At 40.9% G+C, this 52,310-nt stretch overlaps 1 protein-coding gene and 1 long non-coding RNA gene across 4 annotated transcripts; one reads left to right on the plus strand and one right to left on the minus strand.

The window, feature by feature from the left end:
- Positions 1–11,717: 11,717 nt before the first annotated feature.
- On the plus strand, positions 11,718–48,648 carry LOC103376609 (zinc finger protein 385A-like). Of its 3 annotated transcripts, XR_521328.1 has the most exons (9): positions 11,718–12,078; positions 30,520–30,665; positions 36,398–36,508; positions 45,281–45,461; positions 45,948–46,268; positions 46,901–47,088; positions 47,181–47,267; positions 47,357–48,146; positions 48,253–48,648. XR_521328.1 is itself a non-coding variant. In XM_008307036.1 (8 exons), exons 1-8 carry the CDS (start codon positions 12,066–12,068, stop codon positions 47,582–47,584), a joined length of 1,275 nt encoding a protein of 424 aa, XP_008305258.1. In that variant the 5' UTR covers positions 11,718–12,065; the 3' UTR covers positions 47,585–48,648. The 3 variants fall into 3 exon arrangements, 2 of the variants coding, with proteins under 2 accessions (XP_008305258.1, XP_008305259.1); XM_008307036.1 differs by having other exon boundaries at positions 47,357–48,648; XM_008307037.1 differs by lacking the exon at positions 11,718–12,078 and adding an exon at positions 16,813–17,105 and having other exon boundaries at positions 47,357–48,648.
- A 1,039-nt stretch (positions 48,649–49,687) lies between these two features.
- Positions 49,688–50,627, minus strand: LOC103376610 (uncharacterized). The gene is made up of 2 exons (XR_521329.1): positions 50,031–50,627; positions 49,688–49,896 (listed from the first exon to the last, which is right to left on the minus strand). It is a non-coding gene; the product is annotated as an uncharacterized LOC103376610 (long non-coding RNA).
- Positions 50,628–52,310: the final 1,683 nt, after the last annotated feature.

The raw sequence follows: 52,310 nt of genomic DNA on the forward strand, positions 1-52,310 counted from the left end.
GCCACTGTGTTTCTCATTTTTCTCCCCAGATCTCAGTGGTTTAGCCGCACTAATCCCTGTGCCGTCTTTTAATGAAGGGCGGACCTGCGAGGCAGGATTGTAAGATAAAGATTTATGATTAACATGGCTGCCCGCCTGTGCAGACTTCCTTCTTCACTGACACTGGGTCGACATAATCCAGCACTGACGTTAACTCAGACCACAGCTAAACACTCACATATGTAATAAATACATGTTTGCACATCGATACTTTTGCCCCCTAACCTACACACACTGACATTCAAGAACAGATATGATTGTACCATCCAGACCTATGGGGCTGTAGAAGCCTGACTTCATGCTGTTACTGTAAGCATCTGAAGATCAGTGAGTAGCAGAGAACCACTGAGCTTGTAAAAACTAATGACATATGGGAAATCAATAAGTAAAAAACAGACAATACACAGATCTGATCTGAGAGCAGCCACTTCTGTTGATTCATAGTCTTTGCTGGTCAGTGTAAAGGCCACCCACTGAGAGGTCAGTTAAAAGGGTCACAAGGTCACACTAGGTCATGGCTCACTGGTGGGAATGGTCTGAGAGAATCCTGGTCACCAGTTGCATCATCACATCAGTGATCATCCTCCTGCACATTTCAGCTCAGTGTTCAGCTCTCCATTTAGAGAGGAGAGCAGTAAGTATGACGTCGAAGGCTATATTATGGATGAAACTCTCATAATCCCAATAAACATGCTGATGAACAGCCCCCCGCTTGACCTGCGCTCAGAGAAGCACTGTATATTGCTTTGTTTTCACAAGGATTAGCATAAGCCTGTATGTGTGTTTATAATGCATCTGCACTACTAACTTTGCAAAGGGGAAGAAACAACAAAAACAGAACGTCTCTCTGCTCGGAGACACAGACGGGACACTTGGCACGGAGCATGCAGGGTAATCCGTATTTATCCACATGATAAATGATACACCGTTGATCGACCAGTGTCTTTGTAAGAAAAAAAAAAAAAGAAAGAAAAAAAGAAAAAAAAAAAGAGACACTTCTGCGCCCACGACAAAAGAAAGCACTGCATTCATCCTCTTTGACCCTTGACCCGTCAGACTTTTAATCTCAATGACGCACTTTCATGGATAAATCCGGAACATTTTGGTAATGCCTTATTTCGCTGGTCTGTCATTTTTAAATAATTCCAAACAGTTTCAAATGAGTTTACATATAAAATTTGATACTATTATGTGAAGAATAAAAAGAGACACTCGTTAAAAATTCAAGTAATTGAGCTCAATTGCAAGTTTACTGAATACACAAATTTGGGAAATTTGTCTACAGCCATGTCCCACATTTTGAACATTTTAAAACACAAGCAATTGATTAGATATTTACTTGGGTTTGAATCAAGTCTGTGTCACAGTTTCATTTTTTACTCTGCTGAGAAATGTTCTGGGAAATTAACAGGAAATCACAGACTCACAAAAAGACTTTTTTCTTCATATATTTACAGTAAGAAATCACATGACACCACCGTCCTGCTACCTGAATGTTATTTTCAACAATAATATATATATAGAGCACATTTCTGTTGGGTTTAGTAGATACAGGCACGTTTATGTTTGTGCAGTCTGTGTGTCTGTGAAAGTACACACATCATGCGTGTGTGGTGGTTTGTGTTATTTGGGATAAAACAGTATTAAGCAGCTGATCAGAGCTCAGTGTCTGAATGGTTGCATTAATTCACTAATCCCGAGGGGAGAGGGGCAGTCAGTGCAGCAGCTCTTCATCTTTTGAGTTGCACAACAGGATGATACAGCTACGCAGCAACAACAGAGCACCTGATGCACCGATTAAAGAATCTTAATCATAAGAGCTCAGGAAAAAAAAGTAGCATCTTGTGCTGCATATGCCCACTGCTTTGGCTGTCATGAGGTGCTTTTTTTTTTTTTTAGAACTGACGCTTTAAACGCAGAGGGAAGAGTTGCACTGCCATCAAGTGGTGGAAGTGTTTTGCTAAAATAAAATCAGCAGTTGGAGGATAGCTGAGCATTTGGCCACTAGGTGTCAACATTACACAACCTGCTGGGACTGTGGCGTCTGACTGGAGCCTTCTGAAAATACTGTTGTAGACACAGAGTGGAGCCATCCTTTACTGCTTGGCTTTTCTACAGATAAAGAGCAATAGACATTCAGTCATCTGGGAATCCTCACAGTCTTGTGCAAACAAAATATTTGTAGTATTGTGTCACATATTTGCAGCGTGACGACTGTGGAGGCAGAGACAGAACAAAACAGATGACGTTTGGTGAGATCTCGTCTGTAAAACACAGCATGCCAGCAGAGTGAGTGAGGAGTGGGAATAGAATTAACCTATTTACATGTAAACTGGTTGATGGAGTGTGTTTGGATCAGAATAATCAGGCTAATGAAGATACCTGGGGACTCCGCTCTATCAGAAATCTGCATGCTGTCCTCGCTATCTAGCGAGCGATCATATCAGACTCTGTAATTATTTACCGTGAAAGGACATGAAAAAGGATTAATCAAGGAAATCTGACTGATTAAATCTTCAAAGGCAGCACTGATGTGCAAGGGCTAATAGGGAAGAGGGATGTGGTCAGTGCTTTTATCCTTGAGGTGGAAAAAGGAATGAACAAAAACAGACAGTGCTCTCCAGGACTGCTGGCACACTGGGATGGAAAGAAAGATGAGCAAAAAGACTGCAGAACAAACAAAAAGAAAGAAAGAAAATTGGCACAATTAGAAGGAAATGTGTTATTTGGGTTGACTGTTATTGTTTGATAAACTCCTGTTTGATATTATGCAATAATCCCTTCATAGATAATGGGGCAAATTATGTGTTGTAATGATTCTGATGTAGGTGGGAGCTAAATGGAGCACCAAACACAACATTGCATTTGTTACATAATGAGGGAAAGCCTTCAGTCTCTAAGTTAATTGAAAGTTTTGGTCATAGGGCATAGTCAGCACCAGGGACATTAACTGACAACTCTGTCAAATATATTGATTTTTTTATGCTTTTTTTTTGTCAGACAATGAAAGAAAGAGGAAAAAACCGATAGACGATGCCAGTGGTGGAGGTGCATTTAATTCTGTTTTGTACTTGAGACAATGGGACTTTGGTATTTAATCTATACTTTACAGTCTTCTACATTTCAGAGTGAAATATTAGACAATTTACAGCATCTATCTGACAGCTATAAGTACTAGTTAGTTTGCAGAATTTATATATGAAACATATGAGGATACTATAGAGTACAGATGGATGACAAGTGAAAGTAAAAACCTGAACCCTACAGTGAGGGGCTCTGGCAGCTCTGTTAGGGTGCTGGGGGCATTTTGCTGACATAGTTTGGACTCAGTTCCCCCGTCAGAGGACAGAGTCACTGCAAAGCAAGTTGTTCTGAGTGATCACCTTTATCTTATACTAAAACATTTCTATCCTGATGGGAGTGGTCTCTTCCAGGATCACAGTGCCTCCATCCAAAGGACACAAGGGGTCACTGAATGGTTTAATGAGAATGAACTATATGTTTTGGCCTTCACAGTCACCAGATATGTACCCAGCTGAATATAATTTTATACCAACATGTTAGACAGCACTCACCAGAACCATTATTAAAACACCAAATGAGGAAATACCTTTTGGAAGAATTGTATTTATCCCTTCAGTTGACTTCCTGAGATTTGGAAAATCAATGACAAGGTATATTGAAGCTGTTCTGGCTGCACATGGTGAACACTTTACTAAATATCCTTCATGTTTTTGTTTTTTCCCTTTATCATATGATGTAATGAATTATAAACTGCAAAAGACTAACGTGTGCAGCTGTGTGTAAAGTATATCCACTCAATTTTGACCGGCTACAACATCAAAACAGTGCTTACATGTTAATTATGTATAAGTATCATCATTTTTTGATTACTTTAAGGGCATTTTGCTGATAATGCCTCTGTATTCCTACTTAAATCTTATACTTGAATGGATTAGTTTTACTTGTAATGTAGTATTTTTACAATAAAGTGTCCATCAAATCTGAACATATGTGAATATTTCCTATACTAATGCAACATTAGCTTGAAAAGAAGCTCCAGTAGGTGCCTGGTGTGGGAGGTCAGACAGCAAGTTGCATGACAAAAGTCAAACATCTGAATCCTTCCCCTTATTTTACCAAATGGCAGTAACAACATAACAACACACGTCTATAAAGAAAACCCCAGAAAAACGTATTTTTCTTGAGCATGCCCTTACAAATCAGTTGTCGGTCCATGTTCTTAGTAAATGTCAGCAATTCATGGAAAGTACACTGTCGTATTTGAGTGAGTTATTGACCTTCTAAAGAAAGTATTGAGCAGCTGGTCTTCTACGATCTTCCTCAGATGACAGAAACATGAACATATATCATTTTAACTATCGTCGACTATTCACCAAAGCACACAAAAAATTAGGTAAACAGAGAATTGAAAAATGTGCCCGATGGTAGTTTAGTTTGCTGATAGAGGGATTTGTTACGTCAGCCCAAACTGCTCCACATGTTATAGGGAATGGAGATGTACATAAACATTGATGAGCCACATATAGATCAGAGGGAGAGGGGAATGCATCATCCTGCATTACTCTGCAGGATGTAACGGTGAGCGTTCCTGTAAAGATTTTATGACAGAGAGAGAGAGAGATAGAGAGAGTGTGTGTGCTTCTGTTGCTCAAACTACGAGGACGTGAAACTATTTACGTGGTCACAATTTTGGGAACTCAAGTCCCAAATGTAAACAAAAGCAACTAAATCATTAAATTATAGTGGGACTACTTGGTTTAAGGTCAGGGTGAGGGTGAGGATTAAGCAAGTGGTGCTTACGGTTGGGGTAAGTCTCCAGGAAATGAATGCAACTCTATGTAATGTCATCTGAAGTGATGGTAATATGACTTTGTGTACGTGTGTGTGTGTGTGTGTGTGTGTGTGTGTGTGTGTGTGTGTGTGTGTGTGTGTGTGTGTGTGTGTGTGTATGTGTAACTGTATCCCCTGATGAAATGTGCTTACTGCTCTGGTTTGCTGTCCTTCCTCACTGTCCCTTAACCTAACCCCTATATGGCATGCTGCCAGACAGTGTTGGTGTGTCTGTTTTTGTGTGTGTCCAGTTTATGCAAATGAAATAAAAGTGAAGATGTGTGCCTTAAATTAAACTGGGATATGAGTTTACTTGGGCACGTCCCTAGAAATGTCACAATGGGACCCTGCCAAGCCTGACCGGACGGTGCTGTTACTGCTTTTACAGCTCGCATTAAACACTTGGTGTTTTAAAACAGCCTGACTCATTTACACAAGAGCACTTCACACACTTGAGTGTCATTAAACTCTTCATATCGCTTTGATAGACTGCCCTCAACTACACATTTATTCCCCATATCCTGTAAATGACTTGCAATGCACAAGGCAGAATAGAGGTCAGGCCGTTTAGCATATCAGAATTAGACTGACATTTACTCGACATTGCGCCATGCGTCAATCTCACCTCAGTCCTTGCCTCCTGCTCCTCCACTTAATACGGCCCTACCTCCCCGAAATGACACTTGCAAGCACATTTAGGATATCCGATCTGAATCTACACCTTAACTGGCAGTGGGGAGGAATCAACATGCTAGCACACGGGAGACTTGCAGTATCATGTTTGTAAATTTTGTGTGACTGTGTTCATCTCGCAGCCATCCACATTTAATTTCATCACCTCAGCTATCCCAGCACTTCACTTTGGATGTTTCTCTGGGTGACAAATTGAACTGCATGATGGGTTGACTGAGAGGTTGGGAGTGTTTTGGATTTGCAGTGGATCAGCATTTTAAAGGAGGACAACTACTGTAAAATTTACCTCCTGATGTTTGATGCTTTGGGATGTCATGGGGGGTGGTGGGGAAGCCATTAAAGCTTCACAAGCAGAGATGATCAGTGCATTCTCATAAAACTTAACCCCAGTTACTATATCCAAATTAAAATACATGATTAAAAGCATAAGGATGTGTTTGATCACCTGGTTAATGTCTGGAGCTATGTATGGCAGCATAGAGGGAAGACGTTAGCAGGAAAGAAAAACATAAAATGACAGACCTTTACGATGTCAGTTATGAGTGGAGAATAAACGCAAAACCCGAACCAATATTTTTATACTATCAGTGGATCAAATTAATGGAGCTTTTATGTTAGTTCAGACAGGCACGGAGTCACAAGGCCCTTTTCTGTCCAACCGTGCTTAAGTCCAGCCCCCTACTTAGCTGCTTTATAACCATTCATTCATTCATTCAACTCCACCAGCCTCTACAGATCCACCAATCATTGCTGCTGTTCAGCTCATGCAGGTTCTAAAGTTTAGTGTTTTGAAATTTGGTCTTACCTTCTGACTGTGATCATGTCCGGGCGGATCGATCCATCGTTAAAGTAGGATTGCAGCGTTTAAACAACCGGGCCAGCCTTGCAAAAGTTAATGATCACAGGTCCTGAATCTGGATCGTCGGTCGGATGGCCGTCATTCATCATCCTCAGACAATTTTAAAATCCAGTAAGCGCTTTTAGCAGGCAAATCTAACCTCCAAGCGCCGCTGCCATCATGAAGTTTTGATCTGCTACTCAGTTCATAACTTCAAATCCATGTCAGAAAACCTCTGCTGCCTCAGCTCCGCCCATCCCGCGGGCCCACCGGCTCCAGCTCCTCCGGGAATAGTTGAGATTTAACCACCTTTATCCTGATCCAGCTCCGGAAGTCCTTACACCACACTTCCCCTCTTCACGTCTCCTCCAGACATCCACCAGTCTCTCCTCTAAACATCATAAACTCTAATTCAAGCCCCAAAATCAGTGCCTGTTACCTGCCTCACAGCTTCCGGGTTCAAATCTGCTGTCTCCGCCCACCAGACTGACGTCATACCCGAGCCACTGTGACTCCTGCAGCTCCAGCGCCCCCTGCTGGTGTGACCCTTCTCCTCCAGTTGCAGCCATGTGCCCTCACCTCTGTAGCCACATACTAGCAGGTGGTGATGCCGATCTAATTCTGTTCAGTTCATCTGAATCAGGCGGTGGAGGAAAAGTCTAAATGGTTGTGTTGAAATATTTGTTCTTCTCAAGATCATGATTTGAGGCTATAAAATACTACAATGACTGTGTTTGAGGTAGATTTCAAAGCTTTTAGATAAAACTAAAATTAGTCTGGCACAGTGAAGTTGTTCATTGGCTTATCAGCTCCTTATGACTAAGAAGCTTAATGCACAAACAGTCCCACTCAGGGCTCCAGACTGTGACAAAATTTTTAAGAGCAAGTTTAAATTTCAAATGGTCACATTTGTGCGAGTAAATCACAAACTGTTCTGCTGTCACTCCAGCTGGCAGGAGCAGCTACAGTCCATGCATTTCCTGCATTTGCTAAATTAGCGAAAAGGAGTACTCTCATAACTTCAGTGGCTCTGCTAGTCTGTCCCTGGCTGATGCATACAACAAGCTGTCGAACTGCCGTGTATTTCAAATATAAAGGTGGCTGGTGGAGAAGGGCAGGTCCTTGGTCATCTTGGTCTGTTCATTAGAATGCATTATTTCACTCTTTTCAAAATAATTTTGATCACACCTTTCTGAGCAAACTGCAGCCACCAAGCAGCAGCTATCCTTCACAGTGTTTGGGGAACATCAATAAATTTAAGGTGCAATGACAAGCAGATTTTTAACAAGTAAATTGTTTCGGCTCTGACACGGTGGAAGTGCTGCTGGTGAAAGAGGTAGTCTGGAGCCCTGCTCCGTGCCATCTTTCTTCACCAATTGCAGATCATCCTTGCATGACCTCGCTATATCTGTCTTCTCTTTAGATAACCATAAGCAATCGATTGACCGTTGAATGCTGATTAATATTATTAAGGTGCTCTGATCTTAATTGCCAGCGCTGCTATGCTTTCTGTTCCTTCTCTTTTGTGATTCGGTGCCTGGAAAGAGTAACCAATGCAAGCGGAAATGAGCCTCTGTTCAACACAGACTTCGGGAAGGCGCTGCCCAGGCCTTGGTTGCTCACCTTCACCTCTCATGTGAACACTGTGGTCTCTCCTCTAAGCTCCACAGCCTATTCCTTCCGCTCATCCACCGCAGTGTGTGAACATTTCCTTTACCTAGAGGCCACCAAATATTGCTCACAGTCCATGAATAGTTCATATTATATATAATCTGTGATAATTACATAGAATTGGAGCACCGTTTCATGTCAGTTCATGAAAGTCGTGCATGCCTGCACAAATTTAAAGGATATGCGTCATGCTTGACGCCACTCATAGTCTCATTTCTTGCATAGTATAATTCCTTTGTATCAAGACACTATAATAATGCCTTGCCAGATGCTCATCTGTGTGCATTCAGCATGCCGCTGATCTTCTGCATCCAGATGTGATAGCTGTGCATGTCTGCACGTATCCAAAGGAAATGTGTAATGCTTGATGCAGCACATAGTTTCATATCTCACATCGTATATTTCCTTTGTATCAAGTCACTATAATGGTGCCTTGGCAGATGTTCATCTGTGTGCATTCAGCATGCCGCTGAGCCCCTGCATCCACATGTGAAGGTTGTGCACGCTTGCAGGAATTCATAAGAAAAGCGTCGTTCCTGACCTCTCACATAGTCTTATCTTACATAGTATTTCCTTTGTATCAAGCCACTATCAGTGTCTTGTGCGACGTTCATCTGTCTGCATTCAGCATGTTGCTAATTCTATGCATTCACATGAAAAAGCCATGTTACTTGCATGAATTCAGAGGAAATCTAACACGCTTCTCACTATACATAGGCTAATTTCATTAAAGTCCATTTCATTTCAAGGTGACTCTGCTCATCTGCTCCCTTCGGTGGTGCAGGTTTGAGGGTTTGGGGGTTTGTGATCTCAGGGACTGTCTGTGTCATGCTTGCTGATATTGTTCCAGAGCATCACTCAAGCAGCGTCACCTCCAAACACAAAATGCATGTCATTCCAAAATAAATAGCTAAATCTGACAAAGTGTCCTGTCTGTACTGAATAAAATGTGGCATGAGCAGCTTGCGGTGATGACCCCACAGAAAATTATTGCTCAGCTTTGCAGTTCATCACAACTTTAAGGAGCATTTTAGCATCTTTCAGCTAACTGTGTGCGGTTTTCCAGCCCACAACTTTACTGTGTTGTTTCACTTTCACCACTCTCATCAGAATTGTTCTTAGAAGCAGCAGGCAGGTGCTTTCAGCTGAAGAGCTCTGATAAAACCACAGCTATCGACTCAGGAGTTGGTAAAAACCACAAATGCGATAGACTTGCATTTATCTGTTGGACAGACACATGAATCCAAATGATTGAATGAATAAATATGTTGCTTGGTGTTCTCTGGATGTGTAAACAGACTACTATTGGATGACATGTGAGCCACAATCATTTTTTAAGGATGCATGTTTAACCCTATTCAGGACTTTCATGTTGCCATACGTAGAAGGTCTTTCGGGGTCCACTGAACCCCAAGAAAGAATGTGTGCAAAATATTGGTTGGTATTCATTATAGACTTTTATACTTTGAGAAATACATTTTCTGATAAGTTGACGTATTTTTGGTTCCAAATGCATGACAAATGTCCCTCTTTTTATATTTAAATTGTTTTTTGCAAAAACAAAAAACCAGTACTTGTCACCTACACCAAATGGCCTCGGGTCCAAAAGACCCCGAAAGTCCTGAATAGGATAAAATATTGCTGTTTGTTGTATTCCACTTAAGTGGCTGGACAATCGGTTAATACAGCTTGAAGACTGTGTTACGTGTAGCATGCCAGTGGAGCACTTTTCTTGAATCTGTTCATGGATAAAAGTAACAGAAATGTCTGTTTGCTAACTGTCCCACTATTTAAGAATAAGTACGGTAATTCATCAAACTAATACATCACATGGGATACTGAATTTTTGCAGAATTTGTACCATGTCATAAGACATCTAAAGATATTATAGGAGTTACTTTGGTACAGACAAATGTATATGGTTTTTTGCTATGTATCATCACAAAAAAATTCATAGAAGCACCAAGACCAGCAATGGAGAAAGAACCCTTTGATAACTTAAACCTACAGTGTGGAACTTCTGTCCTTCTCCTCTAGCAGTGAGAGTAAAAACACTTTCCACTGTGTGTTTACGGTGTATGGCTCGTAGTTAGTTGCTTTCTATAATGTGTAAACTGTAATCCATCCTGTCAACTGCAAGTGTTTTTTGTTTTTTTTTATCTTGAGCATCAAAAGCTTTTCTTTTACATTTTATGGGTTTTCCACCCTAAGCTCCACCTGCTGTTGACATAGCATACTTCATCTTCATCACTACAGCTACTCCTCTCTTCAATTCTGGCAAAATAGTCATTGCAGGTGGATATAAAATGCATCGCTACTGGTTGGCTGTTAATGTTGCCAAAGAAGCCAGATATTTTGCATTGCCAAACCATTCTGCAGCCTGCAATAGGCTGGCTGCACCTCATTATCATTAGAGTGCAAGAAAAACAACAACAACAACAACAAAAACAACATTTGGACTTGTTTGAACTTCTTTAACCAACCACAATTATGTTGGACGGAGCTAAGCCCAGGATGCAGCAGTGGTGTCCCCTCAAAATGGTGTCCCCTCAAAATAATTACAAGGGAATTGTTTTGATGGAATGTTTGCACACAGGGAGGTGAGAACTGCTGTTAAATGGCTAATTCACTAAAAAAAAATAAACTAAAACAAAAACATCTTACTGTGTGATTCAAATCCTCTGCAAACCTTGATATTTTTAATGTAGTGGGTTGTTGGAGGTTGTTGTTGCTGTTTCCAGTAGTCGTGCGGATGTTGAAAAATGATAACAAGTAGAAAGGAGAAAGCCGAACGAAAAACATGCCTAATGCTTTAAGGTTTATATCCACAAGCTACATCTGGTGAGTCAGGCTAATTAAAAGGAAAGGTCTCACACTGTTTACCTCACATAACGATGATGATGATGTTTCTGACACATTTGAAAATCAAAAAAACAAATCCAAGTTTTCACATTACAGAGCAGTAATTGAGGCCTGTTCTTGATATTACTTTAATTTGCCCTAAATCCAACGATTGCATAATTAATGATAGTTGACAGTTTTAGTGATGGAGAATGGAGGTGATCAGGGACCTGTAGTATTTAAGCAACGTTCTGGATTGTGGTGTAAGTAAGTCACACTTTGCTCATTGTTTATTAGAGCTACCAACCAATTAACATATGAGAGACAGAAAGCTGTTGGGCAAATCTATTTGTGTGGGAACCCATTTCTAGATCAAACAAATCCAAAAAATACACAACATATCTGCCTGTAAGCCATCTGTTTTATCCACCAATCATGTTTCCCTTTGCTTCACCATGTCAACATTTTCTTTCAAGTTTCAGTGATTTGCCACCCTCCTCCTCCTCCTCAACAACAAAAACACACACACACACACACTCCAGCCCTTATTTCCTCTGATCTGCCATCCGTCGCTGGGTCTCCCCTCCTCTGTCCTGCCCCTCCTTTTCCTTACACTCTCTCTCAGCCTGTATCTCCCTCCTTCCACAGTTGTCCTCACATATTAGGTTCCCCCGTCCTAAGAAGCAGAATTAGCCTCTGGAATCTTGTGCACTTGTTTCCTTCACTCCCGGGAAGGAGGCGACGGCATGAAGGGGAAACACAGAGGAAATACAGAGAGACGCAGAGAGAGATTACAAGCAATCTGAGAGAAGGTGGATACAGAGAGATAAAGGAAGATGAAGAAGGTGAACGTCAAGATGCTTGCTGTTTGATGCAGCTACACTGTGGGCATGCGGCTGCCTGCACCGAGTGTTTCCCTCTCCACTCTCCAGCTGACTGGTGCGAGTCCTGCACTCATGTCGCTGAGTGCTACTTTGTTTATCTCTCCACAATAGCGTAACAATTTATTTATTCAACTCAGAGAGGAGACTGTATCTTTATGTTACTTTATGCTGGCTGACACACTTACCTCTGGACTCTCTACTGGACAAAGGATCACTTTGAGCATCGTGAAGAACAGAGGCGGTCGATGTGGGGCTCAGGTAAGTTCATAACTGATTACTGAGCAATGCAAAACCTCCTACAACTCTTGAGTTTTCTTCCTTTGATCACCCTAAAAAGAAGTGAGAAGCTGGATAAGCCGGGATCCCCTCATTAATGCAATATTCGGAGCAGAAATAAAGAGCGAGTGACAGTGTTACACAAAGCTTTGAAGGAGTCTCCCTTTGATGAAAGTTAGGACAGTGTCCTGCTAACATCAGCACTCAGTGTCAGACAAGACTTTGCATTCAGACCTGGTCTGACCCCCCAACCTTTCACATACATCACTGGCATGACGCAGGGAAGAGATGACAGAAGGAGGCAAGGGGAGAGAAAAGAAGAGACATTCTTGACCAAATTGTTCCTCGATCAGCATCACAGTAGGAGATAAGAGTTTGAGTCCATTCATCAAGTCTCAGACGCTGCCAAAAAAAAAAATCAATGAAACTGCATTACAAGTAACACATTTTACAAGACATGCAGTTGGATGAAATGTCAGAAATTACAGAGAGATTCGTGGCAAACTTCAACTGATTGCAAAGCATCAGCTTGATAAAACAAAATGTTGCGGTTTTTAAATTTTTATTACTTTTAAGGTTCTAAACCTCCGTCTGATCATATACTGAAACGTATCTCAACCTAAAACAAAGGAGCAGGCAAGCAAGAAAGTTATTTTAATTTTGCAAGAGGATCCATCAAACAGCATGCATAGGTCATCAGTGCTTTTCATAAGACATTACATTTCTGCTTACAGACGTAACTTATGTGGAAACCTGCTTTTAGGAAGAGATCCACTTATATTAGATTTTCCTTAAACCACACTCTGTTGACATGGAGGTATGAAACTCACATACAGATACTCATATACTGGGGGTTTGATTGTAACTCCAGTCTCTGGTTTGTTTATTTATTTGGATCCCCATAAGCTCCCATCATGGGGGTCTTCCTGGGGTCCCCTGATGTGGCTCAAAGCTCTGAAAAAAGTTATTCAGTGGCCCTTGAATTATTATTATTGATTTGTTTATTTGTCAAACTACCTTTTCCAAGCTCAGAATAACTTTCATCTCAACTATTGTGTTTTGTGTGTTACATAGGTGATAAACTAAGATATGCATACTACACAAACAGTATACATTACAGTAAAATACAACAGCTCATTGTTTTAAAAATGGTGTGTTTGGGTTCTCCGTCAAAGGACATGTAATGTACAGTATATGCGCTGGAGTAGTATACTTTATGTATGTACTATACAGAGACATGTTTAGTCCAGTGTGTGCGTATGCATGTGTGTGTTTATTTACAGTGTATGTTGGTCATTCCTCGTCTTCATTCCAGCAACACCTATTTTAACCTTGGACTGCAATAAATAACCTGAACTGCCCTCACTCTGTCACAGAGTAGAAGCACGCTATGTGTCACCTTACATCAAATAGATTCACAACCAGTTTGAATTGTATGAAACTTTGCTTGAGCTCCAAACAGCTGAGGTGTTTGGAGACAGTAGAACCAGTACAATCAATTTTTAAAAAACAACAACAACAAACTTATGCGTGCAAGTGAGAAATATCCAGAAAGCGACAGAGAACTTCAGTGTGATATAAGTTGCTTTCATGTCTTCGTCGTCATTCATCTGCCACTATAACCTGTAAGTGTCTGACTTAACACATGCTTTAGGCCATTTCATTGGTGTTACACATCAAATGAAGACTTCATTAAACATTGGCAGGACTCCTCAGGACTCACCGTTAACGATTGAGGCTAAAATTAGAATTTAACAAGCCTGTCGACACAGTTATGGCCTCCTGGGGCGGTATGAAGGAATGATAGGATGGTAGAGGTCACATGCACATATTCACACACACGCATACATACAGTGTACTACTAATTATCCTGCATGCTGCCAATATTTACCCAGTAAACCCTGTTTCAAGGTTTAACCACTAATTCTATACATTTTGGGAATAAGTTCAAAGGGTTATTCAAATTTTATTTTTAAACAAAATTAAATGTGTGTTAGATAATCTTAGACCATAGTCTCAAGCCGCGATTATGAAGTGCCTGATAAACAAGCCACAATGTAGCTAGAAAACAGAAATCTAGCTGAAGATTTCCATTTTAACAACAAACACAAAAAAGATGAGTGTATTTGCATCCAAAGTTCAAAGATCTTTTGTCAAGTATTATTTCCAAGGTCAAAAATTAACTTTCATGCAAAACCTGCATTGTTGATAATGCTATGCTAACATAAATTTAAAAAACAAGCAAGCAAAAAGTGCACATTTTGTAATAATTATTGTGCTTACATAATCCAAAGTATAAAAACCAATACATCAATGAATCATTCTACACAAGGCTGTTTATCTAAAAACTAATTCACCTAATTTAACTGCAAATAAGAATCCACTAAGTTCCTGCTTGTAGTTTGTTTTTAATTTACAGATTTGTACTATAACACATATACGTTTAACACTTTCTCAACTGTGTTTTCCAGTGTAACAGAGGCAGGTCACTGTTGATCACTAGTGAAAAAATTCAAAAATCTAAAAAAATCTCAAATCTTGTTTTCAGTAAGCAGAAAGTACAGAAGTAGATGCAACGCTTTCAGGTCTTTGGTCATGAATTCAAGTTTTACTTGGTGATGCTATTAAATAAGAATCATCATGCCAGTGGAGGGAAGAACAGGGGATCATCACAGTCAGGTCGATACATCATCTGGACACCATAAATACATGTGGAAAATGTCATGGCAATCCATCTTGTAGTTGAGTTATTCTTGGATTAGAGATTTGTGAATCAATTTTACATTTCTACTGCATTGAAATAGTGTTGAAAACATATCAATTTGGATTGGGCTATACTTAAAATTACTGTATATGAACAACTCACTTGGTAAACCTGAGAAAAACCCCATGGTTGAATATAATCATACAGTATTGTCCTCCTATTCTAACCTTGACACTGTTACTGCTCTGGTTTAAAGGCATGACATTTGCTCTTGCATGTATTTGAATGATAAAAGCTTTTTCTTTTGGCGCCATATTTAACCCTGTTCAGGACTGTCATGTTGCCATACGTAGAAGGTCGTTTGGGGTCCATTGGACCCCAAGAAAGAATATGTGCAAAATATTTGTTGGTATTCATTATAGACTTTTATACTATGTTAAATATATTTTCTGATAAGTTGATGTATTTTTGATTCCAAATGCATGACAAATGTCCCTCTTTTTATATTTAAGCAAAAATCTTCAAAAATAAACAAACAATACCTGTCACCTAAACCAAATGGCTTGGGGTCCAAAAGACCCCAAAAGTCCTGAATAGGGTTAAGTGTCCTGTATAATCCTCATCAATCCTGCAGTAACATCTTTTAACCCTAATATTTTTTCTTTTTTTTCACGAGTAAACAACTTAAAGTCGTCCCCCAAGGACATATACACACACACACACACACGGACACACACATTTGGTGGATAGTTTGTCACATGAGCCCAGCGGTCCGGTTTCATTTTCCCGTGGTGACATCCATTAAAGTCATGCTGTGTCTGACCCTCCACCCTCAGACAGCTACATTAGCACCTGGCTCATCGGCCACAACAATACACCTGCCTGCATTATTCAGGCCGACTCTACTAATGAGGAAACCTTATCACACACACCCACAAGCCCTGTCCTGGGTTCACACAAGCTTAAACACACACAGGCTGACACACCGTATTATTTGATTTACTTTTTGTATTTATTCTTGTTTGGGCTGTTAAATTATGTAGAAATGGATCACTTCATGTTGCCTAAAGCCGCAGGTCATGTGACAGGCTGATTCTGTGGGAAAGTGTTTGATGAAGCCTTATATCTATTAGCACAGTGCTCCACTTTGAATGCGTTATTCTGGTAAACGTTGGTACCGACGTGCGTGCAGTGAGCTTATTATTTGAGCTCATTCAGCACTCTCTCCCTCTGCCTGTCAAACAGTTGTCAGCATCCTCCTTCATCCTGCTGTTTCACCATATCTTCCACATTTCCTCACCTTACACTTTCATCCCTGAGTCAGTCTGCATTAACCTCAATCCCTCCTCCCCTGCCCACAACGCTTCACCGAGTCTCTCAAGCTGTCAGTCTCCTCTGCACCTCTGTGTCTGCCTTTCTTTTTTGTTCTCTTCGTACAGTTGTCTGTAATGGCAACAGCACTGTGAGCTGGGTCAGCGTTTTTCAAAATGATATTTGTGCAAACACCAAACACGCCAGAGACAGGTACAGAGGGACACCAGAGAAAACATCCACATGGCAGAGCAGGGATCAATGTACCCAAGACATATTTCAGATCATGTCGATGAGAAGAACGAGGCGGAGTATAGAGTGAGACGAGGAGAGACAAGGGAGGAGAAAAAAAATCGTCAATAGTAAACAGCAGAGAAAGGGTGACAGAGAGAAAGGGAGAGCAGAATCGACAGCAGCATTATCACTCTGCCTCCTGATTCAAACACCCCAAGAAAACGCTTGACTCTGGCTGCTCTCATTGGCCGAGCCTCCAGCCAATCACAGCGCAGGAATGCAAGGTGCCTTTAGGTTATACCCAACCCCAAAATATGAGAGAGAGACAGAGAGAGGGGGGAGAGAGAGGCATGCTGTAGTGCAGAGGTTCCTCCTGTGAGGCAAGCCTCCATCTCTCTGGTGTTCCTCCAGCTGGAGTGAATATATAACAGTGAATAAATTACAGGCTTCATTGCAGTAGATTGAGTGCATGTTGTGTTGCAGTCAGGGCTGCTGTGGTTCTCTTCTGGCAACAGCTGGCTGAGCCGAGCGCCGAGATCTGAAGGAGCATTCTGGGTGGACGAGGTGGAACGGAGCAAGACAAAAGATAAAGTGTAGGGACGCAAAGTGAAGGTTGTGATGTTGGATGTCTTTTCCACATTGAGTTCTGAGAACCAGAGAGGTGGGTGCTTCAGATTCGATTCGCCCCAGTAGCTGATCGAGGAGTCGAGCAGGAAGATAACGTGGGAAAGACAAGTGGAAGGATACAGGATGATCTTGGGTAAGACAGCATTAGAAGGCTTTTCACCGTCCTTTCTCTCATTGATCTGATTGATTTTGCTTTTTACAATTACAGTCCTCTTCTATCGAGGTGATCACTCATGTTTGACAGAAACTTTTGTCTGCATGTGCAGCTGCCTCCAACTTATGTGTATCTGTTTGCTTTAGTATGCATGATCAAAGGGTTGCCCTCTGTGGAAAATCTGTAGGATGGTGAGAGCAAAGCTTGCTTTGTTCCAGTTCATATGGTGTTCCTGAGAGAATTTCACTCTCACAATCCTCACAACCATTTGTATTTGAGATTCTGTCTCAGCTCAGTAGGAAATAAGTATGCATAGGGATGATATTCAGAAAGAAGACAAGAGTAAAAACAATGTCAACATTGCGTAGTGGATTCTACCTCAGTAATCCAAACAGAGGGACGAAAGGACGCATATAAAGAAGATTAACTGCCTTTTTTTTTTTTTTTTTTGCTGTTGAAAGGTCTAATCAGTGTTACACCCTGACACTCATCCCACTCAGTTATTCAGGCATTTTAGGAAATTTGCCAGATGTCTAAGAAAATATGGCCAGAAGAGGTCTATTTCATTTTAAGTACTTTAACCTGACCCTCAGTCAAGTCACTTCTTCATTAGAGGCTAACTTCAGTGCATTATATGATCAGTCATCTCAGTTTCTGCGCTCACCACAGACAGGATGCAGCACTCCATGTCATCCATCAGCACAATCCCCTGCTTCACCAACAAGCTTCATTTTCAAGCAGAAACAAGAAATCAGACACCTCTCACTTTTCCCAGTCAGTGTCTATTTGTTGATTTTGTTCAAGGTCTACAAAATGCTTCACGAGCCCATTTCTTTCTTTTTTTAAATTTTTATTTTTACCAACCAGTCTGTGTTCCTGCAGCCAGTGTTCATACATAGCTCCAGCACATTGCATCTGCTCAAAAGAGACAATGTCTGACTCATATGCACATCTAGCTTTAATTGCAATTTTATTTATTTGTTTATGAGTAAAAAAAAGCATGGAAAGAGCAGCCAAAATACACAAGAGGTCAAAAAGCAATATAATTATGCAGCGGACCTTCAATAAAAGCTTAAACACATTCAAAAGCTCTGTTAGTTAGAATATAACAAAATGAAATGATGCAACAAAATTCACTTTGTCTTGACTTCAGGGGACACAGAGATCACAATCTTGATGTATTTATATGCAAATTAGGGTTTTAATTATGTGTTGTAAAAAGCATTGTGTATTCAGTTTAATTATACTGATGTTGAGTCTTCTGTAGGATATCACAGTGGCTGTTCAATGAGTGTATTTCATAAAAAAAATACAAAAGAGCACAAATAATGCCCCATGCTGCATTTTCATTCTGTTAGTTTTTATCTGTGTGATGCCGTTATACACAGTGGACTTGAAGCATAACTATATTATTTTTAGTTTCAGCATCTTGTTAGTTCACCAATATAAAGCATACTTCCAGTCTTACAGTAAATTTGATTAACCACAGTGACCTTGTTCAGTGGATGTGTTCGCTGACTAAATATTTGGCTACTTTATTTTTGTTTGCTTGCTCTTTCCCCTGCTTGAGTCGTCCTGTGATCTGAGTGTGAGCTTGAGCTTGTGGTAATCCTTTTCCCGGTGCAGAAGCTTTAACTCTGCGTGCATTAGACACTAAACACACTGACACATGATCACAACAACATGGGCTGGTGGGATTTTATAAACTGTATTAGTTTCCTTTTAGATCGAGAAGTAGATCCCGATACCAAAATAGCGTCCATGAAAGGCGATGACAGCGTCAGTGTAGACCAGAAAAGATGGAGGGATGAACACAGAAAGTCTCTCCTCCTCTTATTTCCCTCCTCCCTTGCCCCTTCATCCATCATCACCATCTAAATACAGGTTTTATATGCTTTAATGAAAGGAAACATGCAAACATGTCGACATGAACAGCAGTCGAGGCTGAGAGAAGAGTGCTAAAGCTGCCTCCTCTCCCTCAATGCAGAGCAGTGTGGAACACAGTTTAGTATCTCTTGTGTGATTTTTATGATGAATATTTCAGACCCAAGAGGTTTTTATTTATTTAAAAGTGAGCCGAGCTTCCTCCAGTCTGATGCAAAGACCTCACTCAGCACTATATGAAAGTTCATTGCTTGCATCACTGTTCACTCAACCACTGGCACGCACACACTTATATACACAGGGTATGTGCATGTGTGTCTCTGTGTATATTCAGCCATCACATGTACAAAAAACACAAAGTCCCCACACATTAATGTCCCTCCAAAAGAAAAACAGGTGCATGTTGTCCCTGATAAACAACATGACCTTTAAATCGAGGCGATGCAATGAAGGATGAAAAGTATTGACATTTAAAATGGAGAAATGTGACTGTCACTCTGTATGTTTGACAATCTCACACACATTTCATGCGTCTGCGGAACTTGAAACTATTGCAAAGCCATGAATGGAAAGCAGAGGAGAGGAGGTCAAATAACAGATGGATTTTACAGTATATTTACGGTATATACTGTATACCACATATAGACTGTCCTCATGAGAAAAAGCAAAAAAAACAACCAAAGTTTATCTTGCAAGAATCTCAAGCATCTGTGTTTATCAACTCTCCAACCCTACTAGAAATTACATTTTCAAACAACTATTGTTTTCTAAATTACATTTTCGTGGTAACCTAACAACTGGTTGGATTAGATTCAGAGGCAAAAATATTGTTGTAAGCAAATCACGAGCTATTTGTTTACCAAAGCCTCCTCAGGAGGAGCACATGTGCGACTAACAAGAGAGCATTACCTTGCATTGACCACGGCTAGGTTTGCAGCAGACAGTAGACACTTTGGAATGACAGAATGGTCCCTACCACTATATGAGCAAACTAGTTTACATTACCGTTGGAGTGAAGCCATATTAGATCTTTCCGATTTGGCCTCCTGGAGGCTACGTCTCCGAGACGACGAATTTAATCTTTCTAGCATGTGATTGGCTAAAAGCGAAGAAGCTATCTGAAGGCTCATGTTATGTACTGCCAGAGAAATGATCAGTATGCTGATAGCAGTAAATTATCAGGGATGTCAGTCCATATGTCAAACATGGGCAAAAATGTAGTCTTTTAGATGGCTTACAGACCTTTTCTCTATTTGCCTGCCCTGCACAGCACATATAACAAGAATTTGTACATGCCAACGCATTTTGTATAACACATTCTGCAGTCAGGTTGTTTGTGGGTATAAATATAAAATAGGCAGATATAGCACATTGCTAGCATTAAGAAATTACTTTGTATGGAGGAGACACAGCAGCATAGGAAACAGATCTACAGAGTTTCAGGTGTCATAGTCTGACTCACTAGATGTAGACCTCGAGTATAAGCCTGCAATTTCCTCCACACATTTTTTCGCAGCTCTCTTTTCCTCTTCTGCGATCCACATGTTACTGTTTTTAAAACAACCTCAAAGCAGCAACCTACCACAATGACAACTTTAAGTTTTGCCAGAGATTTGGAACATGCTAGAAATGAGCCCTGCCTTTTTTTTTCAGTGAATTAGCCATTTTAATGACAGTGCTAGTCTTGTTTCATGCAAATGTTTCCCCATAACAAATCTCCTGTCACTAATTTGAAGGGACACTGTCGCTGCATCCTGGCCTTAGCACCACCCAAGATGATTGCATTTGGTTTAAAGAAAACAAACAAGCCAGAGCGTTTTTACCTCTGTAGCAGATTGATAAGGTGGTGCAGCCAGACCAATCTGCAGCGGAGAATTGGCTATACAAGGCTACAGGTGAATTACAGTGTGGGTTTAAAGGGAGACACCAGCACTGAAGTAACCATTAACATGCTGTATTTGGTCATGAATTTATTTTGAAAAAATGTTCGTGTGGTCTTATAAGATACTGTTTTCTCAATATTTAAAATAAATAGTAAAAAAAAATAGGCCCCAAAGTTTAGATGTTGGAACCAAACCTACGCCCTTGGATGATGTTCCAACCTGACAGAAATGGGTCATTGGACACAAAACTGTAGTGTTTCATAGTGAAAGACAGCAACATTTTAGGTGCTTTGTGATGTAGCAGCAAAAATGCTTGTCACCACTCTTTTTGCTTGCTGAGTCTGAAGACATGTCATGTAGGGTTGAACCCTGTTTACACACCTGTAAATATTACAAAGTGAAAGAGGCGTGTTGGTGGGTCTGTGAGGCTGTTGGTCACTGGAGCCTACTTTCTGCAACCTATGATCAAGATGTAAAAATGAAAGGCTATGATTGATCAGAGGTCAGCGATAAACTGTCATTCATTATGTCATAAACTAACCACCTGATTAAAAAAGAGAAAAGGATGTTGTATAGTCTGACCCTGGAATCAACCAAGTAGCTTTCTTGCATAGACCTATTTAAAACTGAAACCCTTGTGGTGACAGGTCAGACAGTGCTCATATTAATGATTTTATAGAACATTCCTAAAGCATTTCATGGTTTTGAAATGGCTTGGAAGGTTTTTTGTCCTGTCGATGTGGGTGTCAGATCCAAGAAGCTCATGTGTTATTTTGGAAGGCGATGTCCGATTTGTCATTTAGTTTGGAGGTCTTGTTGACCATAATTATAAAAGTAGAAGGTCTTAAAACATACAGCATAAAACAGTTACGTCTGTCATTTACTGGTTTCAAGGATGCCAAAAGTGGCAAGAGGGCACACATGGCAAGCATAGAGTCCCTTTGTTGTTTGTTGTTTATTGTCCTGAAGTTATGTAGACCACAGCTGAACCACTCGAGTGACTCTAACCCTGGATAACCTTCACGTGTTTCTTCTAGACCATGCTATAGCATAAAACCACACTTTGCCCTTCAGATTCCAATCACTTCCCAAAATACAGCCTGTAATTTCTGTGTCTGCGGAATACAACTATATGCTATATGTAATTCAGCTGCATAATCCTATTTTAGTTCTTTTTCAACTTGTCTATATATTGAAGATTAGGTTTTAATTGCCTGTGTGTGTTCTCTGTTGTATAAAATGATGATGCATTTGGTTGCTGTTCGTCTGATGCTATTGTGTTCATGAGCGTTCATTGTTTTGAACATGTGTTTGCTTTTGTGTACCTTTGTGTGCCCTGTGTACTTTACACTCTCAGGTTTCTGTGAGTCCGTATCTACAGTAGCGTGTTACTCCACCTCCCAGCAGGTGTGTAAATGGTTTGAAAGAAAGAATAATAATGTGGTGCAGAGCAGCCGGTCATGTTGACACGGTGGATCTCTTAATGGCCCTCACTGTGCTGTGCTTGACTTTGTGCTGAAGAGCCCACTGTTTGCCTCAAACTGTGCAACATCATGTCTACAATATAATGAAAGAAAGTTGGCAGCCGGATTCAGGATGTTCCAGCATCTCCCTAAAGAGCTGGAGCCTGAGAGGAGCTACAGAGGAGGCAGATGTTCACAAGCCTCTTTAAGAGACAAAACTCTTCAGGATGCAGCACAGTTAGGAGTCACACAACTACACAAGATTTAAAAGATGAATTACATCAATACGACTGTGTTTCATATATATTATATTGCTATGTTGCACGTCATCTTTTCTGCCTACCATTCTTTCAGTAGCTTAAAGGCAAATTCTAGTATTTGTCAACATGGACAATGAGCGTCATATTTTTGTCTATTGCAACCTTTTTTTTTTTTTTTTTTAAATCTTGTCGACGTTGCTTTAGGAATTTAGGAAACTTGAACAAAAGCAAAAATGCTGTTGACTGGTGAAAGGGGAATTGATTATACTTTCATACAAATGTGCAAATGGACAGCTGTAGACTGCATGGAAGGATAGTCGTTATTATACTACTTTTTTATTACATGAACAGCGTATCGTGTCTGTGTATTCACACTGCTGCTCAGCATGCGCACTATTGCTCTTGTAGTGGAGTCACTATGTGGATTCTGATTTTGGGCTATGCACAGACATCCATAGAAGGATCTGCACAAACTACTGTAAACTTAGGGAGATGATGAAATGTCACGCTGACCCCAGCAGAAGGAGACACAGGAAGCATAATGCTGGCCTTAGCCTTGTACAGCTTCTCTAAGCTTAACAGAAGGGTGTTTTTAGACAAAACACCAAGGAAAACTTAGACATGCTCATGATTGTTATTTTATTCTAATTTTATTCTATTCTAATTCTAAATATAAAGCTAATTAGAAAAAAGCAAATAACCATGAATAGTAGGTCTGTACCCGAATCGGAATTTTGTCAATCGGTCAGACATAGCTGTTCACTACAATGATTTAAATGTGGGTTTTTTTGTTGTTGTTGTTGTTGGGCTACTGTAAGAATTTGTAAGAATAATGAGCAGACGTGTGTGTTATTCGGATTCATGGATTGCCATTGTCTTGGCCAACTCTGCAGTGAGAGGAAGATAGAGAGAGACACCATCACAGCATTGCATAAACCTTTATTTCCTTCCTTTTAGGGTATTAACACGACACCAGACATTTGGTTCTCATGAAAGTTGTGCATATGTAGATACTTTTAGGAAAAACCTACATCACACACAGGTTACCTACAAGGCCATGTTCCTTAAAGGGAAACGCTTAGTGTGTAACAGGAATGTAACTGTACTCTCAGGTTTCTGCTTCTCCCATCAGTTAACTTACAAGCGTAGCACATGTTGTTATATGAATAAACACATTTTTGAATTGAAGAATCTGACTGAAGTCAGTGATCTTCAACTAATGCTTCAAAGCATCAGCTTTGGGCAGCCCTGGTGAATGCCTTAGAAGTTTCTCTACTTTTGGAATTGCATCTGGACTTTTAATACGTGTCCTAAATTAAACGACAAAAACTGCTGTTTGTTGGGCCCCATTAGAATGACACAGAAACATTTTGTAGTTCGATGGTCCTTGGATTGATTTTCTACTTAGTTACGGTTAACAACCGTTGACATCATGGTTCTAATAATAAACACTGGGTTACAGTTTTGTGATGATTGTTGTAAGAGTTTAAAGAAAAGGTCTTGGAAAGGGAAGGAAGCAGGAGTCTCCCCTGTTAAAAGTCAGACTCCATAATGACCTTAACTTCTCCTTTCCATTAGAAACACAAGGTGGAAAAACAGAGACGGATGCTGGAAATCCACCTCACACAGAAATATTACTTTTTTTGGTTTCTACTGACACTGTGGCAAAACGTGTGTGGAAACATTTCCAGGTCCTTAGCTATTAATTTGCTGAAGCATCTTTCTGTAAGCAGGAAATCAACTTGGGCTTGTGTCATATGATGCCAACCCAGAGAAGTCCGTGTATTAAAGGTGGTGCGCTCTGACTCACAATTGAACTGACAGCAGTTATGCTAAAAACACGACATGGCATGTAGTGAACCCACGAGGAGAGCTGCAAAATAACACAAAATTATTCATGCATGTACGACATTTTGCATGTGACAGCCAAAGGTTAACCCTTTGAAGCAGCGTGTTGAGATCCAGCTGCATGGAGTGTAACAGCCTTCTTCAGTTAACAGATGGCCTCGATTCTGTACATTAACCTGCAGGTTAACGTGGCTCTTTACCTCCTCTGGTCACCTTGGACTCACCTCAAAACATGCGGCTCCCCACCCCCCCACCTCCGATGCTTTCCTTCTCCCCACTCCTCGGCCAGACCTCTTTTCCTCGCTCAATCGAGTCGATCCACTCAACCCACGGTCATTACTTCTTACCAAGCTCCTCTTCGCTTATCATCTGCAGTTCCTTGCTAATCAGGGTCTTTTTTTAGCCTCTTCATGATGTTTCGGATTCAGACACCACGGAAAGACAGACGGAATTTTTCATGAGAAATTGTTCGCAGGGAAAAAAAAGTCCAAACAAAGCAATGTCCTACTGTAGCATTACATAATGATTTTAATTTTAATGAGAGCAGCGCAAAATCTGTAGGGGAAAACAAAAGTCTTCATTAATTACAAATACTGCATGAAATCACAGCGTGGAGCTGCAGAAGGACTTGCTAATCTCAAGAGCACTGCATAAAACACACACACACACACACACACACACACACACGTTTCCAGAGAAAGAGGACTTCTGAGAGTTCTCTGGGAGGCGGCATTTAAGCCTGGCCACTGGGGCGCAAAGCATCTATCATTAAAACAAAGTGCAGACTGAAATCAAATGTGTTCTCCTTCAGCAGCACTCGGCTCCCCTCTTCACTGTGTCCTCCCCTCACTGTACAGATCTCACACAGACCAACACAACATTAATCAGCATTGAGCCTATAAGTTACTCTTTTTCGAGCATCATTCATTCAGACTACAAAGGTTTGTGTGTGGTGTGTGGTGTGTGTGTGTGTGTACTGTCGTCTGTCCCCCCGCTTAGGTTGAAATAGCTGCCTTTGACTTGAGGGTAAGCTGAGCTGCAGTAAATTGGATTTCATGCTCAGTCCTTCACAGTAGCAGTATGCGACACTAAGACAGAGCCATCTTCCCCCTGCAATCACGACAAAGTTAGCACCGTGGCTCTCTAAAGGTTAGAGCTTCCAAACACACTTGAGTTACATTTGCACCACACAGGGGAGAGCTGTCGCAACAAATAATTTCGGAGCGATTTTGCTAGTTATAATGTCAACTCTGCCAAAAATGTGGCAACTAACAGCTCAGCGTTCCTGCCACAAAACTATCACAAATCATCAACATGCTAACGGTGTCACCTGCCACTAAAATGTTGGATCACCTCTTTATCACACTGCTTTGGGGAGAGACAAAGCAAAATGCTGCGTGGATCCAGTGGTTTGCTGCTTAACAGACGCGCTGCCGCCACAGAGTTGCCTCTCTCTGCTGCAGTGACAGCGAGCCCGTTTTTTGTCAGGGGAGGCTGTCTAATCCACCACAGACGCTCATTTCGGAGTGCACAGCAGGCCATTTAGATGCAGATGTGACGCGGCTGGCATCGTGTGCCCAGCCAGTCCTCTCAAGTGAGGAACTGACGGGCCTGGAACGAAAGGTGGCCACAGTTTTTTCTTTCTTTCTTTTTATTTTTTTATCATTATTTCTGTCCGTCTTTGGTGGGACCCTGCAGTGTTTCTGCCTCTCATCAGATTTCATTCTGTTAGACAGCATGTCACACAGTCTCCTGTCCCCTTCCCTCCTCGTTCCATCATGGAGCACAAAGATGGAGGCGGGCAGGGAATACAGAGAGGCTCCTGCGACGTCACTGACATTGACATTACCTCTATGATCATTAAACCCAAATTGGCTAAATGAATTGCCAATTTGAGAGGCCTTAGTCACAGCATATTGGTGCGTGAACGCCTGTGTGTGCACATGGCGGGGTTTGTGAATTCTAGTGTGACGATAAGATTTTGTCTTCAGGTTTTTCTTTTTTTTTTTTTCTGTTTTCCCCCTGCGTCTCTTCATTTCTGTCCAACTACCTCTCTCTCACAATCTACACAAAAATTCAATAAGCTATTACACAGGCATTGATCTTGTTCTCACCCAAACATTTGCATTAGAAAAAAAGGCAGTAAGCTGACAGCGCTGTCTGTTCATTTTAGCGAAGAGAAGTAGCTGTAGATAGTGAGGCCTGGATTTATGGAGTTTGGCGGCTCTTTAACACTTTAACGCTCCTCAGAATGTGTCCAATCAATGCACTCCCTCCCTGCGTGGCTGCTGTAGAAGAGTCGTGGCGTTCACTTATCTGATGTCATTGTAAATCACTCAGGAGGAGGGGAGGTCAGGGAGGATGCTGCTACACTCACACCACAAAGAGTCGCTGTGAGATGGTGCAGAATACGACACTGAAAACAATGTGAGGAAACTTTAAATACATCGCTCTGCTGTGGGTGTCTGTGCTGTAAATAGAGATTTAGAATAAAGGACATGCTTTGACCTTTAAATTGTAATGTAGCGTAAAATGAGCTGCGGTTTTACCAGAAGCGCGTCAGGAATATAGTTCACTAACCACGGAGGAAACACAATGATGATACCTCTAAACCGGTCCACACAGCAGAGACTTTATTGTCTCACTACACGCTTTGTTACCCAAATCTTTAATTGCATCTAAGACACTTTTCCAGTCATTTTATTTTCACATTTAATGAAACTAACTAGAATCCACAGAATGTGACTGGTAACCTTGAATTTCAGGAAGGTTAAAGGATGATATTGTTAATAATCTGTATTTTACTTATTGTCAGCAAATCCAAATAAAAGACTGCAATCAAAAATGAATTGATTGCAATACTTATTATTTGTGTGGTGTCCTAGCTGTTGTCCAAAAACCATAAAAATACATAAATTAGCATGTTGCATTGGATTCTTTTTATATGACAAACTGCAGCTTCATTTGTGTCATTTGCACAAACACCGTCCTGCTTTAGTTTGACCCAGGACGTAGTATGTCCAATGCAGTATGGCAGAAATACCAGGATGTCCTACTACATCTGGTCTCATTTAGCAATATGCAAGCTAACATGTTTTTCTTCCCATTCTGACACACAATTCTATGCGTATCAGAGGATATGTTACATATGTCATGGTGTTTCGTGCCATAAATAACCTTGAGCTGCAGAGAGACAGCAAAGACAAAGGACAGCACATACACATATAACGCCGCCTTCCAGTTGCATCCTTTTTATTTTAACGTCAAATTTTGTGGTGCGTGCTGCAGCAGATACAATATAGGAGCTAAAGGGTTCAAATTGAAGATGCAGTGTCAAGACGAAGTAGTGTGCATACAGCGTGCAAAAGTATGCACTTTAACCCTATTCAGGACATGTTGCCATACGTAGAGGGTCTTTTGGGTTCTATTGGACCCCAAGAAAGAATATGTGCAAAATATTTGTTGGTATTCATTATAGGCTTTGATACTATGTTGAATACATTTTCTGATAAGTTGACATATTTGGTTCCAAATGTATGACAAATGTCTCTCTTTTTATATTACAAAAAAAATCTTCAAAAATAAACAAACAATACCTGTCACCTAAACCAAAAAGCTAGGTGTCAAAGAGACCCCAAAGTCCTTAATAGGATGAAGGGCAACTGTAATACACATCCATCCATTATCTATATACCGCTTAATCCTCATTAGGGTCATGGGGGGGCTGGAGTCTATCCCAGCTGACTTAGGGTGAAGGCAGGGGACACCCTGGACAGGTTACCAGTCCATCGCAGGGCCACACTTAGAGACAGACAACCAAGCACACTCACATTCACACCTATGGACAATTTAGAATCACCGATTAACCTCAACATGTTTTTGGACTGTGGGAGGACCCAGAGAACCCGGAGAGAACCCACGCTGCACGGGGAGAACATGCAAACTCCGAAAGATCCCGGTGCCCCCACCGGGACGCAAATCGGCAACCTTCTTGCTGTGAGGCAACAGTGCTACCAACTGTGCCACCTTGCAGCCCACTGTAATACACACTTAAAGTAAAATTTAAAAGTATACAAATGTGAATGTGGATGTTACTTTGACATGTACCACCCACCTAAACATCGTTACAGACCAAATACACAGCGGCCTTCACAGGCAAGACGATGCACCCTGTCACACGACAAAAAACTGTTCAGGGACAACATGAACACCACAAAGGGTCCAAGGTGTTGACCTGACCTCCAACCTCCTTAGATCGCAATATAATCAAAACAACTCCGACCCCTTAAGGCTCAACCCTACAACCCGTATGACCCAAAAGATTTGCGGTGAACCTTCTGGTGCCAGACACCACAGGACACCCACAGAGGTTCTGTTCATGGACTGATGAGTCAGCTGTTCTGGTGGCTAAACAGTATTAGAGGGGTAGTTTTAATGTTGTGGCGAATCAGTGTAGATCAGAGACACGAGATCTGATCACAAGTGGACACTCAAGACACATTCTGACGCCAGGTGTGAGCTGACGTATTTAGAGTCATCCAGTTGCTATCGGATCGCCCAAGACGCATGTTAATGTCAGGTGTGAACAGGACCTAAGATGTGTTAGTACTGCAGGTTTCTCACCCGACACAAACCCTGCTGTGGTTGGTGGAGAGAGGCGATAACGGCCATCATGTGAGCCGGGGGATTCGTGGCATGTCTGAAGGTCATTTTAACTGCGACCTCCAGCTTTATATCTTATTTCTTTCCCTACCGTCTGAGCACCACCCTTCTTATGTTGCACATGCAAAAGTATCCACACACAAATGACAATATCTACAGCTGAGCTTCAGCTGCCACAGCCTCCCAAGGACTGAAACAGTCGTTAGAGGAATGCCAGAAGGAGAGACTTTCCCCTCCATCTATTTCTGATCTTGACAGCACATTCTTTACGTCTCCCCTGCCATCAGTGAAAGGAGCCTCCTCTGCTGTTACCAAAATAGCCTTTTCTTTCCCTCGTTTTGACAAGTGACCAGTTTTCTTTTCAAATCTAACAAAACTGTTAAGTAGTCACCACAAAGCGGCAGCAATGGAGGATGACGACTGCATATAATCTTAGGAAAAAAGATTATACAAATTCTCTCTGCATAGCCAGATTGGGCCTGAGGCATCCTGCTGGTTTTACGCTAAAGAGAAGAATAACTACAGGAAGCAGACGTGGAATGGAGGGAGCAAAACAGAAAGAGGATGATGATGAGGATGAACAAAATAGCAAGAGATGGTGTTGCTTGGAGTGAGGGGAAGCACAGATGAGGGATACAGAGGCAGGCAGACAGAATGAGGAACCATGAAATGGGAATTGAAAAGTGTGTTTGGTGAGAGAGAGACAGAGGGAGAACTGGAGAAAAGACGGATATCTGCAGCAGCCCAGCTTTGAGGCTTTAGGAACTTAGCCCTCCTGCCCATCACAGAAGATTCCTCAAGTGCAGGCATTCACTGCCGCTGAGCCACTACTGAGAGAAAAGTGAGAAAGAAAAGCAGAGAGTGGAGAGGTGTGGTGCTCAACACTGGAAATGACACAGGGCGAGAGTTTGGATTTAGAAAAGGTGGGTGGTTGGGGACTTTGGTAAACAGTTAAAGAAAAAAACAAGTGACTTACGGAAGTAGCTGTTCTTATATGTCGCTTACATTTTAAAGAAATTGTTTTGATATTTTGGGAAATATGCTTATTGCTGAGTATTGGATACGAAGATTATGGTTTTTGTACAGATGAAATAAAAAAGATCAAATGTGTTAATTAGTGAGCTGGCAATCAGATTATATTTTGCATTTTGGTTACCTCTTTACAGACTTGCTGGCTGTAGCTTCACATTTATTCACATTATCAGTGTCTGTGTGTATTTCCCAAAAGGTCAAACTATTCCTTTACAAAAATCTATCATTATTGTCTTGTAACTGGCATATGGGATTTTCAGTCTCTGCACTAGTCCCAGTAACACTTAATCAAATGTATTATTTTAGGGTTTTTCTTGTTCTTCTAATTTCCTCTAATTTCTAATTTGTGCATCTACCACAGGAAGTGTAAACCGACCAGGGCCGGTCCCTGCCTTCCTCAGGAGCCCGCCTGTCATCCCACCCCCGCTGGACATGAAGCCCTTCCTCCAGTTCCCTCTGGAGTCGCCTCACCCGGCCAGCATCGGCCTCTTCCACAACTTCAATACGGTGAGCGCTCACAGACACGTCTGCATGACTACATGTGTTCACACACGGTGTCTGCCTCCTGTTAAGTGAAACAAAACGATAACAAATCCCAGAGTTGGTATTCAGTTGTGGCTTTGGAGCGTTGCCTCATGAACGAAGACAAGTGATAAAGTGAAAGGGATTTATGCGGCATAATCCAAAATGATTAGGTGACAGCTGTTTGCTTTTTATTCAGCACACTGAGTTTCAGCATAATTGAGAAAATGCCCAGGCGAGTGGTTTACTGCAATAAAATGAGTTACAGCTAATCAATTGTATAAGAGGCACAGGCTGTGTTCCCTATAGTCAGCATTTTCTGTGGCTCCTTCTCATTTCTAGATTGGGTTTCATGTGAAGGTCAGCGGGAGGCACATGCACCACACACACACAAACACACACACATACACACACACACACACACATTATCAGTCAGCTCATCTGCATGCGCTCAGGCAGAATGACCCTTCCGCAAGTTTATGATTCATGGAGGACATTGCGTTTGGCCACTAATGGCACAGCACCTTAATTCAAATCACTCTCTGTCTGCAAAGCAAAAATTCACGCAAGTCTACAGTGCTGCTGTCAGCTGGTGCTGGGAGCCATGTGGTCATTATTTAAAACGGGACCACTGCTCTCGGCTTCGTCTTAGGAGGCTGCAGGAACTGAAAGGACACAGAGAAGGGCAAACTGACAACAACACCTGATTACTGTGATTATTGTTTCAAGCACAGTTATAATCCTGTTAGCAGACTAACTTTTCCGTGCAGTCTGCTGCACCAGGTTCACAGGCAGTTTCCAAATCCTTAACAATATCCAGAGTACACAGCAGTTCCCATCTTCTAGCACTGAGACATAAGCTGCACAGTAATACAATGTGGAGGAAGAGGGGACTGTTTAATATATGTTTATGTTTAAACTATTAGTAATAGGCCAGTTTACATATTTCTCAGATTAATCTAAGGCAGTTTCACAAAATTTGGATGACTTACTTTAAGTTGAATATAATAGCCACCCCACACCCTTAAATAAATGCAATATAAACATTTCATAAAAGTAAAATAATTTCCAATCACCAAATTAGATGTTCTGCCTTAATTTTGCACAAGAGTATAGTTACATGTTTAAAAACACATAGCAACTTATGCTTATACATATCCGACAATGGCAAACACACATTTATTTAGCATTTTTGTTTTAAAAACTTCTGTAATTATACAATATATATTTAATTCAACAAAAAATTCTTCGTAAAATTACAAAGCAGAAAGTACATTTTCTCAAATATGCATTTTTATATTCATTCAAAGTTAGTTTTTTAGGACAATTTTACATTAGACAGTTCATTGTAGTCTGTTTTTGTAATTTTATTGATGTTTTTGGGCATTACAAAAATATGAGAAAAAAATCCTTAAAATCACAAAAAACTATTTCACTCTTTATGTTTCCTTAGTAATTATCTGCAATGCCTGTGCATAACTGTGTTAAAACAACCCCTATAAAAAAAAAAGCTATTTCATAATGTAACCATTAAAAAAATGCTGCTTCCTAAGGTGGCGCAGTTGGTAGCACTGTTGCCTCGTAGCAAGAAGGTCGCCGGTTCGTGGGGGCACCGGAATCTTTCTGCGTGGAGCTTGCATGTACTCCATGCAACATGGGTTCTCTCCGGGTTCTCCGGCTTCCTCCCACACAGTCCAAAAACATGTTGAGGTTAATTGGTGATTCTAAATTGTCCGTAGGTGTGAATGTGAGTGTGCTTGGTTGTCTGTCTCTAAGTGTAGCCCTGTGATAGACTGGTGACCTGTCCAGGGTGTCCCCTGCCTTCACCCTGAGTCGCCTGGGATAGACTCCAGCCCCCCACGACCCTAGTGAGGATTAAGCAGTATATAGATAATGGATGGATGGATGCTTCCTAATGTTAAAATATTAATTTATGTAGAATAAATAAAAAATGTGTTGTACATAAATAGTCATGCGCTAAACACCTCTATAGAACAAATAAATGTAGATGTCTGTTAGTTAAATCTAATTCCAAGGTCTTTCTTGTAAAACAGGCAAGGCAGAGAGTGATCCTCTGGCACGCTGTAGATTTGTAAAACTCCAGAGGAGGAAAGACAATTTTTTACGCAAAGACTGAAGGTTAGTGTAGATATTATTGGAGGGGAAAATCACCTTAAAGTTAGAATTGTTACGACACCAATCCCATTTCTTTTGTACAACTCATGACAGTAATTGCCAGGTAATCTATTTGTGTTTGGTAAATGACTCTTTCATATCAGCATCCGTCTTTCAAATTGAGTACAGATGCACAACAGGAACCACAGGAAACAAGGCAGTGCCCAGTTCTGTATGTACTGCACACAATGCAGAAAACAACACTTGTTGAGGAGTGCCATATTTTGTCTCATGTCATGATTCAGTCTGACATCATGTTCTTATTAACTGTTTATATCACACATGTGACTGATGTATTTGCACTAAAGCTAAACCTGTGCTACCTGTTGTTGGGAGCAGTTGTACTGTTTGTCATGTTTGTTGAAGCAATATACTTATTTAAGAGTTGATATCTCTCAAAGCTGATCAGTATTGCTGCATTGATCGTTTTGCCTCATCAGTCAGAAAAACTGATGAACTTGAATCAAAAACTTTAGAAATGTGTCAGTCAGAAGTCAGTCATGTAGCCAACTATGTTTTTCAGTCTACTGTATTAAAATAGTGTAACACCAAGAATGCTCAAACAGAAACTCAGCAACCAAATGGTTATCTTTTCGGACTTTTCTGACTGTCTGACTTTTCTGGAAAGAAAAAAAAAAAAATCTAATTTCTACTATTTTGGTTTAAAGGGGGTTAAATTTAGTCAGTTGTTCACAAAATGCTTTTGAATTATTCACCTACTGCAAATTCTCCACCACTGAGTTAATCTGCATTGGCTTTAAAGAACAGTGATCAGATAGTGTGACCAGCATACAGACATTCCTTTGACCAGTGGCTATAAAAGTCCACCTTAAAATGCAGCTTTATTTAAATGACATGATGTCACAGACGATAAGAAAAAGATGAGAACGGGCTGTTGGCATGTTGAATGTTGGCATATCAGCTAGTGCTGTACCCGAATACTTCAATGTCCAAACCCATTTGTCACCTCAGAAATCATTTCAGACAGGCAATTTGCCACATGACCGCAGACCAAGTGTCACCACCTGAGCCCAGGATCATTACATCTGTCTCGCCCATTTGCAAAATCGTTTGTAATCAGCGACAGAGACTGCTGATGAAGTTGTTGGTCTGCACAACCAGATAATATCTATGGAAACTATGAGGGAAGCTGGTTTGCAATGTCGTTGCCCTCAGCAATGCCTTGATCTGGTGGCAGAAAGGTGACGAAACAGCTTCAGTGGGCAAGCACTGTGGCAATATGGAGGATAGCCCTTTTCACTGATGATTCTTGTTTTTTAGCAGTACAAGGAAACGCTATGTAGATGGAGAGTGACCTGTAGAAGTGGAAGAGCGAATATCGAGAGCCATGGAAACATCAAGTAATGGCAACGAGTGAATTTGTCGCCATCACTTGATGTTTTGACGAGAAAACGCAGATCTTTGTATCATCAGAAATTGCGCTGTTCTTCCACTGTAGCAGCTGACAACGTTTCAGTCCTATGATGGCCTGCAGACTCTCCAGACATGTTACCAATCTAACATATGCAGGACATTCTGAATAGACGTTTCCACCCAACTTCTCCAAGCCCTTCAGAAAGAGTGGGACAATATTCCACAAGCAGCACTGACAACCTCATTAACTCTATGCCTCACAAATTTGTGACTCATTACTGACTTGTGATTTCTGATCTATGACTCGACTCTCCAGCTGCTCATTATAATTTCCAAGATAGTGGGTGTTTTCATGATGTCCTTTCTGTTGTAGAATTGTGTTGGAACAACAAATATTTACTGGCCTATGTTTGAAAGAATGGATGGAATTTAATCAAATATTACATGTTGCATTTATATTTTTGCCAGTACAGTTTTGTAGTTTTGATAGATATGTTGTTTAAAGTGTTTTTGCTGCACCTATTAGTTGATAAATGTATAATTTCGTACAGAGCTTTAATAAAACACATCGCCACCTGCGAGCACAGCTGTCACCAAATCATCCTGGACTGAAATCTTACGGATTTTCAAAAACAAAAATAAAAAAAAGCAGGAATATGAGGCCCTACAGTGTATTAGAAACAGAGCGTCTACCATAAGGCTAGATATGTTGACATGAGGCACATGTATAGCATGGCACAGTTTAAATTACTCGTGCAACAAAAGCTCCACTGTTTGAGGTAGGAGGGAATGAAAGTGGAGACAGAAAATGGACTAATAGGTTAATGAGGTCATAACAGTAGGGACAGATGCACAGAAAGACATCCTGATGAGAACAGGTGGTCAAAGAAAAGGCAGCAGTACTGAGAGACTAGAGAGACCAGTGAAAGACAGACAGGACAGTGAGATGGGGGGTCTTGTTTTTTCCTGCTTTGCTGCCACACAAACTCACATGCACTACAAGACACTAACCTCTTGGATGTGTACCCACATGCAGAACACACAGGCAGTCACCCACACACGGCGTTGGCACGGAAACAAATGTGCAGATGTAAACAAATCTGGAGATGTTAGAGGTCTCCACATGAAAAACACAGTGCAAGGTGAATTAAAGAAGCAAGTTAGAGACCGAAGCAAAGAAAAGAAAAGAAAAAAAAAATGAGGCTAAAGTCTATAAATATTTCGAACAATGGATTCACACAGAGTTTAAGTTTTCAGACCAATTATATCATTTCCCCTGGTGCCTGGAGCTTCACAGTGTAAACAGTCTCTCATTTGGCAACGCACATTCAGTCTGAGCGGGAGATGAGAGGCTGAGTAAAACCGCAGTGTACTTTTGGCTGCTTAATGAGGGCAACACCCAGCGCTGAGGTTTTTGAACCCTACCAATGGGTCAGAGAGCTCACACGAGTCCAATGGAGTCAAATGAAAATGAGGTAGTAAACATTACATAAGAGAATGACATGGCATATATTTGCTTGATCTGGAAATGACGAGATATTAAAGATCAATGTCTGCGGCTTTGATATTTTATGTTTTGTTTTCCCGCTTTCTGTCTTTCATCCTTTTGCTTTTTAGTGCGTTCTCTGTAATGATTATTTAAAATCATTTAATTCCTACCAAAATCACAAGACTGACACTTATCCGAAATACATCTTGATGTCTTATCACAGTACTGCACACAGAAATTATTGTTTTGTGTAAAAAGGTGGTATGATGATGAGAAAAAAGGAGGTTCAGCTGCGCACAACAACACAGAAATTCTTGGAGATAGGGAGTCTGTAATTAGGCCCCTCTATCCCTAGCATGAATTAAAGCGTTTGAACAGCACCCAAGAACTCCGGCACAGCTGCTGCTGAGAAAACACACACCTTCCTGTCCACATCATTCACCGCTCCCTCTTCAATTCGCTCTTCTCCACTCTTTTTTTTTTTTATCTTCCAGCTTTCTCCCCCCTTCAGCGGCTCCCCCTCTGTCATTCACCTGCACTTTTTCTTCAACACCTTTCTCTTTCATCCACGTTCAATCGGTGGTGCCTCTCAGTGCACTGCAGTTAGGAGGAACATTGCCCTGTGAATTTCTCCTGTGATGCTGAATCTTTGATGTGACCTCTGGTTGTCTCTCCTCAGATGGACCCTGTCCAGAAGGCAGTGATGACGCACACCTTCGGGCCACCTATGGTGAAGACAAAGCGGCCAATCATCTCCTGCAACGTCTGTCAAATACGTTTCAACTCAGAGGTATGAGATCTGAAGTAGCTGAAATTAATGGTTTGCTTTTATAGCCATATCCCACCAACTGGCTGCTTGCTAAACCCACAACACAAACAGCTGTAGAGAGAGTGATAGTCAACATTTGAAGAGAGTACAAACATTAGTATGTAGTGCTTACTAGTTTGCTACCTGCAGTATCTTTCAATTACTGCAGAAGTTTGAATTATGGTTCGCCTTCAACTTGCAATTAACATAGGTCGGACAGGATGATATGTGTACTTCAGCTGCTAGGCAAGACTTTGTGATCCAACAGTAAGCTTTTATTTCACAGTTTTATAGGTGCATTTAGAATTATCAATCCATCCATCCATTATCTATACACTGCTTAATCCTCACTGGGGTCACAGGGGGGCTGGAGTCTATCCCAGCTGACTCAGGGTGAAGGCAGGGGACACCCTGGACAGGTCGCCAGTCTATCACAGGGCTACACTTAGAGACAAACAACCGAGCACACTCACATTCACACGTACGGACAATTTAGGATCACCAATTAACCTCAACATGTTTCTGGACCTTGTGGGAGGAAGCCGGAGAACCCGGAGAGAACCCACGCTGCATGGAGTACATGCAAACTCCACGCAGAAAGATTCCGGTGCCCCCACCGGGACGCGAACCGGCGACCTTCTTGCTACGAGGCAACAGTGCTACCAACTGTTTCACCATGCAGCCCACATTTAGAAGCCTGGTCTCAGTCCTAATTTGTTACAAACTGCCATTTTTCAGTGTGCAGTATAGTTTACCAGATCTATAAATTCCCTGAATTTCAGAAATAAATGCCATAATACCACTGTCTAAATTCTTCCACTGGTGTTGTTCCTTTTATAGGCAGCCATGTTTGCCCTCTATTAGCCCCGCATAACCAGAACATTCTCCTGCACTCACACAGTGGCTACATCTCATCATTATTCTGCTATAGGGAGGAAAAACTCTGGCATGTTTGTATTTCTTTAAACCAATGACAGTCGTCCTGGGCACTGCTATGCCCAGGATGTAGCAATGGTGCCCCCTAAAAATGCTGTTTTGGAGGAACATTTACAAGCAGGGAGGCAAACACTGTGATTAAAATGGCAAATTCACCACATGATGATACAAGTCCTCGGCACAACTTAAATTTAGTTAGCTAGCCTAGAGGTTGTTGTTATTTCCTGTAGCAAAGGGACTTTTGACAACATTAACATGTAGATAGGGGAATGGGAGGAGAAACCTGTGTAAAATTCACAGCCAATGGCAGGCTTATACCCACATCTGCATCTGGTAGGTCAGACTAGACGTGACATGTTCCTAATATTGTGGAAAAGCATGTTTTAACCCAAGTCATGATCTTTTCCTAATCTTGACCAAGTTGTTTTGGTGCTCACACTTCAAACTGTAAGTAAAAATTAAACTGGAGTCACAAAATAAAGCAAAACTAAATGAATAAATAATGATGCAACCCTGGAAACAAACCTCAGTCTCCTGTGTGAAAGACCTGTAACCCATACTTCCCCTGCCCCCCCAACCTCCTTATGGCACTTTCAAAAACTAGATAAGCTCTTATCCATCTATTGCCATTGAATATTGGTTTTGGTGGCATTGATGCCACCTTGTACTCAGACACTAGCAGCTTTGACAAAATGGCCATTGATGCCAGGAGAATAAGAACAGGGTTGAGCCACTAGGTTTGTTTCCCACCTACAAAGCCAGGGCTGTGTACGAGCACTGGATATGTTTTTCTACACAAATACAGAACAGACAGCTAACATGCTATGAGGAGACATGCAATATATTTGACAAAAAGTGTGTTAGATTAGAATCTCTGACTTTACTTAGAAGTTTCTCTGCAAGAAGCTAAAGTTTGAAAGGTGCAGCGGCCACCACGGGGAGCAGGAGTTTACCGAATGTCCAGTTGGTTGAGGAAATTCATGTAACCTAAGAACATCCTACTGGTATTTCATAGATGCCCAGGGCACTGCACCTGCACGCTGCACACATTAAATCATGACCTGCAAAGTTAGTAGTTTGGACCCAAAGTAGGTTGGTGATTGATTGCACAGCTGGAACTGGCGAAAACTTGGTTCACAGTTTCCCTGCTCCAATTTTATCTTGTCTGGACTGAAGAGTGCGGGGGAGACAGAGAAATCCCTGTTCGCTTAATTTACTCCGTGACTGTCTGATAGGATTTTTTTATGTACTGCTACACTCCAGTGTCAAAGTTTTGAGGGTAAATTTTGTCACAAAACTTTGCATCATGACAAAAGATAAAGAAAGACAACAAACAAACTTCAGGAAATTTGCAAAACCTTTCTGTTTGTGTGCAGATATTTTGTTGGATTGAAATGTGCATCAGGCTTAGAAAACATGTAAAGAGTTTATTTGCAAAAACAGACAACTCCATCTTCACAAACCTTCAGAAAACCCACTTTTCCATCCTCTACCTGAGACAATATCAATCAAACTTAAGTTATCTCTATTTTTGTCATGTCATTTCTACTGAGTCAAATCCACTCAACTTCAGTTTGATTGATTTTATCTCAAGCAAAAAATCTGAAAAAACTGAGTTATCTGTTTTTGCAAATGAACTCTTCATGTCCTCATAGGAGGCTTGTGAGGACACTAAGACTGGTTCTCAAGTCCACTCAAGATGAGGTTTTAATGGACGGTTGTAAGACGTGTGAGGGTTGGTGTGAAACAGGAGGATGAACCGCAGCTCGTCCTCAAAGCTATCTTCATGCTGAGGAAGCGCATTTTCTGCATTTCGCTCTTGACAGGCAGCGGGATGCCAACATAAGGCAGATGGACTGAAATAAAAGGGGGCCAGAAGTGATGAAACTTTAGAGGAATGATATGAGTGTCTCCATTAAAGAGGCAGAAGTGTTAACGGAAGTAGAAAAGCAAATAACTCGTAATGTGGGCATCCAAAACGCAGCTACCGGATGACATGATTGACGTTTTATGTGCCAAGTCCAGGGCCTTTTACAGTGTGTTTGCGTTTCTAAGTACATGTGTGCAGTGGATATATTTTAACGGCCAAGACTGCTTTTCCTTCCTAGACGGCACATTTCTTGCCACAACATTTCTCATCAAGTTGCATCTATGCATTTATCGGCAGAAATATACGGCTGATATCTCAGATCATCCCAGAAAATAAAACAGCTCAGGCTAATTTCTACGGTCAAGTCTCGAGCTGAAGATGTCGTGCAGCCGAACACTGAGGTTGAATCAATGTAATCAATATCGAAAAGGCCTCTATGGATGGAAAAATCCTGGTGTTTATGACCTGACACTGTAATCTCTAACTCAAACATGAGCAGAAATCAAACAAAAGTCCGATATACAAGCTTGGCTAAAAATATGATTGCATTCCGGTGATGAAGTGCTAAACACTTGCACTCTAAATGCAGCGGTGTGTAAAGGACACAGGCAGGGAGGGAGTCATCTGAAACTTGTGTAACACTGCCCTGTTCTCTCTGCGAGGGGCCGCTTAATTATATCTTCCCTGCTCAGACCTGCATGTTCTCACATGGTCTACATGAGCATGGGTACATGATTGAGAAGTGCTTTTATTTACTTCAGCATGTTCATATTTACATACTAAACGCCTGGGAGTTCACTGAATCTGCATGTATGAAAACGCTTGGCGTCTCATGTCGCTCCTGCGTAATGCAGCAAGAAGCCAAATACTGAGCCACCTGTTTGTCCAGCCTGCTGTTTTACTTGTGAGCCGCGGCGTGCATCTGCTCTGCTGCAGCTCTACAGCACTTTCCACCGTAACCCGAGAGACTGGGAGCTTAAAGCACGGTGGACATTCTTTAATAATGAAGGAATACTCTGCTTACAGTACAGTGCTTGACTTACTCATGCTGTCTGGGCTGTGCTGCAGTTCAAAGGCAGGCAAACACTCATTATTTTACATCAAGTCCTCTTTAGGTCATAAGACATTAAAGCATATTAATAAAACCAACATTTTTCTTTCGTGTCTATCTCTGAGGGAGGCTGGCTTTTAATGGAAACTGTCGAATACAAAGTGAAAGAGGCAGACGTTGGTTGATAGTGGTCATTGAGGAGCAGGTGCTTTTCACTGCTACTACACCCGTAGCCCCACATGTTGTAATTATAACACCGCAATTCATTTCAGGCCACAGAGGACAGATTAGCCTGCCAGTGTTCGGCTCAGCTCTGCTGCAAGGTTGACGTCACACCATGCTGCATTAGCCACCGTCACCACTGCTGTACCATAGTGGACACCTCTCTCTCTCTCTCTCTCTCTCTCTCTGTCTCTCTCTGTCTCTCTCTACCCTCTCTTTCCTTTCCCTCTCTCTTCTTGTTTTCCTTGGGCACATACAAAACTGTTACTATCTCCTGTCTGTTTGGCAACTTTTCATTTTCCTTGTCAGTTTTCACGCTCTCCCTCCATGGGGTTACACCGTATACCATCTCCCTCTCTCCACCCTCTCAAGCCTTTTTCCACCCCCTCTTCCTGTCGCCGCTGTCTGTCCTCCGTACAGTAGATTTGGCTGCTAGACCGGCTCTATCTGCTTTCTGTGCCTTTGTCGCTTTATAGATAAAACATCAAAGCACATCCTGCTTAGAGAGAAAAGGGATTTTAGAGACATTCACTTGCTCTCATTTTCTCCTTGAATCCCATTTCTGCTTCTTCATTCATCTAAATCCTCCTTTCCATAGGCGCTTTCGCAGCTTCTCTCAGTTCACTTTATCTTCTGTGCCGAACATAATTTATATTTTATCTTGGTTTATTTTATATTTACCTTTCCTCTTAGCTGCAATGATCAGATGACCTTAATCAATTTTGACCCCATTGTCTCTGCTGCATCCCACCCCCACCTCTGAACCTGCCATCTATCTTTATGCTTGAATTGATGCCGGACCTTCATTGATTTCTTAAGACCAGACATTGAAGGTCATTATGATGGTGAAAGTGTCAAAGCTCAAGCAGAAACAAAGCAACCAAAAGGGAGAGGCAAATAAGAAGAACAGCAGAACGGAATCTGGATTGCAACGAGAAGACTGACCGTTGGGTATTTCTTCCTTTTGAGGTCGCTGCTGTCATATGTTTGTCGACTTGTAGGCCTTCATCTCCTTGTCTAATTGTAGGGCTTTGGGGAGCAACAGCCAAAGGAGTAGAGTTACACAGGCAGAGCTATATCTGCCTTTCTGTCATCACCAATCAGGATGAGGGCTATATGGGTGACTATCATCGGCAGTTAATACCACGGCTTACAGAGGCATCCTCGACACGTCCCAGTCGCCCCTTTTCCTCAGAGCCCTCAACATGTACCTGCTTTATGTGGGTCCCTCTGGCTTGTTATTTACATAATGAAGCATATCTAATTCCAGAAGGTGTTTGTTTGTGCGTACACATGCACATAGAGTCACATACACAGTCTTGTATTACTGTATTAATCAGGAGCTTACAGGAACTATATTTATGCCCTAACACCTCACTCTTTCCTTTGATTTCATTTGATGGTGCACATGTACATGATATCTGGACTTGGAGGGTAACACTGATTTCCCAGCCCAGTATCTCAAGGAAGTATTTTCATATTGGACAGTTCTGCAGTTCATGATTTACGTCCAGTGCCAATGTTAAATACCAGTGCAGTGAGCCTTTTGTGTGGCAAGGCAGAAAGTAAGGGTGTGGAGTTTGAGTTGGTTTATGGTGCGTGACAGATTTTGATGCAAGACAGAGTTGGCACCAAACACACACCTTTTTAATTGCAACCACCATTTTTCCAAAACCTAAACCCTGTGATTTAGTTGCCTAAACCTGATCATATCCAAACCATAGCAGATCTCTGTGCCTAACTATAAGCATATTGTCATTTGCAGCTAAAAAAAAAAGAAAGAAAAAAAAAATCAAAGAAAATGTTGTCTATTTTTGTGGATGCATTTTTAATGAATAGATGCCTTCAGTGCTCAGCTCATAAACATTGTGTTTTCTGTGACTGCTTTACAATGAAAGCCATAATGTATCTTGCCAGTTGAATGCATTTAATTTGAAGCAGCAGCAGTAAAAAAAAAAAAAAAAAAAGTTCTGTTTGTAAGAAGAACCATAATGCAGCCTTGATATGTCTGCAGGAGAGTGAACCGTGAACAGTGAGGCTGTTATGATTATGATATTAAAAACAAGACTTTTAGATTAAATCCATGTATTGTTTTTGGGAATCCCTTTTCTATACAAATAGCCCATTCACCCAGCTTGGAAGTTTTCCAATTTTATTGTTTTTTAACATTAAATCATAGTCAATTCAAAGTAAAATGAATAATTGCAAATATATCCCCCACCCACCACCCCTCCTCCCTTCCTATGAGTATTTACTAGATGTACTGTTGGCCAAAATATAAATCATATTTGAGCTTGTGTGGATGGACCTCAGTCAGCCGTGCACATCTGCCACACACTGGAGTTTTACCACTGCTGACAAACATTCCCACATCATGATGCTGCCACCACCATGCTTCCCAGTGAGAATGGCTGGTCTGTGACGATGTGCAGTGTTCAGTGTCTGTCAAACATAGCGTCTAGTCTGATGGTGAAAAAGCTACATTTTGGTCTAATCAAACCAAAGAACAGTTGTTGTATGACATTTCAACTGTGGAAGCTTGTAACGCCTTCAGAGGAGTCATAGTTGTCTTGGCGACCTCCCTCACTAGTCTCTTTCTTGCACATTCACTCAGTTTTTGAAGTTTGCCTCTTTAGGCAGATTTATGCATGTGCAGTATTCCTTCCATCTATTAGATTAGATTAGATTAGATTAGATTAGATTAGATTAGATTAGATTAGATTAGATTAGATTAGATAGAACTTCATTGAATGATGGATTTAACTGTATTTGATCATTTTCTTGTGCCTATGCCCCTACTTTTGCTTAGCAATAACCTTTACACTGAATTGTTTGGAGTGTTCTTCTGTCTTTGTGATGTAGTTAGAGTCAAAAGCACTGATTCACCCATGACTGGACCTTCCAGATACAGATGTCTTTATAATGCCATCATGAGAGAAACATTCACATTTTACATTTTTAATGAACTGACATTACTTTGCAGAAATCTTCTTATGCTTTGACATAAAAGAGCATTTTATTTAAAATTCTTATCAAAAGCAAAATCACATTGACAATGATTTAATGTAGAAGAGCAAATAAAGAGGGAAACTTCCAAGACGTGGTTAAAAATTTTTATAGGCACTGTAGGGGATGTGAGCCCCTGACACTGACAATGATGTAACTGCAGAGTATAAATCCACCATAAACCAAAATAATTTTTATTTATTTATTTATTTATTTAAAGGGTTACTCTAACTTGTCTCCTTTTACCTCAGCTGTATCTTTGCTCAGCTAAAATCTAAACTCCACACCCCAGTAGTAAGGACTGATTTAACTGTCCACAACTCGTAATATTTCCAATTTACTGCATTTTGAACTGATCCTCTTAAGTGCACACTCATGGACACCAAGTTTTCTCTCGGTAGCTGACTGTCAACTGTCCCTGGTCGCTCACAGCCCTCCAGTCCATTTTAGATAATCCCACCACTCAATAATCATCATCAGCTCAGCAGGCCAGTTCAGTGATTACACCAGTGGTGAAAGAAGACAAGAATATTCTGGAGGCTAATCTTCCCTGACAGCCTCATCAGCACATCATAGCTGCAAACCATCAACTCAGCAGCCCTTCACTGTAATGCACCAAAAACGCAGGGTGCCAGCATATATTTGAAATTTTGTGAGTAGTTATTATTTTCATCCATTGTTCAGTTTAACACTTAATAATGCAAGGATGAATATCTTGGTAACAAACACTCAGTTTTTTGATACAGTGTCACAGTAAAGTTGACCATTTAGCCCTTTTAGTCATTTGTGTAAAATTTTGTCATAATTAGTGCATGAATTCTTGAATTATGGGCCAAAATGTGTTTTGTGAGGTCACAGTGACCTTGTACGGTCAACTCGAAAACATAATGCCTCTGGCTGTCGCTGGTGCAGAAGCATAGAAATGCAATCGATGCAATGTCTAAAGAACATTTAGCCGTAGCTAATTTGCAGACCTTGCTCACGGTCACTGCTACAGTTTTAAACATCCACACCTGGAAGCTGCATCACCAACCGCAGTCTTTAGCTGATGGTCACATATAGTAAAACTGGACATTTTAGGTGCTGTATTTGCCACAAATGTCTCATTAGTTGTTGTTGTAGGAAACAAAAGCATCGTTCTTTCACTCTTCAGTCTCTCGTTTTCATTCACTGATCTTCTGAGTTTCAATCATGTTTTCCACATCTCATGATCTCATCACTACTCTTAACAGCAAAGAAAAGTTGAACCATGTGCAGATGGAAGATTTAGGTTGGAGTTAAGAAAATCATCAACTGGACTCAAAATGCACATGTCTTGTGTTTAAAACTTTGGAAACAGAAATATTAGAAGAAGGTGTTCAGTATAAGCTTTTTCTTTGAATTTGCCTGATAATAAACAACTGATAAGCCCATCTTTAGCCACATATTTTAAATGCTTTGGATTATACATGTAATTATAAGGAAAAACAGCAATATACAGCTGACTGACAATGAGAAGACACGTGTCTAATCCTAGCAGGAGCATTAGATGGTCTATTGGAATCTGGGTGTTGACACAAAAAAAAGATAAGCCAACCATCATGGTGAACAAACTAAAATGTTCTCTTAAAAATGGTAATAAGAATCAAATCCTGTATTTCAACTAAACTTTGGATATGTCTTTTGCCAGAGCCAAGCAGAGGCCCACTATAAGGGGAACCGCCACGCTCGCAGGGTGAAGGGGATCGAGACATCCAAGACACCTCGTCTGCAAGATGGTGACAAGCAGAACCCTCCCCCTCCTGCTTCGCCCTCCCCACCCGGCCCTTTGCCATCCAGTCCTGAGCCTGATCCTAATCATAATAAGCAGGGTTAGTATCACCAGTAAAATATGATGTTACATACATGCACAGGAGTCTGTCACAAACTGGCACACAACACAACTGCAGTGTGAAATGATATGACGTTACCAGAGAGGTGTATTGAATCTACAAACCTGCAAATCTTAAATATGGAAAATAATTTAGTATTCATTTGGAAAAACCTTCTTCAGTGTGTAGCTATGCAGATTTAAAGATTCAGGAATTCATCACACAGTTAAATTTAGATGACAGAAAACAAAAAGTCCCATCAAGCTAACATGGCATGTCACACTGTGCTGGTCAGAGCTGCTGGCAGGTCCAGATGGACCCACACAGCAGCCGTCAGGGAAACAGAGGTTCAAGCACAGCACTGCTGCTGGAAGGGTCACATTATAATTTTCACTCTTTCATCAGGGGTTGGAGGGTTAATTGCATGATTGACGGTTGGTTTCCAACAAATGATTTACTGATGAGAAAACTTTGTGCTGTTTACAGACGACACTCAATCCTGTCCCAACTCTAAAGAGCCACCTTTGACCCCCAGCCGCCTCCCAACACCCACACTGAGCTCCGCAGACACCGAGTGCGCCCTCCTGCCTTCTGTCAGCACGCCTTTGCCGTCCTCTCCCTCCCCCTCTGCAGCCCTCAGTACCCCCCCTGCTGACCCAGCAGCGGCTGGTCTCCCTGACACCCCGTCCCCAGCACCCAGCCTGTCTTCAGGAGAGTCAGAGGAGGAGAAAGCCAAGAAGCTTCTCTACTGCTCCCTGTGCAAAGTTGCTGTTAATTCCCTTTCTCAACTGGAGGCACATAACAAAGGTTAGTCCAACACAGCTTCATCGTGCACAATCTCAAGAGAAATACGCATCTACAAATTATGCAGTACGAGCATTCAGTAGTTCACTTCAGAAACACTGAGGCCTCTTCAGAAGGGGTTCTTCACTTGCTCTGCATTTTTCAGTTTGTAAAACTAAAGCAGGTGCATTGCTGCCACTTAGTGGTGTGAATGAAATGTTAAAAACATGATTTTACTGGATCTAAATGGGTGGTGATAAAAACCTCATCACCTAGATTACATATCGTCTCACAGAATCAGCGCAATTATAGGAAAAAGCTTCCATGTCAACCTAATAGGTTTTATAACAACTGGAGCTGCAGAGTTTGTTCTTTGCACTGTTAAACATGCGCAAGTTGAGAAAACCATCTCATCACAAGGTCCATTTAACAGCCGTTCTGGAGATTTCAATCATGTCACAAGATTCTCAGTAGGTAGCAGATGTTCACATTTTCATTTTTTAATACTTTAAGGACTTTAAAAGCTGAGGTTAATGGTTCAAGAATAGCAAGAACAGACAAAGAAAATCTTGCTAGAAACATTTAGCACATGCACTACAATGCAACATGGCCTCATATGGAACTGTAGCTAATGCCTTTCTTTTTGTTCTGCCCAGGTACCAAACATAAAACTATCCTGGAGGCTCGAAGTGGACTGGGACCCATTAAAGCGTATCCACGCTTGGGTCCTAAACCCAGCCCTGAGCAGGGAGGGGAGCTGTCCTCTGACCCCAACACTCAGGAACGTACCTTCCACTGTGAGATCTGCAACGTCAGAGTCAACTCTGAGCTGCAGCTGAAACAAGTGAGAAACCCACATATAAAGACCCAGAGTGAATTATTTTACATGCAATATCAATATTCAATATCTGGCTTCTCTCACATTTTCTCTTCCAGCATATATCCAGCCGGAGGCATCGGGATGGAGTTGCAGGGAAACCTAATCCTCTTCTCAGTCGGCACAAGAAGCGCACAGACTTTATGGTATAGATTCAGTTAGTCTTTCTCACTGTCATTTCAAATCGCTAAAGTTGTTTTATGGTTACTTATGATCTTCCCTGACTTTCTTAAAGGAACTTCCAAAAACTCTGGGGGCCGGACTTTTACCAAATCCCCTCGCTGTTGCTGCAGCGATGGCAGCGGCGGCATCCTCAAATCAGCTGGCACTGCGTCCTCCAGGCCCGGCTTCCCACCCTCACCCCCATCACCACCTCCTACAGGGAACACATCTCAGCCTGCTGAGGCCGGCCCCGGGCCCCATCCGCACCACACACGGGCCAATCCTCTTCACTCCTTACTAATGGTGAAAGAAAGAGAACGAATCAGGAAGAAGCACACTGTGAATTGGAGGCCGGAGACTTTGTGCCATCAAGAGCCAAATCGGCTGGTGTGGCTCCAGCTGGTGTTTCATTATATTTAAAAAAAACAGTGAATATAAACACGACTCTTCATGGTGCATTGTGTAGAGATGTTTGTTTCCATCCTCTCCAGTTTCCCTTCATCACTCTCGTCACTATCTGCCAACGATCACACCGATTCTGCAGATACTCTGAAGAGGAACTTATACAGTTTCCATCGAGCACGGACTTCTTTGAGCATCCACCAATCTTCAACTGACTAAATATCTTCATCTATTATGTGATCCATAGCCTCAGACTCAAAACCCTACCTCTCTTATGTTTTTAATGCTCATCTCTGCAAAGACTCATCACGTATCCAAAGCATTAATGTTATCAAACATGCCCACTGGGGTTAGACATAGTAGCTGCCTCTGAAGTTAGTTGGCATCATACCGTAGCTGTCACCCTATAGAGGACTGTACCACTGTAAAGTTCTGCTTTTGTGGCCTATGAAGAGAAAAAGGTACCCACAATTCCCACACTATTTCTGCAGTATCTGGCAAACTTTCTTTGCAAGCTATGTCTGCATTTTCACAGCTACCCTATGTGATCTATCTTTACCTCTGCAGGGTGCAAACAGGAAGTCAAAGAGGAACAACAAGTGGGTACCAATTACGCAACGTCTTAAAAATGAAGTCATGCGCACATTAATTACATTTGTGGTTTGACAAATGTGGAGTTGTTATGAGGACGTAATTGGCTACTGGTGCACTATGCAGCTTTTAGAGTTTTTTGTCATGGTGTGTGTTAAATGCAGTAAGGCGGGAGAAAATAATAAGCAGATAACAAGAAGAAAACCCCATGCGACATTAGTTCCTCTCTGTAAGATATGATGCCACCAGTCAGACTGTTTCTCCAATCATCTCTAAATGACCACTGAGAGCAAGCGTGTGGATAAAAGTCTCACAAAGCACACAAGTAAAAGTCTGTGGTGAGAAACCTACATGTCCTAAATACATTTAAAAGGTGATTATTACTTTTTTTTTTTTTCTTATCTGCACCACAATACGCAAAACAGAAAGGTTTTAGTGTCTTAATGGAATAACTTCAACACTGTGAGCACAGCAAGACAGTTGACTTATGAGTCTAGAAGCAGGTAATTGCAATACATGCACATAAGGAAGACCACATCTCATCACAATCAGAAGGAAACTGGAAACAGTGGGATGAAAGACACCAGCATTGTGCTATTAAAGGAAGAGAAAAGGACCACATACACAGATTAGTAGTTGTATGCAAAAACAATAAGAAAAAAAACCACAATTTTTGATAGTATTGTAGGACTGTGTTGGGATAAAAATGTTTAGTTTGTCTGCTCTGCCATGTGTACTCCAACCCTACATCACCCGCAGTGAAAACGGTCACAATGGCTAGTGAAACATTTAGGGGGAAGCTTTAGGAAATGGAAACTGTAGCAATACTTTAAGCACTCCTACTAACTTTTCTTGTTAACTGCAATAAAAAGAAAATGTCTACAAATGTATTAAATGTTATTTAGGAGAAGTGTATTGAAACGTTGCTGTAAATGTAGATTATTAAAAAATGATTCACGTTGGGGCTTCCTAATTGTTAAATTTAAATAAAATTATATATAAAAAATCATTAAACTGAATTTATGGTTGTAAGCAATGGTGATTGGTGATTTTCTTTCCAAATATAATCATATATGACAACAGTAACTCATAAATTCAATAGTTCAGTACTGCAATAATGGGAGTGAGTCATTTTCAATTTCGACATACACTGTAAACCGGGATAAGTTGATTGTACTTAAATCATTTGCGTCAAGTGATTGTCTCAAATAGTTTAAGTTACTGACAGCAGGGAAACTTAATTTGTTCAAGTACAGTCAACTTAAATGTAGAACAGTCAGAACTTAATATTATAAGTCAAATACACTTAAAAATCTTAGTTTTAATAAAATTATAAATATACAATAAAAAGATACTTGGGATAAGAAAATTTCAGTTAAGTTCATCTTTTGTCAATGACCACACAATGCAGTACATTTTACTCATTTTATTGAAACACAGGTAAGCACATAGGTAAAGCCGAACAAGAGGCACATTGCTTGAGGTAGGTTGGTGAGTGCGTCCATTACAGGGCTGCCCTCTGGATGATCCCCACTCTTGACGGGTTTAGTTGTGGTGATGCTGGGCTTGCAGCGCTGTTGTCCTCATGGCAGAAAATTCCCACTGGAATGTCCACAGAGTCTGCCTCATTAAGATTCGAGAAACAAGACAAAACGAGGATATTTAGGTTAACGGCAATTTTTCTGTGTAGCATTCACATGCTACAAAAATATCAGCAGTTTCTGATTAGTACTTGAATGAAGAAAACAACTTACCTGGTTCAGACAGAAAATGATATCTGCTTTACTGCAGACAAACGTCCTTTGAAAGGGTCCAAACTTGCAAAAACTGAAAAATGCAAGCAGAAAAGGTATTGTCCAAGGAGCATGCAAAGTCCACAGGCCTCCTCTGTGTTCTACAACAGTCAAGCCCAGACTAGTCCTGAGTTGTGAGTCAATCAGGGCCAACAGGGCAGCAACTGTGGCCTGGTTTAAGTTTTTTTTTTAAACTTTTAAGTTTAAAAACTTATAAAAGTGAGTACACCAAATGACTGCCTCAAACACTCTCCATATACTCATACTGTTTCAGTAATGCAACAAAACTAAACTGTTGAGTAGAAAGAACTTTCAGGTTAACAGTTTACACTGTAAAACATCATAAAGGAATTCAGTAAAATCAAATTACCTTTTCTAGTTTACTTATAATAAGAATCAAATCTTATTATAAAGTAAATTTTATAGATAAGTTTTGCTAATTTCAAGTCAACTCAACTAAAATTGTCTCATTATAATTTTAAGACCATTTTGAAACCTAAAAACACAAGTTCTTGTAACTTGAGTTGAATGACTAAACAGCTGAGAGATCACTCAACTCATTAAATTTATAATAAACAGAACTTGCATGAAAGCAGATTTCCCAAGATTCACTGTTACAAAGTTTAAACTTCCCAGAGACTCTTGATGTTTTTTAGTTTGAAAAAACAGACATGGTGGGAACTTGCTGTGTGTTATAATACATGTTGAATTAAGCTGGAGTTGTTACTTTACATAATAACCAAAACAATTCTAACCACAACAAATGTTAATATTGAATTCCGTTCCTACATCTGTACACTCAGCTATCATTTATCTCACTGTAGCCAGCAGCTGCCTCACGGGTTGTCTTTGTGCTGACTGATAACAAACAGTTCCGATGGCTGAGGCTGTTATTTCTTAATGGTAAACAAAGAGGAAACTTTTATAAGTGGAAAATTAAAAAGAAGAAAGTGAATATGTCTGTAGTCACTGTCTATGTGACTGCTTGACAATTTATTATGTTAAGTTAGTTGAACTGGTTTTCTCAAGTTCAGTTCACTTAACTAATTTTATATTTCTATCATTCATAATATGACTTTGAACTAAAGTACAGCAAACTCACATTTTTAAAGCAGCAGTGGAACTTTGTGAGGTGATTGAATTTAAAATGATTTACAGTGTGCAATACTGTCCTACCAGTAACAACTAATGATGTGAAGCTGATTGAGCTTTAATAAGTTAATGCTGCAAACAAACAAACCTTAGAAAATTCTAAGTTAATACTGAAAGCTTGTCAAGGGTCTCTCAAGCAACTTGAAAAAAAAATGCACATCTCACAACATGCGAACAGGAAGTCTCACAGTCAGAGGACAGGGTGCCTGCAGAGAATGACTAAACATTAGCATGGCAGTGTGGAAGGAGCTTCAAGGTGAGAAAACGCAACACTTTCATTGTGCAACTGTTTGACAATTGTGCTTATAGTAAAAATGATTGAAGGGTTTTGGTTCTGTACTAAAACAATCTAAGATTATCACAATTAGCACAATCACTTATGCTGCTTCGCATTTAGTTTTTGACATTTTAGACTGAAGTCGTATTTAGTTTACTAATAAAACATATTGCAGCATAATGAAAGTGATTACTAGCTGCAGTTCTTGTTGAAAGCGTCATGTTCTGTTGTGCCAAATGTGCCTTTAATAACCTATTATTATTATTTTAAAGTATCGAAGACCCTGTTTCCAAATTGATAAGATTTAGATGTTATCTCATTTGTGGGTGTCACTTTGTGCTAATGGCAGCTTCTACAGTTCATTTGTTTTAGATAGAGGTACCAGTTAAGACTGCAGTCTTTCACATTAGTTATTTTATATCTGTATTGGACAGCTGGAGCAGCTTGTGAAGATGATGATGAAGCACTTTGTTCTACATCTGTTTCATGTTAGTTCACTGCAGATGGAATGGTGTTTCAATCATGGAACTCAAGTTCCAGTTAAGGGAGCTTTTGTGTTGCTTCCTTACATCAAAGTTAGTAGTAAAACAAAAAAACAACCTTTCACCTTACTTCTGCACTGCCAGCAACCGCCACGGTCCAGCTGACAATATTTGAAGTGATGGCAGGCTCGCTGTCAGAAAGAACTTTGTTGACCCATATCCTGATTCCTGTAAGTTGACAGAATGCTGGTGAATCAGACAAACCAAACGGAGGACGACCTCTTCTCCTGCTACAGTCCTTCAGTTGTAGGCTACCACTACTTTGCTGTG

Source organism: Stegastes partitus, unplaced genomic scaffold (assembly GCF_000690725.1).
Source record: "Stegastes partitus isolate 25-593 unplaced genomic scaffold, Stegastes_partitus-1.0.2 Scaffold51, whole genome shotgun sequence".
Classification (NCBI taxonomy): Eukaryota; Metazoa; Chordata; class Actinopteri; family Pomacentridae; genus Stegastes; species Stegastes partitus.

Bases quoted from the DNA above. Each gene is read 5' to 3' on its own strand.
- LOC103376609 (XM_008307036.1), top strand. The intron at 45,462-45,947 runs GTTAGTATCACC...TGCTGTTTACAG, and splicing joins TCCTAATCATAATAAGCAGG to ACGACACTCAATCCTGTCCC. The intron at 47,268-47,356 runs GTATAGATTCAG...ACTTTCTTAAAG, and splicing joins AGAAGCGCACAGACTTTATG to GAACTTCCAAAAACTCTGGG.